This window comes from Tachysurus vachellii, chromosome 1 (genome assembly GCF_030014155.1).
Source record: "Tachysurus vachellii isolate PV-2020 chromosome 1, HZAU_Pvac_v1, whole genome shotgun sequence".
Classification (NCBI taxonomy): Eukaryota; Metazoa; Chordata; class Actinopteri; order Siluriformes; family Bagridae; genus Tachysurus; species Tachysurus vachellii.
In genome coordinates, this window is record NC_083460.1 from 26487380 (window position 1) to 26559468 (window position 72089).

Consider the following 72089-nt stretch of genomic DNA (forward strand, 5'->3'; position numbering starts at 1 on the left):
ACTCATTCTGCATAAAATATAAGTGAAATATAAGTACTATTGTGTCACTTGTAAGAAACAGAACATGTTCAAATTGTTACTTTCCTTTCTGAGCGAAGCAGAAATTTTCAGTAGTTGTCAAGATTATGATGTGTCAAGATTGACATTTATAGTAAATACAGTATACAATTACCTCTCATAAAAAAAAAAAATGCAGTGAACACTTTTCAAGAATTACAGAAAACACTGATCACCTCACACTGTACTGTGTGCACTGATGCTGGTAGGTTTTTAATGTGCAACATTTACAATCTAAAGCAAATGTAAGGTTGGCTGTAGTGAGGCAGGAATATGAAGACACAATAGGTTTCCAATATCAAAAGCACTTCTTCCTGTCTGAGGATATCCCTGCTGAGTCAGATCATCTATAACGAAACCTGAAGAGGTTTTCACTTGCAGTCTGACAATGCCAGGACACTGTTTACTTCCTGTCTGTAGTGTGATGGAGTGGAAGGACTGTTTAGTATGACTGTTTTTCTTCTTAACTGCCACATGCTCTGTTTCAAAGCTGGCAGTATACTTCAAATAGTAAAGGAGTATACTGAGCAGTGCTAACCATCTCCATATTCCATATTCTCCTTGTAAGAAACTTAATAAGAGTGGTGAAGCACCAAAGATCTGAAACACGTTACCAATAAACATTCCTGAAGCTCTGTCGATTTAAAAAAAAAACAAAAAAAAAAAACAAAGAGAGAGAGAAAAAAAAACAGCTCAATACATATTTTTTTTCATTTTACCCTTTAGGCTAGAGTACCTTTACTGGCACATTACACATTATATTACGTTTATCTTATTTTAAACATCGTATTCTTATACCGCTTTAAGACTTTTATGAAATTTTCATTTTATATTATTTATTTGATTTTCTTCTTATGTTTAATGCTCCTATTTTTCAGTATTAAAATTTTCATTTTTTAATATTTAATATTGATCACCTTTTTTCTTTACTTAGAGGAGCAATTTTAATGTATGAATCTTGCTATATAAATAAAATCTGTGAGCTTCTTCAGACGTATTCATAATCATAATCATTAATTACTATTATTATTTGTATTGTTATTGTTTCACATGATAATTTAAAAAAGTAATAATAAAAAAACTAAAATATAGCTGAAAAACAAAGAAACAGCATGAGAAAAAGATGATATTTATGCATAAGTCAGAATAAATAGAGTTTATCATGTCTCAATCCTATCTGATATTGATTGGTAAACCACTAATTTATAAAACACCATTATAACATTGATGCATGACATTTCATTAAATATCATGCTGTGTAGCCGTGGTGTTTGACTGTGTAGCAGTGTATAGGGATTGGAAGGACATATTTCAGATATTGGGCTCAATTTACCTGATAAAGAAGGCCAACCAAAAAAAAAAAAAAAAACACTGTCAGCTGTGAAACAGGCACAATGTGTTTTTGTTTACATCACTGCTTCCATCACTGCTTTTATAGGCGACCATGTGATATTTAGACCTATTTCAGACAGCAAAAGTCTCAGACATTTTGTACACATCTTAATCATTCAAAAAGTTTTTTTGCTTCCATTTTCAAGTCTCCTGCCAGCTTTAGGACCCTGAAAGGGGCTCTAATTCATACCCCAGACAACACAAACAGATGATCAGACCTCTACCACCGCTCTCAAATAAAGCTCTAGGGCTAATGAGCTTAAAAGCCCATCCATCTTGCCCATGCAGCGGTGAGGCTGTTTTAAAACAAAAAGCTCTAGGGCCAGATCTGGAGCTCCTGACATCAGGCCCGAGTACTCCATCATGAACCTTAGGCCTGTCCATCCACCTGCCAGGCATAGCATCTGCTTTCTGTTAGCTATGCTAGCTGAGACAATCCAGACTCTATGTTTCATGGCTAATCTCTGTCTTTGACTCTCAGTCTAACCCCTCAATCATGAATGATTTACTTTCTTTGGTGGCTGATCGACAAAGACAAACCAAACTACTTGTATTAATATAAGTACATTAACAGACTTGATACCATTACATCATTAATCTGGTGTAAGGAGTCTATACCTAGCTGTCATGCCATTAAACATTATATCATCTCTCGTAGCATTGTACTTCATTTTTATTTCACCGTCATTATGCTTGTAATCTCTGCAACTATCATTTCTTTGTTCAATTTAATTCCCTTTTATTTGTATTGTAACAAGAGGAATTGTTGCAAAGCAGCTTTACATAAATCCGGATGTAGATTTACTGTATATCCCTAATGAGAAAGCCAGAGGCAACATTGGCAAGAAACACCTCCCTGAGACAACATGAAGAAGAAAGAAGAAACCTTGAGAGGAACTAGACACAAAAGGAACAAAGTCTCTCCTGGATCACAATGGATAGTAGTGGAATTATAATTCATTACAGTATACACATGAACTGTGCTGTACTATACTGCAACTGTTACCTTTTCTTTGTTAATTAAAGGTTACAATCTTTAGGGCTGTGGAGGCTCTGGATCCACCACATCAATGACCAGCATAAAGCATTTACTGAATGAATGAATGAATGAATGAATGAATGAATGAATACTTTTTCTATTAAAATAGCAAGTAAAGTGCAATAGCTGCAACAAAAAAAATATATTTTTCTTCTGCAGAAAAAAGATTCTGTTGCTTGATGTCCAGACCACAGCACATTTGCTATATTAAGTACTTGTCTCATTTTGCTGTGGCAGGCTGCAACTCAGTCTCAAAAGCCAACATTCACTCATAAGCCACTCATAAACATGAGCAAAAAATTCTTATTGATCTTGGAAAATGCAATCTTTGAATTATGCATCATTGCTGAGGTCATTGTATATGAATAATATACAGATGGGTACCATTTAAAAACCATACAGCATATTATTTAGGTGATATGCCACCACAAGTAGCAAAATTAGCTTCAGTACAAGATATTATCTCAGTTGGTTCTAACTAGCTACTACTTTAGTAACTAATAAATGACTGTACTAATGCATCTACTGTGCTGATGTAATGAGTTGTATTAGGCTGTGCCGATAATTGAGCAAGATTTTAGTGGTGCATAGAAAAACACACAGAAGAAAATAAACACTTTGTTTGAATTATTCAAAAGACGGACAAACATTTCCCCTGGCAATTTTTAGACATTTAGGCGGTGACTCACAGTGCTAAGGCCACTGGTTTGTGAGATCAACATTCTCAGGACCAACCTCACTGCTCTGGGTCATGTGTCCTCCTCCTAGTCATCAGCTGGGAGAGGAAGTGGAGTGTAAATAGTGGGATTCCCATCTCGGCTGAGCTGCTGGTGTTATTTAGATAGGAACAGAAATCTCACAGTGACTGCAGTCAGAGTGACTGCTGTGCCTCATGTATGTCTCCAGATCTCCAGAGTCTGACTGTTTTGGGGTTGCCTGCATACCACATCATTTAAAATAGATTCAAAAGCATATGTTTTGTAATTTAACTGCCCTGTCTCTCTCTCTCTGTCATCACTGCTAAAACCTTATCACTGATGGTTTTGTGAAACTTGTCACCTGGTGATCGAATATCCATAGATAGATAGACGTACAAACATACAGGCAGACAGATAATATTTTGTCATGTTTAGACTTGCTTACTTACTTAGTGGATATAGCAAAATTATTAAAGACACGGTCACAGTGTACAGCATACCATGTTGTTTTAATTTGATAACAAAACACTGTAAGTGTTGTGTTTTTATGTAAAGACTAAATCACATGGGATCATGCTGTTCTAGAAACTTATTGTTGTGACCCAATAAATTGGTCCAGTAAAAAAATGAAGTTAATGATTACTACCTCACCACAGCTTACAATTGATTACATATAGAAAATTAAATTACAGAATGACACCATACTTTTTTTTTATCTGTTTATAGTTACTTTAGGGCTTTTCACAATTGAATGTTAACCATGGCTTGTTGTAAAATTCTGGTAATGAATACTTTACCCGGGGTTAGCAATTAATCCTGAGTAATCATAATCTTATGTTTCACACGGTACTAAACTTAACCCTCTGTTAACGCTTTTCTTTTTTCTTATTTGCAGTGTCAACAACCATGATTTTACAAATACAGCACACTACCGGTTTGTCTCATGCTTTCATATAAGTGAGGAGAACAAAGACAGATCCGCTGTTCTGAACACCAGCATATAGTGTTATCTTTTACAGCTTTTTTTTGTCCTTTTAATTTTGTCGTGTAGTTGACCGGTCTTTCGTTGATATGCAACTTCCAAAAAATTTTCACTGTAACGTATTTCAGCCACAATACAGCGTGCATTTCCATCATGTTCCATGTTTTGCTGCCTGACGATATCGAGCCGTTTTTTGTTAAGCGTGGCTGCGTCCTGGTTTTCACGTGAGGCACGTGCTGTTCTGTTTCTGATTTCTTTTTGCCGCTAAGCATCTAGCCGTAACGTGCTAATAACAAAATGTTTCACACTGTACATATCTGGCAATACAATGCCGGGTTAACACTGCAAAAGCACTTCTAACCCTGTTTCAGAGCACGATTTAACATCCAGTGTAAAAAGAGGTGAAAACCTGATTAGGAGTTAGAGTTTTATAACACCTAAATTTCAGTGCCTACCTGCATGACCAGAGTGAAACGTTCCTTTACCCGGGGTTAAATGCAGGGACGTTCTAATTGCAAATATTATTTTTTCCTGCCTTTCAATGTTATTAAGACAAAAACGATGCAGATTTTCATGTCACCATTGACTGCTGTTATAGAAAATCAACAACTTTTGACTTGAGAATTTAACAGTGCTGTGGAGAAAAAAAACTAAAAAAAAAACAAAACAGAAAAGACAAGGAACAACAAGGAAAAGGCCAGTGTTCTAATAATAGTATATATTTTATCGTGGCATAATCTATCTCAATATCAATATATTTTATCAGGTATTTGGTGTCATACCACCAAACTTCTCTGTGAGTTTATGAAGCAATATTAATATTTCATGTTCACATCATGACTGACCCAGATATTGTATTCTGGTCTAATCTTTCGATTCATGAAACCTTTCCCTGTTCCTAGAGGGAGGGAGAAAAAATTGGCAATACTAACAGTAGCCAACTCACAGAAAGATTTTTCACTCCCTCTATATTTCAACCAGTCAAACTCATCTCATTTGAATGATTTACTCACACATGTGAAAGAGTGCCTGGTGGAAGGGTATCGATCGGGCAGATTTAGGGCCAGCCGCTTGGCTAAATGTTATTCTCTTAGATATATGTGGGAGGTCCAGCCATCTCCGAGTCTATCATAAAAACACATTAATCCGCTGGACTGTAATAGGGTCGTATGGGTGTGAAATGCTCTAGTTACTGACTTCTAAAGACCAGAAAAACAACTGTGTGTCTGCTATCATTTGTCTTTTGTTCTGTAACTATAGTGCTCTAGTGCTCTGGCAATGTTTTTTGGCATTCTGTAGACAAATAACATCGGGAAAGTAATTTGTGTGACATAGCAGTTCAGATTGAGGAATGGTCTGATAATCACAAGAGTAGCATGTAGAGGTCAAAGGACTGTCCTCCCTCTCTATGAATCTCTCTCTCTCTCTCTCTCTCTCTCTCTCTCTCTCTCTCTCTCTCTCTCTCTCTCTCTCTCTCTCTCTCTCTCTCTCTCTCTCTCTCTCTGTGGCCAGTGTGCACCAATCAATACATAATATCTTACAAATTGAATTCGACCTAGATCGATCTAAAAGGGCTGGCATGCTGCTCTGTGATTTGCAGATGGCTGCACAGTAAATTCTAAAGATTAGCATGCTGTATGTGTTGTCTGGGATGGGGGTTTAATGCTAAATGAGCTTTGAGAATTACAAATTGTGGGAAGGCCATACAGAGAGCTGCGAGGTCAGAACAGTCGCTCATTAGGGCCGAAATATTTGAACCATCACTGAACCATGCATGAGTTATAGTTTCTGTTCTCCCCTAAAAATCAGATTCAAGATTAGATAACACTTCCACGCTGTTTGTGTGACACTGTATAATATAACACTCTTTTTTGTTTATTATTTTGTTGATTGAATTTTTAAAAAGTGTTTTATTCTACTTACATTACAGCAATTTACCAAGAATAAAATTTTTGATGATTAAAGAATGATGTCACTTTTTGTCTTGTTTTTGTTGTTACCTTTAATATCATAGAAAATCCATGGAACAAAAAAAAAGTCTAAAAAGATCCCTCTTTATTCTTGAAGATAATAAGCCGATGCAAACGCAGCTTATTACAGAGACACTGCAGCATCCTTTATCTGGATAACTTTGCTGCAGTAAAAAACATTAACGTTGCCGGTTTACCTCTGATTACTGCATAAGGCTGACACTGGAGACTCCTTCCACAAAACATAGCTTCATACAGAACATCTCACCATACTAACATGTTATTTAATATGTCCAACCTACAAGTCTTTGCGAATGAGCTGTTAATGTAGAAACAATAATATATTAGAAGGAGTGTGTTAATATGAACCTGTGAATTGAATTACAACCTAAGCTAATGTCACACTTGCTGTTAAAGAAAACTAATAAGCACCGTCTGACCGTTTGACATTTGAGAACTCATCAATGTTGTGCTATAAAATGAGAGAATATTGGTACTGAAACAAATATTAGCTTTCAGTCATATACTAATTAATGCAAGGGAGTATTTTTATGCTGATATGTTGTAGAATGTTCCTGCTGTCTAATATCCATCATATATTTAAAAAGGAGTATTATATGTGCTTTATCTCAGTGTGGATATCATATCATCACATTTCTTGATGATATTGCAATGTCCATTGCTTATTTAATATTTTCTTTTTCCCCTGGAACATTCTAGTCCATCCGAGGTATATGACAACTAAAAAGATTTTGAGAATGCCGCTAACGTTTGTCTCAAAGTGAAAGGTCTATTTTCGTACATACAACATAACTATCTTTACAAGAGATTAAAGTCCAAGCAGGCTGTGGTACAGAGTGTAGAAATTCACATCAGGTCTGTTTTACGCTTCTCGAAAACGTGGCTCAGTATTTCATGCAGAAGCTGTAGCAAGGTGTTAGAATACAGTTAAGTGTCTATAGTTGTGTCTGTGTTTGTGTGTGTGTGTGTGTGCATGTGACAACATCCACATGAAAATTTTCATGTCATTGCGTGTGTTTGTGTGTAAATGTGAAACTAAACTGGCCCCAAATGCTCAATCAGCTTCTTGGCTGAAATGACAAGGCTGATGTTCCTGTGAAGTTGGCGATGTGATGCTTACAAGAAATGACTTCAAAAACAAACCTCTGACCATACTGCAAGCATAAAATTGCCTTGACGCACACACACACACACACACACACATACACACCCACATGCACACACACACGCTGCTGTCATTGCAATATCAAACAGGGTGGTTAGATTTTACGGAAAAACTGTCAGATGATTCTTTAAATAAATCACATCCAAATTTGATTCATTGAATCATAATGAAAATTCCTAAAGCTTCACCAGTCTCTATATACAAGCATGAGCAGATCTCTGCATTACATGTCCTGCTTGCATTTGAACTAGGCTCACCAAGGTTAAAAGCAGATTCTTTAGAGACCGTATAATTGACGTGTCATGATCGATTGACCACACGGTCTCGTTGCTTTGCCAGGCCAATACACACCAAATCCCACTAGTGGGATCTCACAGGTCACACATGTCTCTGGAGTCCAAAGCCCTTCACCCTAGCTTGCACCTGCCCCCAAAATCTCTGCCACCAAATCCCTATTGATTTAAGCTCCGAGCTCTTCAGGAGTTTCCAGATTGGAGTGAGGACAGCTCTCCGGGGTTCATGACTGATCCCACCATGCACAATCGGATCACACTGAGAGCTGTTTACTTCACGTTAAGGCTTTGCTGTTTGTGCATTCATGACCTTAAGCTCTTGAAAGTAGGTCACATAAGTAATACATGTTGTTAGCAAAAAAATAAATAACTGAAATAACTTTAGCCCAAATCCAGGTTGATTGTGATTTTAAAATGAAGACAGCAGAGGTGTAAATGAATAAAGAAATGCACTGTAAGAGGAAACAAGTAGATAAACACATGCACTTGACATCAGATCCTCTTACATATTTCCAGGAGAGCAGATGTGTGTACAGGCCAAGATACATTGCGGTGCCCTTTTACATGCATGCCATGACCTTTTGACATTTCAAGGGGTTAAAGGACATTGAGAGCCGGTAACTGTTTTAATCTATTCGCCATCTGATTTGTTACTTGAGCATGACATACAGTTACATGTTTCTATGTATGTCCCACAAAGGACGAAAACTGAGACTCTCTTTTCTGCTGCCTGGTAGTTAGAAGTCATCTTCTGGCTGGTTATTTTACAAGCTAATCTCAGCTCAAATGAATGGAATATAGATACTGTTTCATGCCAGCATTTTTTTAATGCATTGACCTACATGGCTAATAACCTGACAAGCTCACCGTATGTCAACAGCTTCACAGACGTCAGGCGCCCAGGCTGATTTCAAGCATTGTTTGTTTAATACTGAGTGTCACCAGTGTCAGATGAGCTAACTCCCATCTCCCTGATCAACATCAAGTGCAAGGCAGATGTTTTTGGTTTGTGATGACGAAGCAAGCATGCAGAAAACAAGAGGTTCCTGAGACTGAAACATGCCCCTCCTCACACCACTTTGTGCATGATAGGTTCCTCTCCTCGTCTGTACCTCCTGTCATCTCATATGCAGCTTAAACAGTCACAAAACACTGCAAGGTGTGAGACTAAACACTACTTTCTGAGAGCCATAAATGGAAACCACCGCATCTCTTAGAGCTTTATCCGCTCTCTGGTGTGCATATCTCACGAGCCACAACATTCTTTGTCATTACAAAACCTGCTGTTGGGGCATGAAACCCCAACCTCTATGTGTGTGACGTGTAAATGTCATTGTTTATTGTCATGAGCACATGGTTTTGAAGCAGCTTTGTGCTGTGTTATATGTGCAGCTAAATCATTATTACTTATTTATGTATGCTTTGTGCTTTGTTTTTCCATAAAATAGTATACACAAATAAACAGGCATACATATTTCTGCTCATTAAAAAAAGGGAACTTTGGCTTGCCAAAAAAAAAAAAAGGGTTCTGAGAAAGTACTGCAGCGTTTCTGTACAAGCGCTTTCTAAAGTTCATCTCTCTCTGTTTATTTTATGTCCTCAGCAGCTGCTCGGTCTTGTTCACTCTGTGCGCGAAATGACGTCAAAAGAGGATGATTTGCAGCAGCTCAGCCAGGGCTCCTGCTTTCGGTGGGTTACCATAGCAGCAGCGGCCACTTCCTGCCCATGTGAGGTTTCCTGTGTTCATTCACTTTTCTGTATGTGTGTTCCTCAGTTGGGCTCATGGCAGCTCTCTACACAACGCCATAAAAGTGGTGGATTCACAGCTCAGCACTTCTGCCCGAGCTGTGTGGGTTATAATGTATATATAATATGAATATATGCAATATCTTAAATGTACACATGTATACATTATTATTATAATTATATCAAATGGTAGTATATTTTCTAAGGATGAAACATTTATTTATTTAAAAACGTGCCGGTGAAGGACTGTATGGTAGATGGACAATATAGAGAGATGAAATGGGGAGCTTTTGGGTGAGGAGATGTTTACAGAACATTTTTGTAAGGAGTCTTCAGTGTCGTCACTTTGTTACAGTGAGAATTAAAGCTGCAACTTTGAAGCTGTTAAGTTTTTGACACAAGAAAGTTGTCAGGACAGAAACATTTTGCACTTTTCTGTTTCTTTGTAAAATGACAATCAGCAGTTGTTTTGTTTTATTAACTGCAAAAGACGAAAAAAAACAGACTTTTGCTCCTATTGTGCAAACAATAACAGGAACTAAAGTGTCAAAGAGGTTCTACAGCCATCAACCTGTCAATGAATAGAAGGTATGTTGTGATGTAATAAGTAAAAAATATCATTTTTTGCTGTAAATTGCTGTGGTGTAACGTGAAGACCACACTTCAGAACACGCTGTTATTGAAAAATAATAAATGTCAGGCTGTAAATCAATAATTATTATTTACTGCCATGTCCTAAGGAGCACAGCTAATCACAGGAGATCATAGGAACCTACAGGTACAGATTGCAGTAGATACACTCTGGGTCTTCTCGTGCAGTTTCCTGTCCACCAACACACATCTCCTCAACAGTTTCAGCTCGTTTCAAAAAATCATAGCATTTATGTTCAGCTCAAGGGGCATCCCCTTTTAACAATTCTTTTAATCCGTGCAAATAGCTGCGAACAAATGAAAGATGAAGATGTTTTTTTTTCTAAGAGTCTGGCAGAGCTATCTATTTTTAATGAGCACGTTTTTTAATGTTTTAAATGAAATTCGTTTTTTTTTTTTTTTGGAGAATAATTTTTAAGCCATTTTTTCACACAAAAGCAATTGTGTTACAGTGATTACATAAAACAATTAATTATTATCCCTTACCTCCCCCCCCCACATTTCTTTCTTTCTTTCTTTTTTTTACTTTGAACAAAAAGTTCTTGCTTTCTTTGGAGTTCCTTCTGCAGTTATTTTTATTTATTTATTTTTTAAAGATTCTAATCTTTTAATCAAACTTTAATAAAAATCCTTGCACTTTGTGCTAGTCAGATTTTCAGCCCCGATGAAGCCTTTTTAGAACACCACTGGGATTGGAGAGGAACATTAAGCTATAAAGCTCTTCCATGCTGTACGCCACACTCCAAGATTCTATCACTATTACTATTTTAGCTCAGCTACCAACTTGTCCATTAGTGCATTTTATAAAACTTACCTTTTTCTGAGTATGTGCTTATTGTATTGTACCGAAAATAATTATTTTGCACATTTATTCTGTTGATTTAGTTACTTTCAGCATTTAGCAAGTGTAGCCTAAAAAGGATGTGAAGCTAAAAATGTGTCTGTCTGTTAAATAAAAAGGTTTGGAAAAGAAGTTAATATCATTAATCCTTTAAGTATTGATAACTAGTTACCCGTTTGGTTTTATAATTAATAGAAAAGAACGTGTAGTTGTACAAAGCATAAGGTATGTCATAAACTGCTTTGCTTCCAGTAACTTCATTTTGCTAGTGTAATTTGACCCCTTTAATGCAGACAAAGTGATTATGTCATCAACTTTTTCTTTCTGGGGATGATTTTCTCTTCTCTGGTTGAGGTGCCGGTGAAGCATTTCAGTTTGTGTGGGTTCTCTGTGCTTTCCACTTAATCAAACGTAAGAAACCTGTCAGCTCTTACACATGTGGCCCAGTCAGCACAGACCTCCTTCAGACTTGTCTACATACATTGTGCTATGTTTAAATTACAACCGTACACAACAACCGTATATACATTCACAAATGATGGCTTGACCCCTTGGATATCATCATTTCTTGGCGGTCCTTGAGAAAAAATTCAACCTGGCAGCTCAGAATTACACCACATGTCAGGACCACTCCAGTCAAATATACAGCAAGTACGGTTACGTCAGGATGTCATGACCAGTAAATGAGATATGATGAGAGGTAGATGGTCAAAGGTGGGTATTAATTTCTGAAGCATGCTTGTGGCTCTGTGGCTGAGCGAATGTGGGAAGCTGACAGTCCTATAAAAGTGATGTGCTGTCACTATGCTAGCTAAAGGTTAAATGTATACCTTTGAGAGTGTGGTGAGTATGGTGACCCTTTGACTAGAGAGAATGTGCAAAGCAGGCAAGACTACTCATAGCAAACTCTATAGATGTTTGTTTCCTCATCTATATTTTGGTTGACTCTGAAACAACAAATTATAACTGTGATGGGAAACTGCAAGTGGGAGGATGGAGCTGCTGCACATTTGACATTGCGTTATTTGCATTGCCAGCCTCTTAGGAGTCCTCCTCCCCTTCATTACTACTGTCATTATTTACACCAAAACATCTGTTCCTGTACTAACTGCATTCAGGAGATCAAGAGATATTCCCATCCTAAAGAAACCCACTCCAGGTCCCTCAGGCATCAGCAACTACAGATCAGTATCACTTCTCTCTTTTCTTTCTAAAATCCTAAAAAACAACCTCTACAATAAACTGTAACTTGAGTTCTCACAGAACAACTACCAAGAGTCCAACCAGTCTGGCTTTAAAGCAGCACATTCAACACAGACTTCCCTTTTGGTTGTCACTGAGAAGCTGCATGCTACTAGATTTGCAAAATTGTAATCAGTCGCCTTCCTCCACAACCAGCAGCATTTGACACAATCAAACACAAGCATGCAACCTTGGACAGTCAACTGTCCGTTTCCTCTCACTTTGCTAATTTCACAAACTCTTCCTTACAGAATCAGAAAAAAATTGTCCATTTCTATTCACACAGGCTACTCGGGTGCTTTTTCTATCCCTTCTGTCATTTCACTGGACTAGACTAATGCAGTATTAGACACAGAGACAGGACTGCCTCTGAGTGCATTTCAGCCTCTGCAACTGATCCAAAATTCAGCTCCACAACTTGTTTTCATCTTTTCTCAGTTCTCCCACATCACCTCATAACTGCACTCCCACCAATAGCTGTCTACATCAGATTTAAAACACTGATCCTTGCCTACAAACCCTAAAACAGATCAGCACCCACTTCCCTCAAAGCCCTTATCACACTCCACACTGTATCATTCCCCCTCTGATCCTGTAGCCCTGCCTGCCGGGTCCAACCATCTCCCAGGGTACAAGGAAGGCAGGCATCAAGTCACTTCTCTGTTCTGACACCTAGGTGGTGGAAGGAACTTTGAACACCTCTAGATGTCTGAACAGCTGTTTTCTAAGCCCTACTTCTGTCACACCGACTGAGTTTTTCAACCAATGGTATTCTTAGACTGTGACCAGGTAAACCAGGAATAGAATGTATTTATTGATAGAGTCTTCAAAGCACTTCTACGAGTCACTCGGGATAAAGGCATCTGTCATGTATATAATTATGAAATGGAAAAGGTTGCATCTCTTATTTACGGTTTTTGCATATTCATTGTCCTGTCCTGATATGGTTAGACAGCTGGAACAGCATGAGGGAGATCCCGTGCTATCCTGTGCAGTCTGGGACCACCAATGAGAAAAAAACTAAATGGCATTAAAGGTTCATTCAGCTCAAGCAGCTGCACAAATAAGGATCGTGTGATATTTTAAACAGAATACTATTCTTCCCTTTCAACTGCACAGGGAACTGACAAGGAAGGATTCCACTTAGTGTTTTCACAAAACAGAGCTATTCTGTATACCCACATTGAGGGTCCTTTGTTTTGTGTTTTTGTTTGTTGCATGTGATTCATTCCGCAGATCTACTGAATTATGGATTTTGTTTGGTCAGAAAGTGTATTTTTCTGTCATTTTGTGGCTCTGAACGTAATTCTTGATTAGCATTATATATTGTCATTCCATACAGTGTGGCAGAGGTTCCACATAAATCTCAGAAAAACATTTGTTGAAAGCTACGTTTTTACTAACAAGGCCTTTTTTGGAAGTAGTTGCTAGCGTCAGTGTGTAAGATTTCTTTCACTGTTGTTTTTTGTTTTATTAACTTAAGAGCAAATAAAGCTGTTGAGGGAATTTAGGAATGTTCCACAACACTAAATGTAATTATAAATGGATTAAATGTATGGCATGTTAATCTTTAATAAAGAAAACCTTATTGTTGTATGTGGTAAAAAAAATAAAAATAAAAAAAGGAATAAGTTATAATAAAAGGAATTTAAATGTTAACTGTATCTCTGCTGCAACACACCACACCGTCAGTGATTATTTTCCTATGACAGCATGGCCTGTTGTGTTTTATTCAGTAACTGCTGCATGCTTTTCCATCAAAAGTCATTTCACTGACAAAAAAACTGCATGTTCTCCATTTACAAACAAGCATCCAAAGCAATGTATAACCCTAACATATGTTACACTATCTTCTTTCCTTCCATCTTTGTACAAATCAGTCACATGACCTTTTTCAGCTGTGCCTCTATACCGCAAGCATTGTGGAAAAGGATGAACCTTACAAACCGTTTAGCCATTACTGTTGCTGTTGCTGTTTGAGGGCCTCAGCCACAGGCACCTCTCTGTTCCTCAACACTTAGTTTCGATTTCAGCAACGTTTTTTTTTTTTCTCAGCAGCCGGAGGCAGATGCAAAGCGGCAGAACCAGGCCGTCTGTTCTGGGAAACTCGCTGAGCTGAAATCGTAGTATGACTGGAAACTTGACGAGCATGGCCCTTTCACCCTGCCTGTTAAGCAGATCTTGCGTGTGTTGATTGCAGGGTTGGGTGTATAGTGCAATACTTTCACAGCAAGTACTCAGAAGCCTGGTTTTGCCCACAGATGCAAAAGGTTGGCTATTAATGGTGCTAATAAGCTGGTGTTAGCCCATTTGTGACTGAAAAAAGAGATATGCGGAAGTTCCAAGAACAGTGAACTGTATAATTAAAGCAGATGCAAATGTATTACTTTAATGGTTAAAAAAGTAGCTAAGAAATAGTTTCTTGCCATCTAATATACCCCTGGGCAATTAAGGCTAATGAGAGAGTACTTAACAGAGTTTTTAACAGAATACACATTGTCAGAACAATTTCATAATAATATGGTAATGAGAAGAAAAGCATCTCAAAATTAAACCTCGTGCAACACATTGAGAACCTTGAGGCAAATGAACTACAACAGCTTCAGACCACAATGAGGTCCACTCCTTTCTGTCAAGAACAGGTACCTGAATCTACAGATTGGATAGGCTCACTGAAACTGGACAGTTGGAAAAGATTAGTAAACCATCATCTGGTCTGATGAATCTTAATTTCTGTTGAAACATATATATGGTACTGAATTTAGCATCAGCAGCATTAAATTATGGACCACACCTGCCTTGTATCAACAGCTGGCTGGTGGAAGTGTCATGGTGTATACACCAATCAAGCATTGTTTGAATGTCACAACCTGTGTGAAATGTATTACTGACCATGTGTATCCCTTCATGGGATTTTTCTCATTTATATAATGTATGTTTCCAGTATCATATTATTCCAAGAATATGGCAGTATGTTATGTGATCTTCCTCTCAGTAACCAAATCGGAATCCCACAGAACACCACCGGGACATGGTAGACTGGGAGATACACAGCATGTGCACCTGAACAATCTGCAGCAATAGTGTGATGCAATCATGTGAACACAGACCATAACCTCAAAGCAATGTTTCTAACACTGTGTGAAATCCACTGCAAAAAGAATCGAGGCTATTCTGAGAGCAAAGCGGCGTCCTAACACAGTATTAATATGGTGTCCCATATAAAGTGGATTGTGAGTGTGTTATGGTAATTAGGTGTCAGTAAAAACCTAGATAGTATGATACAAATGTAGGACAGCCTGAAATAGAAAGTTTCCAGTGTAAATTGAGTTATCTGTACTTCATAGTCATGATTTCACATGATTGCAGTGTAGGAATGGTGAAGAAGACTTCAACAAAACATATCTAATGTCAGCCCCTAATTACCTGTTTCCTTGCAATTACTGCAGCATTTTTTTTTGTATGGGGGGCAGGGGGTCATGGGTAGGGTTTAGCATGAAATTCTATTTTTTTTTTAAACACTTATCCAAGCTCCTATATATATATAAATTTATATGATTTTATACATACATTCTATATGGAGCTTAAAATCATAACTCCACTCTCGTAGAACCTCGATTCTAAAAATGTCCGTTCCTTAAATAAGCAATATTAAATAAGTAAGTAAGTAAATACTTTAGCTTGAACCATGCTTGTTGCTGTACTAACTCCTTGCACTTACTCTTCCGTAATATGGCTTTTGCTTGATGATCATCTTGACTAGCCTGCCTAACTTAAGCTTGTGATTCTGCTGGACACTATTTTACGTTCTAAACATAATATAATCGGGACAATTAAAGACACAGACCATAAAGGTGCTTTCTTTCAATTTATTACCTAAAAAAAGAAAATGTCCTATCACAAGTCACACTGAAATGTATTGCTTAAGAAAAAAATATATTTAGATACTTTCTTTTGTTGTTGTTTTTAAACTTGATTATTTCCATTATATTCCACAAAAACAAATCAGGGCACATGCCCTGTTTCGCCTTCTCCCACTTAAAAAAAAAACTGCACAAAGAAATACATAATTCACAGTTACCATTTTGGTTTTTATAAATTAATACAGTCACACATGTGCTACACCGGCCTATAGCTAGAACATTGTATTTTTGACTCTTGTTATCTTTAATTGTTGGCTACAAGAAAGAACAGGCAACTCAAATGATGTGAACTTCAACAAACTGTTTAGAAATGCCCCCCTCCCCAGTCCTGTCCCCTTTGACAGCCCACTCTCAAGCCTAGCTCAATTTTTTTTTCTTCTTTTTTCGTCATTTCACATATAGGTGAGGCGCACACAGAGTATATTTGATAAAGATATGGAAATTAAAATGCTTTTGAATGGGACATTTTGTCCTATGAAGTGTGAGGAGGAAGGAAGTGCATGTAGTAACTTGTCCTTAAAGGACACATCCATTAGGAGTCAGGGCACTTTGTTGCTGCAGCACTACAGCTGTACCTTCCTTATTATTACTATTTTGAGAGTTTTTTTTTCCCTTTTCCTTTCATTTATAAATTTGTTGCTTTTTAGCTTCTTGGTGGTAGGACAGATTAGGGCTTAAAGGACTTGATTTTTACAACAAAGAATGGAGCACACTAATAAAATTTGAAGCCATTGCCATTACTTCCAGGTAGTGCTGAACATTTGAGGAAAAAAAAAATAATTATATAATTCAACCAGAGCTCATGATTTCATTGCTGATGGACCTGCTTTCTCCCCCCTCCTTTACCAAAGGGCAATTTTTAAGGCACAGAAGCCTTTACATATTAGAGCCTCCACCTTCAAGAAATGAGAGTTGCCCAAATAACTGGAGGAAATTATGTTTTGACAAAAATGCACATACACACACAAAAAAGACAGCAACAACAGCAAAAAAAATCCCCATCTAATCCCCTAGTCCCTAAGTGTATGTCTGTGAAAGTTAAGGCCACTTGAAAAAAAAAGGGAAAAAAAAAAGAGACTAGGTTCAATTCAGGCAGGTAATCTCATTGCAAACTCAGTGAGTGCAATCACGGTCTTCTTTTCACTTTTTTTTTTTTTAATTTTTGACTATAGTCTCGAGTCAGTAGGAGTAGATGCTGGTCCAACATCATTGTGGCTCCTGTTTAGAGGCTCGTTTTTGCTGGGTTGCTAAAAATGTTCATTTGCTCCAAGCTCATCAGTCTGGGAATGATCCATGAACAATGTGAAACAACCAAAAGAGTCCTGCCCTGGGGTTTGGTTCGTCACTGATATGTAACGCCATTTCTTTTAAGCAAATCCCAAGCAAATTCCTTTGTTTTTTTTAAATACAAATTCATTCATGCATTTTTCTTTTTAAGCACCTGTGTTCCTGCATTATATATATATAGATATATTTTTTTTTTTTTACAAAAAAAAACAAATAATAATGAAATTAGCCTAATTCACACAATTGCATGCAAAGTAAAGACCTGGGGGTCTGTGGAAGGCCTAATTGGATGTTAGTGCATCTACCCATGAGGCACTATTGAGCAGGGGAAGATGGCAGCTGTAGGCCTATTGTTCTCCTCTTTCTCCATCTAACAAGACAGAATGAGGGGCTTAAACAAGGGTAATTTAAGTAGGCCATCACTTAAGAGCAATTTGCAAAAGGTTTTCTCAAGAGACTACCATCACATAGACAAGACAGGAGACTTCTCATGTGGAAGGATGGGCTCAAATGCTTTGAGGATATGTTAATTTTCTCACGAGTACAGAGAGACAATTTTTCTGGACACTTCTGTGGTAAATGCACTGGAAAAGTAACTCTGGCTGCTTAGGTAAATAGCCTATATGTCAGGTAAATATGTCAGCTTCGAACGGAACTTTTTTGAAGATGAAATCTGGCTGTCTTTACAATTTGTGGCAGTCACTACACCAAGCTGTACCATTTCAAAATCAAAAGATATCTGAAATAAAACCTCCTCATCCGTAAGATTAGAAACCTGAATGCTATGTGGGTAATGCTACATATTTGTTTCAAAACAGTAAATTGATTAATAGTAATAAAAGCATAAACAAAAAATCATCCCCATTCAAGATCTGCTTCATGGCTCATAAATTGTGAATGCCCCTGTGGGAACGGGGAAAAAAGAAAGAAAGAAAGAAAGAAAGAAAGAAAGAAAGAAACAGAAAAAAAACATGGGTTTTCTTGATAGGTTTTCTTTTTTGTGATAGCTGCATTTGCCCTGGATGGATTTCCATCCCTGTGTTCTCCTGGGGAAGGGAGATAAAAAATGAAAATACCCTACACCATTGTAGTCTGCTATGCTCCTTTCTTGCTTTTACTTCTTGTGTCAGGTTTTTCAGTCCATTTTTGTAATCATAGACTGACAGGGATACATGGTAAAGGTCAGTTTAACTTCCTTTGTGAAACAAGTCTGTTTAAAGGGAAGCATACGATGCTTTTGGGGTTTTTCCTCAGTCAACACCAGCCTTACAGTCTCATATTATTCCTGTTCCTGTACAAAAAAGCTAACTCCACCGCAGCTTCTCAGTTAAGACATGGTTGTTTCAGGCCATGATGAACTCGGACTTCATGTCGGCCTTGACGTCAGGTTTCCATACAGAGTCGTCAAAGTCCAGGTCGAGTGAGCCTTCGCTAGACATGCTGCTGTTGCTGTTGCTGCGTCCAGCCTTGCGGTTGGGGAGCCACTGGTAGGGAGCACGAGAGTCCCTCCGAGCCTTCCGCCTTAGACGCTTCTGCTGCATAAGCAGCTGCAGTCGCTCCACCTTACAGCGTGTTGCTCGGTTCTCTGTCTGCCTAAGTCGGTCACCTGCAGAGGGAACAGAGAGGAAATTAGAGCCAGGTTCCAACTATAAGTAGCATTGCATTGCAATTTTTGTTAGAACTCTGATATGGAGTGAAACTCATTGTGTGACTGTTCACGGTTTAGGGAGTGAAGCTTCAGCTCTCTGAATACATGTATAACTAGCTCAATATAAGCAGAATTCAGCTTGAGTGATTAGGCTAATGTTCTTAGAAAGACAAACAATCTGTTTAAGACTCTAATGCACAAACTTGCATTAGCCTGCAGTATCTTATATCAGCAAAGTGTTTAAGTGTGTGGCTTTTCTGACACTCTTATCGTGCAACGTTCAGAAGAACATGACCTTGATGTTTCCAAGGACAAAACTGAGCAGCAGATCCAGTAAAAGTCACCAGGAAAAAAGTGTCACTAGTGTTTCATTCGCATGCAAATATATTCTATTGCTTATCAGTTCCCATCACTGGAGCTTCTCTAAATGCATTTTTCTTGTTGGTGTGCCTGTTGGTACAGAAAACCCTGGGGTTTTTGCTGCTACAAGCGTCAGACCACACTATCCTGCTCAGCTTTAATTTCATTTATAAATATATTCAGAAGGATGGAAGGGAAAAAGCAACCACAATCTATTAGCTAGCTCCATTAGGATCTCTTCCAGAATTAAATAATGAAATAACAGGCTAGAATGTCAATAACCCAAAGCACAGACCATCTTTCATTGGGTACTCCACACATACACACACACCCGCAGCAGCAGCAGCAGTAGCTTTTAACATGGATCGATGGCAAATTAAAAAGACCTATTGATTAAACCTTAGCTCTAGTGCGGCAATCCATCTCCAGGCGAGGACACGGCTATTGGCTTTCAATAGAAAATGCAAGCGAATGGAAATTGTAAGCGAAGTAGACCAGTCCCCCCTTCCTTTTCCTAGCCTAAGCTCATTGAACGAGTGATCACTCGCCCCAACTCCCCCTGAGTAAAGAGACACCCCCCATCTGCTTTTCGAAAAACAGGGGGACTACAGGGAGGCCCACATTCTGGCATTATACCTCTGTGGAATGGGGAAGCGTTGCTGCCCAAATCCATCTGTTTCTCTAGCCAGTATTAAAATGAAAGGAGACTTTCTGTTCTTTGTGTGGTGGGAATATTACTAAAAAAAAAATCACCTGCCTTGTCTGATGAATTGATATTCATTCAAGATATAAACAAAGACTCACACACACACACGCACACACGCACACAAATAAATGTAGGGCAGCAACCCTCACCTTCATAGTTCTGATGATCAGGGTACCAGGGATGGGAAAAAAGCTTATATACTTTTGCATGTGCTTGAGTTAAAAGGGGGGGGAAAACACAATGTAGAAGCTCAATAGCAGAATGGACCATGACATTAAACATGCAATGTGCTGCATATACAATGAAATCGAAGGACACAAGGAAACCATGCCAAGCTTTTTTGTTTTTCCTTTATAAGATTCAGCATCGTTTCCACACATATGGCCAATGGAGGCACTGATGCCCTCCTGAAAGGCAAGAACCTGGCACAAACATATGGCTGCTCGCTTAGGGAAATGTGAAAAGAAGATGGACTTAACCTGCATGCTTGTTCGCTTGCTAACATGCCCTCGGCATGCTTGCGTGCTGAAAGCAGTGGCCTGTTGGGGGTCTCTAGTCTCTGTTTATGGCAGTGGGGGTTATTATTAGGCTGTGGCTGGGAGCCATCCTGCAGTGCTTCCTGACATGAGTGCAGAGAGGGAGAGATGAAGCGAGAGCCTCAGGGAGAAAGGCCAGGCGTCAGGGGTGGGGGCTGGGAGTAAAAGCAGGGATACATTGAGAACAAAGGCAGGAGAGTGCAGTGAAAATGCCCTCTTTCCTTCAGTGGTTCATGCTTTTAAAGCTCCTTCCTTTACGGAGACCCCGGCATACTGCATGTATATGTGCACTTGGGACTTGGGGCAGAAAAGGAATGGAGATTTCTTTTGCCTTTAGCAATCATGAGTGAACAGAGGAGGACACTGATGAGGGAGACAAGAGCCTGAGTAAACAGAATTCCATCTTCTCCATGCTCACCCTCCCCATGCTAGCCCCCTCCCATGAGACCCTAAGCTGAAGCTGTGTTGTTTCCATGTGAAATGCATGCTGCAGTGTCCTCAATCACATGCAATGCACCCAAGGGTTTGCGGCCCAAATCCTGCATAAGAGGGGGAAGACGAGAGGACAAAACAGCACAACCTTCATGTTGTGCAGCTGTTCAGCCCAAACATGACATATACACCTGGCCTTCTTCTCCATTCCCAACCCCCACTTACACCCACAACCCTCCCCCAGAACAGGGGTATCTGAGGGACAGAAATTCTGTGGATTTTAGCTGCAATATTTTCCAGCCTCTTGGAATATTTTTGCTTTTTTTTAAGCAGTGTGACAACATTGTTTTTCTTAAAAAGCAGTACAGCATTTTAAAAAAAGAACAGACTTTGCTTTGTGTATCTGGGAAAAGAGGCTGATGCATGAGAATGTATTGATCGCTGTATTGAGGGAGGAGGATTTAGCCCAGGCCCACATGCAGATGTAAGGGGAGAATGAAAATGGAAAGAGAAGGAAGGGGGAGGGTGGAGAAGGAGAAAGTGAGAAACACACACACGAACAGAGCGAGTGTGTGTGAGTGAGAAAGAGGGAGGGAGAGAGAGAGAGAGAGAGAGAGAGAGAGAGAGAGAGAGGAGGGGTGGAGAAAGAAAGAGGGGCGGAGAGACAGACAGACAGAGAGAGAGAGAGAGAGCAGTGAAGCAAGTTGTGGGCATTTGGTCAGTTATGGAAGAATTAAGGGGTTGTTGTGAGCCTTGCCTTGTGAAGTAGTCCATACTACTATAATTGAGCAGGCCCAGTAATCAATGCATTGTAATGCATTGTTGTTTTTTTTTCTATTCTTACAAAAACCTTTATACCCTTGAAGCTGAATGCTACAGGTTCCATCAAAAGGAGATTCCTTAGCAGTACTGGTGCAAAATGCTGTTTCACCAAGTCCTAGATGATCTGATGGCATGTCATTATAATACATATTTTTTTTTAATGGTGCATACCTCTGTTTTAATCCAGTGTAGTATTGTTAATTCCCACTAGCTAATCCTTTACTCTTCTATGACATGGAGCCAACCACTAAAGAGTTTTAACTGCTGCTCATGCAACATTAAAGAACAGCTGAATGCACTAAACTGCCCTCTGATATTTATATGAGCTCACAGATTGGCTAGTGTGATCAGGGAACAGAGAGATCAAAAAATATGAAACCTGAACATTATTGGGTCTTGTCGGGATTTCTGAGTTACGCAGGAGCAAATCAGGGGTAGGCAAATGAGAACTGACATCTTTGTTTCTTGACAACAAATAAAAAATCCTATAGACTAGGCACATACTCATGTCCTATTAATTGCTATACCCAGCTGTATTCCAGAATCAGAGGGTGCTGTTGTTCAATTTTCCAGCTGCAGCATGTTTCTAGAGAGCTGGGAGACTAGCCAGCTCTGCTTCAGGGTGAACACAAGCTCAGACGGGCTACACTGCAGAGGATGGCCATTGTGCTCGACCATCTGGAGCATTAACCAGGGGAGCAGCCAGCCCCTCCATCTTCGTCCCCTCTTGGATGTGATGCCATCAACGACCCTACAGGGAGCCAGCATCTAAAATAACTGTTATTTGCATATCGGGAGCAATAAAGGGCATTACACAGCGGTTCTATACAACCCTGCCCAACAGTCGAGCTCAGTTACAGCCTCACAGCAGCAAAAAGGCAGCCTGGGGGGCTTCTTATACACTTACCATTGGCAGAGCTGCACCAGGGAATGAATTATTGAGTGGCGGGTAGGTCAGAGCTCCATAGTGACCGAGAAAGAGGCCTGGGGCACTCGATGGAGCAGAAAGAAATCTGCAAAAGTGGCAAGCAAGTCACTGGGAGAGACAAGCCACAGCTCTGTTTAAACAAGGGAAGGCTGAGGACAAAGAAAGCCGAGATTGTGACATTTCACGTGCTCTGGAATGTACACAGGAGCCGGCAGCATTTGCTTTTGGGTGGATTAAAGGAGTGACTTGAGGAATTTGAGTGGTCCCCGCCCTATTTTCCCTCTCTTTTGCACTCTCTCACTCTTTCTCTGAAGAGCAACTCCACCCAGCCTTCCCGAACACAAACTAAACTAACCTGAGCTGACAGATAGGGAGGGGAGAAGAAAGCATTCCTCCCCAACCCCCTGCACACTCTATGCTTTTTCAGACTCAATTTGATCCCCCTTTTAATCCCTCTGTTGAACTTCGCAGCCAAGGAATATAGGGGCTAAATTGTTGTGTTAATCGTCAAGCTTTCACTCTTTCTTTCTTTTGTCCTTTGACTGTTTATTTCTTCAGTTACTTTTTCTACTTTCTTTTCCGTCCTCCATTTCTATGCCACTTGAATGGGACAGACCAGTTGATCTGTTGAGCTATTTAGGTACACTAGTGAAAAAGAAGGGAAGGCCTATGCTGGGCAGGGAGCACAGTGACCCCACTGAGCCAAGGACTTCAGTCACCATTCGAAAAAGCTCTCTCCATGGGTAACCTTCCCCCCCCTGGGGTTCAGTATCTACTTTAACCCCCATTGAAAGGCCCCTTCATGGCAAGTATACTCAAAGATCGAATCTAGGCTCAGGGGATGGGGGTGGTAGGGATATACGTTGCTTTCTTTATTGATACACAGACAGAAGAAGTAGCTACAGAGAATCAAGAGACAGATTTATCCAGAAGCCATTGAACAAACTGAGGTGTCCCCACATGGCTGACTTGGTTACAGGTTGTAAAGCATGTCAGTTAAGAGGTGCTAAAAGCACCTGTTTTCTGTGTCTCTCCTAAGACAAAGATAACAATAATTAATAAACAGACAGTTGGCAGCACTGTACTGAAGCATGCAGGAAGCACCAATTAGTTGGTAGGCATTCGCTGCCCGGATATAAACGATTTTTATGAATGGGCCCTTGGTACATTCCCCCCTCCTACCGACCACTGAATACAATGAGCATTCTCTCAGAGCTCATGTTTCTTGTATAAATCTCTCTATTTAAAGGCCAAAAAAGAAAAAACAAGGCGTCATTGAGGAGGCCTGGCTCGCAGTGCATGGATGGTTTTTACAGATGGAGCCCAAGTGCTTGGCCTGCCAGAGTGGAAACAGTAGGAAGGCCCATTGACTGGAAATGTGGGAGTGGAACAAAGAAAGGCTGATGATGGAAGCAGGGGGTGAGTGCACAGAGCACACACAGATAAGCTCTGTATTATCTTAGCGGAAGTGAAGACTCACAACCCCCTCCAAAAGAGTTTTGTTGCAAAAAAATCATAGAATTTCTCTGATAATGGTATACATTCGGCACAGTGTTATGCTAAACAGGCTATCATTAATGTAGACCATTTCTTCATCCAAAAGCTCAGCCCCTTCTATCTACCTGACACACGACAGTGAAATCTATCTTAGCTGACTATCTCCCTCAACCACCCTCCCCCATTCATTTTCTCCAAGAGGAAAGCTGACACCATCGGCACACAGAGACAAAGCCAGACGTGCTGCTACTGCCAGAATGCAACCACTGATGCCTGACAGAACAAGCCTGCTGAGAAAGGCAGTGGAATCCCTAGACAGCACAGTCTTCATCTCACTCTACTCCCTTACTACTTCTCCATTTTCTACAGCACCACCAACACTATGTTTCAGTATCACACTCGGTTTCATTATACAGTGCCACACTCCATTTCTCATCAGTATATTAGAAGTGACATATACAATGTTAAGGTGATGTTACTCACCAGGAGGTTTGCACATTCGAACTTGGCTCTGGCACTGCACCAGTGGGTGGAGAGGTGCCTGGCTCACAGATGGTACAGAGGTAGCTTTAGAGGATATGCTGGCAATCTCGGCTGTGGATGGAGGTGAAGGTGGAGGCGAGGGCACCGGAGATGCCACACCGCCACACTGTGTCTGGTAACGGAGCTGTGTGAGAGAGGCAGGCATGCCCTGGTAATGGCGTGTGGCACTCAGGAGGTCATTCAAGATCTGCAAAATGGTGCTGATGTCACGCCGCGGCCGCCCACTGCTATCCTGGCAGTTTGGATGCAAAGTGCCTACAGGGGCAGGAGGAAAGAAAAAGGTTAAGTGCTAAAATGAAAAACAGAAAAAGCTAATTGACATGTACAGCAACTGTTGTGGGGGTTTTGTACCTGAAAATGTTCCAGAGAAGACTCCTGGAGCATGGTTGACGAAGCTTTCAATAATAGCACCTGGTTTACGGGAACGAGACGGTGTGCTGCAGTTGCCTGTAGCCTTTGTGGTGCAGTTTCCCTACAGAGCACATGAGTAAAATAGTCAAAATTCTGCTGGTAGGTTAAGTTAATAATCCATATTAGGATTTGGATGGATTGACTCACCTCTGGACAGGGGCCAGTAGAGCTAGAGCTGCTAGCAGCGCTTTGACAAGCCAGCAAGGGTTGCTGTGAACGGAAGATGCCTTCTGGGAGATGCGATGTGCGGGGTGTGGTACTGCAGTGCCTGGACGTTGAGGCGGGATACATAGGGGGCATAGAGTGGCCAGATGGGGAAGAAGGAAATGGTGTAGGGCTTACAGGGCTCGGTGGAAGTGTTTGCGAATGGTGTGGGTGTGTGTGTTGGTGAGGATTGAGAGATAGTCGGCTCTGAGTGCCAGTAATAGCTGCAGCACCTGCTGAATGTCCTGTTGTGCCATCAGAGCTACTACGTGTGACTAGATGCCGATGTTGCGACTGCTGGTTGCCCGAATGCTGTGCTGCCAACTGCAGCTGGACAAACATCATGTGATCACCCACACGCAGGGCCAGAGTCAGAGGAGAGCGACCAGACAGGAAGTCGCTGACCTATAAGCAGGAAATGAGTAGGGGGAGAAAAGGGAGGATTTAGGAATGTCCCAATGTACACTCAGGTCAAGTGATTTTGGCAAAAAGGCTCAATGAAAGCAAAATTGCACACATTGTTTAAGGCAATAAACTGCAATTATGTTAAAGTTCATGCACTCTGACACACACAAACACTCCCTCATTGCTGAACTCTACCATTCAATATACCCACAAAGGACCAACTTCTGTCTGGCCTTGGGCCTTAAAATTCCACTACAGAAACAGGATGCAGACCCACTTGCCTAGCAGCCACATAATGGACAATTGTTTGAGGGCTCAGAGTGGAAGTGGAAACCTTGCCCATTTGAGGAGTGCCCAGAAAGGAAAACAGATCCAAGCCTGGGGGCATTGACCCCTACAAATCTGGAAGAGGAATACACTGGGCTTGTCTGGACGTGGCTCTTTATGTATTCGTCTAACCTCCCCATGGTCCCATCTTAAAACGTATAATGCCTCTGTAACCGCTGCCGCTTACAAGTTAAATGGTTTGGGTAACTAGAGTTTCTTTTTCTTAATTACTTGGATTCCTATTAGGCATTATTTTAAGAAAGACTTATAACAGCAAACTACAGCTTTATTAAAAGGACCCTGGGATTCTGCTCTTTAGAGATTACAGCCAGATGGTTCATTAATCCTGGTTTGCACTGCAAAAAAGAAAAACCACTCAGAACTCACAATATCAGAAAATGTTACAGAAAAATAAACAACCATTTAATTTTGGGATATACAAACAGTGTTTACATCAAAAGAACATGATGTTTTTAGATGAACTACAGCTTTGCACAAATTGTATAAAAATCTTTCCATCAGGCTTGTTTGGTTGACCTGCTGTTAACCTTTTCACCGGGGTCTCCCCACCATTGTGTTCCTCCCTCGCCGGTTTTGTTGTACTATTTTTCCATCAACAATACACACATGACAGCTAAATGACCCTTTTCTGGACCTTTCCAAAGCTCATTGTCATTCATCAATGCCTACAAATCTGGAAGTGCAGTATATGATTACATCTACATAATTACTAAAGCTTCATTACTTGAAATGACTAATATTTTTCACATTAGTCTGTATAACTTTGAAGCTTGAAATATGTGGGAAACTCCATGCAAAGGTCATTAATGAGTCACCTTGGGTGGTGGGTAGGGAGTACGCGTGCACTGATTGACAGCTGACAGGCAAACAGTAATCGTAACTTGCATCAACCTACACAGTTCAGGCACTTTAAAGAAGCCCCTGCAATAGCTGTGTGAATAACAGCTTATGAGGTGAGAGGCAGAGGGCCTCCACTTCAACCGTGTGACTACATCATGGAGGCTGTGGTTCAAAACCCACAAGGAGCTGCATGTTTTGGGACTGTTTGTCTGCAAGTTGGACTGCCAGACTCCACATTACCTTACAGATCAGTCCTGAATGAGCCAAAGAGTCTCACTGACTCATATGCCAGCTATCAATGCTACCCACATAATAAGAGAGTGCACTAACAGAGCAACTAGCAAAAGTGGTCCTAAGAGGTGAGTACAAGCTGCAGATGGCAGAGACATTTAGCACAACACAAATAGACTGTCAGTACCTCACCTACCACATGCTTCTCTTACATTAACAACAAATGTACACAATGGAGCAATTGTTTTAGTTTTTTAACTGTTATGTACCCGGATATTAAAACCACCAAAGGACACAGATGTTTTTTTCCACATGAAGAGTAGACACCAAGGAATGGAAAAAAGGAACTAAAACATATTAGAAGGCTATTATGGAGAGTGTGCAATAAAAATTGTAAAATAACCTTAGTCAGCTACCATGTCACAGTCATCCTCCATTATATATATACACACACAAACACACACACACTGTATGTGTGTGTATATATATGTATATATATATATATATATATATATATATATATATATATATATATATATATATATATATATATATATATACATATATATACACATACACACATTTTATATATATATATATATATATATTTATTCAAAATGATCTCATTTCCATTCAAACATACCTCTTTGTTTTAAAGGACATTAACTCTGTGTTTCTGATCAGATCTCTTATTAGGCTATAATGGCATATTCTCAAGAATCTTTGAAGTCATTTGACCTTCAAACTGAGCACCAATCCTGTCTCTAGCCCTCGTTGGACTTTAGTCTGGATACAATGAAGATCAAATCTATTTAATTCAAATCAGTGAATTACTTACGTGAAACATAGTTTACATTTAAGAGACTAGAGCTACCATATTTTGTCTACCTTTCATCACATTTCAGCAGCATTATGTGCTGCAGTGGGCCAACGTTGATATGCAGTGAAAGGACAGAAAAGGAGAGAGGAAAGTGGCCTGGATGGGGGAGAGGCACCGAGTTGAGGTGGTGGGGGCAGGGTGGCAGCAGAGTCGAGATGCTGATGAGAGAGCTGATGAAATATTCAGTGATAACCAGACTAGGACCCTTCGTTTTCCTCCCTTTCTCAATTTCAGCTGCTAGCAGTGTTGCATCAGGGTAATCTTTTACACAGCACAGAACACTAGAGCTTAAATATAAAACAAAGGCTCCATTTTTATGGTCCATATAATGACGGGTCAAACACAAAGTTACAGCATCCTGTCATAGGACTAGGTGGGGGAAGAAAGTACAATAACAGCTTATTAAAGTCTAGCATCGACATGCAGGTTTTGATTGCTCCAGATTTCTCTTGATACACAAACATACCCAGAGGTTCAGGATGAAATAACAAGGGTCTGTAAAGCAATCAATAGCTTGCATTATCAAAATCCTGCAAAAAAGGCCACCTTCAAAAGAACTGACTGAGGGGATGCTGACCTGTTCAAGATCTAACTGAGGGGGGTTGGGTGAGGAGGTGGTGGTGGTGGTGGTGGTGTTATGGTTTGCAATTGGGTCAAAACAGGGGGTGACAGCTGGATTTGATCAGCTGAATGATTACAAAATCCAGAGTGGCATGTCTGATGGGCTGCCTGCAATAGCTTCTCTCATCCCCCTTTCGTTTCTATATCTCATCTGAAGCCAACAATCAAATCGCTTTGAGGTTTTTCAAGGGCTACAAAGGAGCAATCCACTTTGACTTTGCGTGGTACTCCTGCTGCGTCCTCTCTTTCCCTCTTTCTCCCTCCCCCGTGTTCTGCCTTCTGATCAGAAATATGCACTGTGAAGGCTCAACACCTTCTGAGTCAAATGGAATTGGCTCAAGATGGGTGAGAGACACTGCTATAAGAGACTTTAATTTGACATCTAGAATAGTGAGGCACGGCTGTATTTCTGGCACATTTTTTCCATCCAAATGACAAGATGATTTTGAATGCCATGAGAAAATTTTGCATTCTTTTTTCAATTCCAGTATATTACCAATGATTTAAAAGAATGACGATGCCAGTCAAATTCTTTGAATTAAAAGCATGGTTTGCAAACCAAATAATCGAGTCATTCTATATACTACACAATGTAAATGTTCACATTTTTGATGATGGTTCTGTAATTTTAATCTCAATACAACTGAGGAAGACTGTGTTGCAAGAAGCCTTTGTGTCCAGCTCTCTATTTTTATCTCCAGCCAACATGCAGTGTTCTGAGTCACCACTGTCCTTTGTGGTAATTTCATATGAACTCCACTAGGTACCATGTGATGTGTTTAGAGAAGCCATTTCTCAGCCTGTGCTTATTCGTCTTTGGGCTTGGTGGGATTGACAAGAATTGGGACAGTAAGGGTGACCTGCCCTATATTGTAAGATATTACTATTTGCATCTGTCCGCTTTCAGACACGATGGTGAATGTTCTGGTTTCTTCTGGAGATGCTCTGAATGGTGTTGATATCTCTGATAGCGGTTTATGATTAGGAAATCTGCTCCGAGAATAAAGGAGATGGGCAGGATGATCATTATTTCAGCATAGGGTCTGTGACACCTAATGTCAACCATATTAAATCAGATATCTTGATAAAACCATTTTATTTTTTGGTTCCTGTAAACTGACTGTGTGGTTATATTAAGTGAAGAAAATGCTTATGGATGGAAGTGCTAGACTGAATTCATTTAAAATGATGTACTGCATATTTTAGTCCAGATTCCCTTTTCCTTCTATTTAACACTGGTTAGAGGGGAGAAAACCTCAAAATGTCAATGAGACATGAAAAACCGCCACAACCTCAAATTACAGGGCTGGAGTAACAAGGGAAAGGACTATTCCAATAATTGGCAGTCTTCCTTTTCCATAAAGTACACTATCTGATTACATGGAATGCAAATATAGATCATTCTCAGGAAGCTGCCTTAGTGTCCTGTGGCTGAAAGCCTTGGAATCCTGACACTGTAAGGCAACCCTGTCTACTGTATCTCTAACTGTAAGCACGTTTCCAAGCACATAACCTGATCTGATTATGTGTGCGCACGCACGCACACACCATATATTGGGTGGGTAGATTTAATCCAGAACTGCATTGTGAAACTGAATGCTGCTTTGAACTGAAATTAGGTGACCAAAAGTGTCCTGGTGGTTATTTTTCTTTTAATCAGACACTATTTGCACCAGATGCTTACATTCATGCAGTCATAAAAAGTGTATGCAACCACTATATATTTATATCTGGCTTTTCTAAAAAAATAAAATAAAATAAAGACCTTTGTACAATTTTATCAGTGGAGAATATATCCACGAGGCTTGTGCTACTTTATTGAAGTTGAAGCACAGCTGCTTTTCATGGCCATAAGAAACAGCCGTAGCTGCTGTGAGAAGGTGTGCAGCATGAAAGGAATGGTGCAGTCGCTAGTCAAACCCCAACATACACCTCCTTGTTCCTCCTTTTACTGATAAACTTGATGCTCTCACAACACTACAATCTAACATCAGCTCTTCATTTTGGCAAAGCCAGGATCTTCAGAGAAAATATTAAAAGCCTGCTGAAGACAGACTGTATTTCAGCAACATCGCACGTGACAACAAACTGCCAATCATTTGCTCAACACAATGACAAACAGGATGTCTACACAGTCCAGCCCTAAAATGCACTAATGGATTTTGAACTAATGCAGTAATGCAGTTTTGCAGTATTGTATATAGAAATAATAAAATAATAATGCCTATAAATGCTGATTTCTATATAGTAAATTGACCCTTGAAGCATATGGCTGTTACAGAGATCCAAGTCTTTCTCAAGTGGGTGCTACATAGAGCCTGTCTGGGCTTGTCTTAGCACTGCCATGTTGCCAGGAAACTAAAGGGTGTTTCTTAAAATATGCATACTAAGCATGTGGAGGTCGCAGAGTAAAATGTCCTTAACTTCAGCCCTACCTTTCTCTGACTCATGCCAGACAACAAAGAAGCAACCCCCCTACTCCCATTTAGGATTGCAAACACATTAACAACCACATATAAGATACATATGTAATGCTTACCTGTGTTTCAGTCAGACTCTCCAAAGCCTGCATTACTGACTGCTCAGGTCTTGATGCTTGAGACTTAAAAGAAACACAAGTAGGAGTCATTCATTGTATGTGCACTCATTTGCACAAAATTAAAAATTGGTGTGAAAATGCCTAGCATTCATTTACCATTAGACCTGCTTCAACTGTTGGAACAAGAGTTAACTTGCTCCCATCTGTAATGCCCAAGTCCTGAAGCTTCCCTGAACTCAGGCGCCTGGAAAGTACACAGACACACATTAGCTTACTCATTTTACTAGAACAACATGAAAATAAAACAAACCTCTATTCATGTCATTACTGGACAATGATACATCGGATGTAATTTATGACAGAAAGCTCCATCAAACTATGATGCAAGTTTATCAACAAGTTACTCATTCAAATATATTCAGGTTCTTGCTGGGTATTTGCCGTCATGCTTCATGGCTACAAAACCAAAATAAAACCAATGACAAGGTTTGAAAGTTATGGTTGATACTTTAACCACAATTCATCTAACTCAGCCTTGATCAGTAGGCAATGCAGAAGGGCAACCTCACATTGCTAATTCACCCGTACACACATGTGCTAAATGTTGCCTCTTGCTGAACAAAAGGGACATAGGACTTTGCCCAGAGGCACCTAAGCCAGGGCGAAGCCAAAAGCACTGCCTTGGTTTTAAAGAATGATGTAATTTGGTGGTGATTACCCATAGAGGCTGTTAAATTGACCCAATTCAAGGTGAAAACAATGCAACTGTTAGGGGTCATTTGCAAGTGACAAAGAGGCTCTCTTTCTTTCCCCTCCCAATTCTACCACCTTTGTGTTATTGTTAGGCGGTCTGAGAAGCTCGCCGAAATTAACATCACCCTCCCTCCTTTTTATTCCCAACATTATGGACGAATATTTAACACATTGTGAGTCTCTGTAGTACACCTGCATTGTCTTGGTTGTACTTTCAAACGACTAAAATTATAAGCAGAAACCTATTAAAGGGGCTTTTCTCAGATGTCAGCAATTCAATAACTTCTATTAATGCAATACATGTCCCAGTACATGGTCAGTTTGAGATGCTCCTGCAATACTAATCCGACAGAATGTTAAACATTTTGCCAGAAAAATTCTAAAATTATAAAAGCACATGTTATTATTGTTATTATTAACTAAATAGAATTAACTTAAGAATCTAATCTATGACATGTAAGATCCCAGCTGACCTACTGACCTCTTGGACATACTAGATTAAGGATGGTTATTATTATTATTATTAGGCAGAATTATTATTATTATTATTAGGCAGAATCAGCAATACTCACGTCTCTTTGTGAAGCAGTGCAAGTCTCTCTTTGGGCACCTTGAGCCTCTGAGACAGCCTCCTCTTGAGCCCCTCCACGGTCTCCTCTGCGGGGAGGCAGAGCTCAAAGCGCGTGCCCGTGGTGGAGTGGATGTGCAGGTTCATCGGGGGCGCGCTCGGCTGCGGGTCCATTCGAGAGCCTGCGACGCGTGCAGAACAGAAAGCGGTCAGACGGTTCCGTGGACTTTTTCCACTGCTTTTCTTCCTTATTATTTGTTTAGTCCCGACACAAACCAAGCGCTAATATATTCCCAGAAAGGTGTTGGGACGCGGAAACGGTTAAATCCTACGTGAGGTCCGTGAGAGGGGCTCCGGCGCTTTAAAGAGGGGACGCTGAGGGGATTTAAACGGTTGTACTCAAACACACGGAAAAATCCCTGCACACACAAGACGCGTTTATTTATTCCTCTGTTATGTCGATATACAGACTGAACAGTTTTCTGCAGACGAAACGTAAAAACCGTTAAATTACCCTCGACGCCTGCAGACCGCTCCTCGCGTCAGACGGAGCCTCGGCTTTCTGCGCTGTGGTCCTCTGTGCTGAACCGCCGGGCTACGGTTACACCGACCTACCATAGGCGGTCCTAACGTAATACGTCAGCCGGTTCAACCAATCATGACGAGAAATCTACACCGACGTGCCCAACACGCCCCGCCCTCTTCCTCTGCCCAACGTCTTTTTTTGACTCATTGAAGACGAATCCTGGCTAAAGTGGGCGAGGCTTAATCTCCTTAGCAACGCACGAGTTCCCGCCCACTCTGCGTTTCTAAAGCCATTCATAACAGTTAAACTGCTGCGAAAACAAAAAGAGACCCGGCACAACCTCGTTTCGGTGCTATTCATAGCCATTAACATAAGGTATCGTGCCAAAATAAATGTAACCCACCCTACTGCTTATTGGTTGTAACAGGTTAACTGAGTAGTTTCAGTTTTAGCTGTTTTATGATTGAATCATTAGCATATGCTAATATCGTATAGTCATTAGCATATGCTAATCTCGTATAGATTACACCTGTAACGAGAGCCATCGTTTGTCCAATAATTATATAAATTATGGTACAAATATTGCAATGATCGTTCATATTATTTATTAATCCTATTCATTTATAACTCAAGCAGAGAACTCAAAACGACTGCTGACGTCACTCATATATGACGTCACTCTCTCTCTCATATATATATATATATATATATATATATATATATATATATATATATATATATATATATATATATATATAAACTTTCACTTCTACATATTACTTTCTAAGTCATAAAATTCTAAGTCAAGAAACGACTATTTAAGACATTAAAAGGCTATAATAATTTAGATCCAAAAAAAACCAACAGTCCAACTCTATTAATCCAACGTTATAGAGATGCTCAGCGCTCCAGTCATATCAGCTATGATGGGAAACACAGACACATATATATGACTACATAGATATAGATATAGGGGTCCTGTAGTGTCTGAGTTTCCACGAAACCAAAATAGATACTCGATCGCCTACCAGTGGTGAGCAAAGGCATAAATAATTCAGCTTTCAATCCCAAATACCTTTCTATTGAACATATAGTGCACTACAAATGCAGTGGAAGCCATTCTTATTTGCTACTCTATGCAGTGTCGGCAAATAAAGTGTTTGGAGCTTCAGCCATATTTTGTTAATAACCACACACACACTACTAAATATAAACCATATACAGTGGTCACAGCGTCTATCCATGCATTGAGGTCGGATAAACCATCTGAACAAACAAAAACTACACACCTTCGTCATATTAAAATTAGAGTGTTTACGTCACAGATACGAACATTGTTGGAGTAGGTTATTATTATGATTATTATGATTATTATTGACACCTGATGTAGCATGTAGCTTAATAGTAAGCCACATTCGTTTTATTAGGTAAAAGATAGACAGTAAAGATAGACAGTAAACCCTTTCTGTACCTTTGTGGTACAGTTTGGTACCAGTGCCTGAATAACTCAAGCTCAAATGATCCTAATCTTGGATCTTCCTGGCACTAACATCACCAGATCAGGATCCCATTCCATTTTTCTTCCCAACAAACTCGACATCCTGGATGTGTAATCCTGTAATCAGGATTTTCAGCACAGTATCGAGTTCAGACGCGTGAATATAACACCAGGGTCCAGATGTGCGTCCAGATGTTAACACCAGATGTTAAACTTACCGATTATAGTGGCGAAAACCTCAAATCTCCGCGATTCCTGAAGGTCCCTCGGTTTCGGCATGTATTGGGTGGGATCTGTGTTAGTAATATGCACTAATCCACAGTCTTATAGCCTATATAGTTATATATCCAATAAAACGTGCGTGATTTTATAATTCAGCCTCCGAAACCTATGAGCTGTGTAAGAGCCGTTATAGTCCTTTTAAAGAAGTAGCAGTAGACACCGGTATTCCGGTCCTGTTCCGACGTGACTACTTTGCGCTTATTTGAGTCTATTTATAAGGTCCTGGGTTGAGGGAAGACCGATTACTACACAACCTATCAAACTTTTAATCCAACCCGTATTCCGATAAACCCCGCCTCTACTTGGTGAAAGAGTTCAGCGCAAGGGGTGGAGATTGCCTGAATACAGGTGGGAAAACAACGCCACTACTACTACAGTGGGCGGAGAAGAACCTGCAACTGCTGCAATGTCAGCGAGTGTTTTAAGGTGGACCACTTAAAGTATGGCGTAAGAAAAGAAATTACATTCCTAAACATGTCTGAAGAATTACAACAACTTGAAATAAGAAGCATATTACTGTACTTCCTAATAAAAAGCGCACTCGTCTTTTCATTTGAAATCCGAAACTACGAAGAAAATAAAGCCGCCTTAAGAGGAAGGAGCCACCGGTAATGACGACAGAGCACGAAAAAAAAAAAAAACCAGCAAATCCAAGCAACCGGTGAGGCAAAGCATTGCCTGGATACACAAGAACACAACCGTAAACAGTTGCTTATCTTTGTTTATCATTGTGTTTGCGTGCGTATGTATTCTTCGTGATATAAATATATATCGAATGATCGTTTAAATATAAATTTCAGTCAGACTTCAGTCCACATGAAAGTTGTTGCCAATCGACTTGAATTCCCCAAAATCCCAAAATAAAGAGTCGTATTAGAGTCATCACCATCTTCTGAAGAACACAACAGTTTGTTGTTACTTCCATTGCATTCAAGACACACGACCTTATTCCATATTTCTGTACTGGCTGATTATTTCATGTAAGAAATAAACACAGTACTCATAATAATTTAGCAAAAAGTGCCCTGCCCTTCAGGCTAAGACTATACAAATAACTTTTTATCAGCCAGTTAATTACAAACACCTAAATGTTCTTAGAAATCCAAGTCCCAGGAGGCACTGGTTGCAACCCTCAAAGGACTGGACCACCAGTGCATAGATATCATTTGGACTGTGAATCATTCTGAGCACAACACTGACACTGGCAATGTGCATAGTGCTGGTAAGACTGTATATGATTATTTTAGATAAACATGTTCATGTTTTTTATTCAAAAAAATTGTATCTGAACAATGTGTACTGTTTCCTTATTAATAGTTTTTATTTTTGCTGTATTATATCATTCAACTTAGTCAGAGCAAATACACTTCCAGGTAAAAATCAACAATAGTGCACGTTGTCCTACACACAGCATCGTAATGCTATGTGTAACTGGGATGACGCCCTATGCGAAATATTATAAAATCGATATTATGCCATCAGGGTTAATAACAGTTTAGCTGAGGCAAGGTTTTCTAATGACTTCATTTGTTTAAAAATTCAAATCAATCGATTGTTTGGATTTGCATTCATTTTGCTTGAAATAAAGTTAGTTAACCAATGTATTTAATTAAACAACTCCAGGGACCATGATCTGATCCTGTGCTCAGGTTAGTGTTTGTTTGCTTGTTTGTGTCCAGGTGGATTTTCTCTGGGTGCCCCGGGTTTTCTTTCACCTTATTAAAACATGCTGTTTTGTGGATTGGCTCCAATAAATTGATCCTAAGTGTGTATATAGTGCCCTGCATTAGACTGGCATCCCATCCAGGGTGTATTCACATCTCACACCTATGTGTTCTCGGGAAAGGCTGCAGGTCTAATGTTAATAATAAAATTCTTTGATGATGTCTCCACCAGATGCCCTGTGGGGGAAAAATACACACAAGCATAGAATAGTGCATCTCTTATTTATATCTGTATTTGTGTCCATTTTGAACACACTGTTCAGGATGAATGATGACTTTTTTTTTTTTGGATACATCCCTAATAATTTCAATTCAATTTATTTGTATAGCACTTTTACCAATTTTCATTGTCTCAAAGCAGCTTTCGAAACAGAAGAGATAGGGGGAAAAAAAGAAATAAATATATAAGAAGAAGAAGAAGAAGAAGAAGAAGAAGAAGAAGAAGAAGAAACAAGGATAAAAATAAATAAATGAATATATACAATTAAAGTTTAAAATTAATTAAAAAGATATTAACTTAAAATTGAAAATACTATATATCTCTATGCCGAATGAGCAACTCCCTGAGATGATATGATGAAGATAATATAAGGGAAGAAACCTCGAGAGGAACCAGGCTCAGAAGGGAACCCATCCTCATTTGGGTGACACTGGACAGGAAATGATTTAAAAGTAAATAATGTCATTTCTACAACAATAATTTATAATAGTGCAACCGAGAGCTCCTGAGCAACTAATGGGTCATCGCAAACGCAGAGTTCAGCGCAGACCTGATTGCTGATGCTTAATAATACTTGTCTTTATTTAATTAATTAATTTTATTATAAACTATTTTATTATTTATTACAAATAAAATATCATTTTTAACCCTGTCAAATACATGAGACGAGGTGTTCAGTTAATAAACATACTCAAATGGTACATTTCACACCTGTGTACTTGGTATTTCTTTGAAATGTGTAGGCTGTGCATGGGTGTACGCTTATATGTGGGTGAACAGCATTCCTATCTATCAAAATAATTCTCCCAGTCTGCTTCAAGTCAAAGAAATTTGACAGCCCACATATCTGTCAGTCCACCACTGTTGTCTTTTTCATGATTCGACCTTGAATCATAAAGGATTGTATAAGAGAACATATGCATCAAGCTAAGTATTTGGTTTTTATAAGCTCCTGAAGAGGAGGTTAATACACAAAGCTGATGGAATTTGGCCTTTATACAGATTTAATTTTTTTTTTGAGCCAGGGTTGCATGTATATCAGACTAGAAAAAAGTTAACAATGGGGATTAAGTAAAGACCACAAACATATTGCAATGCTGTTAGTTAAATTAGAAACAGATTTATTACACATAGAAATTGTGAATCAACGAATAAATCATATTTTAGGGTACTTTGTGGCTGAAAGTGTAATTGTACCTGCTGAGTCATGAAAACAAAAGACATTTAAAATTGCTAAGAGATTCATGATTGATATTTGATGGTGATACAAAAGTTTCCACAAACTTTGTGTGTCATTACAACTCTACTGGCTTACAGGAAACCTTAATATAAAGCTCCTTTTGTAGTTTAGAAATACTGGTTAGTTCACAATATTTGCTCTCGAGATGCGCTCGTTATCCGCCACCCACTCACCTGCCCACACACATCTACCCACACACACTTCCTTGCTAATCCTGGGTCAACATGGATTAACACAGTCCCATGTTCTGCTAATTTAATCAGAATGTGAGCTGCACAGAGTGGCTGAGTGCAAGAGGCCCTGTGCCACCCTGACATTTCACACTGTCGTCTTCTCCGTATGCACTTAGTCTGGTCACTGTTATGGATAGTCCACTCAAACACTTAAAATAGCATTATGTACTGGAGCATGATAGCTGCTTCATGAGTAAGAAACCTGTGTCAGTGGAGTTCTAAATTATTTTAATGTACACATGGTGAGAGGATTTGATGTATAAGCTACTCTGGCCTATTGCCAGCAGCACTGTCCAGTAACCTTTGCCCTATTATCTGCTTATACAGGCTGCATTTGTACAACTAATGTAAATCTTTTTCAAAGCCAATCCAAGTGGTAATAAAGACAAACTGCAGCTTAAATCCATATCTGTGTTGTGTTTATATTGTGCTCTCAGCTGTGTCTTTTGTATGTTGAGAGCAGAATTTTTGCTAGTGCTTCGTTTTTAAATTCCTTTTTTCACACTTGACTCAAAACTGTTTGTATTTATGACGGTTTCGGGCCACGTATGTGAATTCTGTCTGAACTTAATATTATTTATTATTATTATTATTATTATTATTATTATTATTATTATTATTATTATTATTATTATTATTATTTATATATTATATATAAATTATTATTTAAGAGTTATACCATTTCTTAATTGTGCAGTTTTGTGCATCATGTTTTGTACAGTGTGTAATTAATTTATCTTCAGTATCTGTTTTATTTGGTGGATCCAGAGCTTATCCCAGGGAACACTGTGGAAATACACCTTATATCAGATGCCTTTGAATTACAGGACAATATGTACACGTACATGTACAGGCACACACACGCCACACACACATACTTGTGGGAGGTGGAAAGAAACCAGAAAAGCCATTTGGGACATGTGAGAATGTGCAAATCTCCACACAGACAAAACCCCCAGCCCAGGACTGATCCCCAGACCCTGGAACTGAGGCGGCAACTCTGTAATATTCTGTGTAAAGCATCTGTTATCTGACTCAGGATTTATTTAATTAAATTATTTAAAACATTTTTTTTGCTCAACCAAAATTGCTAGCTTATCCAAAAATATTCAGCTATACACAATCTCCTGCCTTTAAAAGCCTTCTTCATTCATTATATCTAGAGACTTCCTCTCTCCTCTGTAGACCACATGTCTTTCCCCCACCACTGTGAAACATGAAACAGCAAGTAACGGGATCCTTTGACCCATTAATGATATTTGATCGTTTCACACATAGTGCAACCCTGCACCCAAGTTCACGTAAAAGTACACTACAAGACACCCCCTGGTGAATTAGAGATCAGTTTTCTGGACTGCGTTTGTGGTCAGAAACAACCTTCAGACTTGGCCACATAGGTGTGAAAAAGCCTTTAATATTGACGCCTACACTACAACAAATTCCTTTTACTGAAGCAGAGAGCAATAAAGGTGATTTATGAACACGAGAGAAGATAGAAAAGCTTGTATTAACGTGAATAATATCTGAATAGATGAACAGATTCAATTTAATAGAATAGCGTTGATTATAGTCTCAGTCTGTCAATAGGATCTCAAATAAACATTTATTCTGTATGTAAACTGGTTTAATTATAAACAGCTCTCATGTTAGTTTCTGATTAAATGCCACCATCTTGACTGTTACGCACATTGCATGCTACCTGTGTTGAATGTGATATTTTACAGAATGCTGTTTCTTGCACTACCAAGCTTTCATTCATTTTGAAAAAGTTTCAAGTTGGTTTCGAGACCAAGTCAGATCTTTCATTTTAGAAAATCATGTTTCACATAATAGCTGGCTCATGGTCAATGAACAGATCATTAGAATTTCTGCAGTCATGTTCTCATGTTTCAACCGGTCAGAACAGTTTCAGTTCTAGAAAGTGTTACCAAATGTCACTGCTGAGCTCATGAGCCACATTAGAGCTCTCAACTACTCCAGCTACAGTCATTTGAATTGTTAACAGAGTGACCTTTCACCCCTACAGATTTCTAATCTATGTTTAGTCTTGTTTGTGTATCATTTCCAGTCATGCCATTTGACTCAGGCAGCAATAGATCCAGAGCATCAGTGATAATTAGTGTGATGAATCTATTTTTAAAAGTCTTGTTGACCTGATCTGATGTTAACTTGATGAAGCCATGTTTATAATGCTGTGCTATGCGGTGCTCCTGTTAACCAACTCAGTCATTGTAATTTGTTCCCTTCTTATCGTGACTCTTGACTCTCAATGACATGAGTCAAGTGTCTGTCGTTAGGTGTTCTTGCAACATTTGCTGAAGCTTGATAGCTGCAATTCCCCTCCCAACTTCCTTCTTTACTGACGCAACGTTACGCAACCACTGACCCATTACACACAACATGCAATGTTCTACCAGCTCCCAGAATTCTGGGTGGGATCTATTCTTCAGATAATTTTAATGAAAGTGCAAAAGTTACAGAAGTATACAGAAGCCATATATGTGATCTGTAAAGACTCATCTGTGTTCCTTTTACAAGTGGTTTGTATGTTTTTTTCATAAAGGGGTATAATGTAATCGGTCCATATTTAATGCTGACCTACTCCACAGGAAGCACAGGAATCATAAAATAATTACTAAAGGACAAGCAGTTACAGTGGCCTGCATGAAAGTCGTTGCGTGACCAATGGTTTGACTCATGGGATGCCCCTCCCTGCAATAAAAAGAGCTCAGCTATCAGTCCAGACGTCATCATGGTTTGCTGTCACTGGGTCCCCCGTAAATGTCAGTGGCCATTTTTCATTCCTGCTACCTTGCACGAATGTAACACCAAACAGCCAGTCGAGTTTGATCAACAGTCCTGGCTGTGCTTAACTCTGTTGCCCTTCTTGAACTAAAAGGTGTCACTCATTTGTAGTGGAATGCAGGTCTTGTCCAAACCAGTGCAAGCGTGTCAAGCGAGGAGCAAATGTGGCACGTCTGTTCTTTGCAGGATGGAAACTAACCTGATGGCATATTTTCCAAGAGCTGCAGCACAGAGATCTGTGATTAGGAAAGTAGAACAACTAATAGCCTTTAGCCTCAGTTAAAACAGCGGTAGAGACAGGGAAAGTGACTCATACCAAAAAGTATTCACTTCCCACTTGAATTAACTCTGCCAGCTTTAGTTTAATATAGATGCAGGGCATTATTGTCCTCCACTTTTCCTTTTGAGAAAGTTTTCCATGGTGTAATTGTCCACATGTGATAGTGTACTCGCTGCAGGGCTGATGATCTTGGCTAGGTCTGGAGGAAAAATGTACACAGCAAAGAGAGCTGGACTCGAGGGAAAATCGGAGCAATCTTTGTAAGGGTAGCTTGCACAGGATTCAACAAGGAACAGCAGGAACATTTAAGTATGACAGGAACATTTAGCCATAAAAACAAAGCCATTTTGCAACCAGGTAGCATCAACACTGTTTTGCTACATGGGGAAATGTGCATGTCTGTGAAACAATGACTCTAACCCTCTCAGGTGTGGGAATTTGCCTCAGGTTTCATTTTGCTTTTATATCTTTTTACAGTGTGGGTTGGGTGTGTTGTGGGATTTAGGGTGGGGATTCATTTAAGTCTTGGAACCCCACCCCAAAAATATGCCAAATCTGCATTACTAAAAAATACCACAGCATTTTAAACAAAACAAAACAGTTAGCTGTTTATAGTGTTGTGCTTTTTTTGTTGTTGTTGTTGTTGTGTAATGGCCACCTGTTGAACATACTTCCAGTCACATCTTCTCTACTGAGAAATGTTCAGAGTTTTCAGCTTATGAGAAGGTTGGGCTGTCCCATTACTAACAAAAAAAAAACCTTTGCTGTGTTGTGAAATGGTTGAGATAATAAAGGTGTGCTGTGTGATGTTTTCAGTTAGACACCAAACACGAAAATGTTAACATTCCAGTATTACACTATTGCAACAACTTTATATGATTTTAGAACTGTTGCCCAAATTTCACAGCTGGAACGTTTGTCACAGCGTGGGAATGCTTTAAAAGAGATTTCCCTTTCTGTAAAGAGAACGTTGAACGTTTCAAAGAGTGTATGAGGAACCTTTTTTTTTCGTAAAGTGCAGTTATTTTAATCATCAACTTCTTAGACTGCAGTCTTGCGAAAAAGGTTCCATCTAGCACTCCAAAGGTTTATTTGGTTTGCCCTCTTGGAATACTTCTACATTGCATGTAGAGTAGGACCCTAAAACAGAAGGTTCCCTATTCAAGAGAATTCAAAAAGAAGCGGGATCTTTTTTACAATCCAAAGAAGGTTTTGTTCTCTCGACTAAAACTTTTAGACATCATGCCATAATTGATAGTCATGTGACCTCAGGCTGAGAGTATCTGCGCTGTGGTAAGTGGTGGGTGAGTGAGTGTAGTTTTGGCTCAGAACATTACAACATGCCCACAGCCTTACCCTCTCTGTACCACGTCACTGATCTGCCCAGCTCACTCCGTCTGAATCTGACACTTTACTCTCTGGAATGTGGGATTGCCACAAACTTCTTGTTGTTAACCGCCAGCGGCAGAGTCAGGGGCCCAACAGCAAATCCTCCTAGTACAAGCACACCCAGGCTCCGAGCACCCAGCTACACACTATAAAGTGCTCAGTGTTCACCTTACATCATAAAACAAAGCCAAATACAGCAGTACAAATTTTCAGTACATCGCTATAAGCATGTGGCATTTACAGACCATGTTTAAACTAGAACATTATCTTTATAACTCAGCATACCCTCAGGGATTCACCTGAATAATAATTCATCCCTTAATTTAAGTTCAATTTGCACAAACGAATAACCTGTCTGTGTCTGTCTAAAGTTTGAGTTTATGACAGGTTAGATCACCTTCCAGCTAAGGTTTCAAAGACATGGAAGCCTGCCATCTAAGATAGAGCTATAAAATAATTAGAAGGGTAGTTCCCTTTAACGACACACACACACACACACACACACACACACACACGAAGATAGGAACTTGTACTCAGTCCAAACTGATTAAAACTGTCTAGATGTGGAAGGAAGACTTGCAGATTTCTCTGAAACTTGACCAACATTCTATTTTTGCACCTTGCTGTCAGTGACATAGAGAAGAGGTGGTGTTGTGGTTGACATAAATCCATAAATCATATAAATGCTAAAATACATATGAAGCAAAAGCAAGAACATCAGCCAGTAGCAAACGTGGCATGGTACTAGGAGAAGGAGAAGAAAACTGACTGGCCAGAATATGTAATTTCCTGGGTGTTTTAACAGGCAGCCACAGGGCATTTAGGTTTGTAAAGCGTTTAGTGCACTTGATATAGACGTATATTGCAGCTCAGTGTCAGGACCAAGTGTAAGACTGAACCCCGCAGACATTCTGCACTATTAGCATGAAAGGGCAACCTCTAAACAGCAGTGTGCCTTCTTCTCTACCACCCACACCCAGCCAGCGTGCAGTATCTCACAGCTAGCCGAGAGTCCACAGCCTGCCTCCTGACAGACTGTGGACAAGAAAGAACAACACTTTACCCAGAAACATCTCAACTGTCCTCTATGAGAACCTATTAAAGACCTGCTGCAGGCTAGGCTGTTTTTGAGCAAACCTCAAAAAACAAACCGAAATCCCAAACCTCAAGTATTTAGACATATTGAATTCAGGTCTATAGCGTTCTATGCTATAGAAAACAGTGCTTTTAAAGAAACTCAAAATCAACAATTATTATATATTATTAGGTTTAAAAAAGTGATGGGACAAACAAAACATTTCTTTTCAAGTAAAGAAAAGTCAGAAGGGAAACATAAGCTCCTATCTTTATTCTGAAAACATTTTCATTCAAAACAACTTTCATCAGGGACGACTACAATCCAAGCATACATCTGAGCAGTTGATGGTTAAGGCCCAAGGGCGCAACAACAGTGCCGGGCTTGAACCCAATTTTACAACTGCTAGCTCAGAACATATTAAACATTCATTGTATCATACATGGGGCACGGTGGCTTAGTGGTTAGCACATTCGCCTCACACCTCCAGGGTCGGGGTTTGATTCCCGCCTCCACCTTGTGTGTGTATAGTTTGCATGTTCTCCCCGTGCCTCGGGGTTTCCTCCGGGTACTCCGGTTTCCTCCCCCAGTCCAAAGACATGCATGGTAGGTTGATTGGCATCTCTGGAAAATTGTCCGTAGTGTGTGATTGCGTGAGTGAATGAGAGTGTGTGTGTGCCCTGCGATGGGTTGGCACTCCGTCCAGGGTGTATCCTGCCTTGATGCCCGATGATGCCTGAGATAGGCACAGGCTCCACGTGACCCGAGGTAGTTCGGATAAGCGGTAGAAGATGAATGAATGAATGTATCATACATGTCATTTTTAATTCTTGAACAGCTTCAGAATTCAATAAAATTGGCACCACAGGAAACAAGGTGCTGTTTAACAGAAATGAATTAAGGAAAATATGTAGATGGTTCAACAACCAAACCAGAAAACAGTTAGAAACTGAACAGAACAATCCATACACACACACACACACACGTCTCCTACATTACCCAGCTCCGACTATTTAAGCTGCAATGTTTGCACTTTAACCTTAATTATAAAGTTGATAGCCTTAAAAGAGTTTATTACAGCTGGACATTTATGGAAGTATTTAGCGTTTGTTATAGTTTATTAGAATCTCATCATAACATCATGACCTGTTGTAATCCCTCCTGATTCAGTGAGGAACAAGAGCAAGTGAGAGCATGCAGCCGAGACAGACATCTAACGCTCATAAAAGAACTTGTGATTGTCTTCAGAAACTCAAGTCAGCACATGATTGCAGCTCTGTGAAGACAACCTGCATTTAAGAAAACCCCAGACGCTAATTAATAAGAATTCCCACTTCACTGGACAGAAACTCTGGCATTGCTAACAGATGAAATGAAACACACACAACTGTCCTGCAGGTATAATGTAGAATTTTTAAAACTTTTTTTTTTTTTTACAGCTTTGTGGTTAACACAAGCCTTGGCCTTGCTCTTCCAGAGTTGGGGGTTTGATTCCCACCTCCGCCCTGTATGTGTGGTGTTGCTTGTTCTGCCTGCGCTTCGGGGATTTCCTCTGGTTTCCTCCCCAGCCAAGGCATGTGCTGCAGGCTGAGTGACATCTTTACATTTTCTGTAGTGTCAGTGGGTATGCGAGTGTGTTTGGAGGGTGTGAACAGACTCTTTACAGAAAACGGATGGGTGTTTTTTTTGTTTTGTTTTGTTTTTTAATGCTACTTTACATGTAACATAAGAAGGAATTTATTCTAACATTCCACATTTAAAAATTGGTTAAAAATAACTCACAGCTGGCAGAATTTCCATCACTGGTAGAAATTTTAACCAGTAAGCACAATTGCATTGGCCAAACCACTAATAAAAAAAATTTTTTCCACACAAAATATTCAGGTGATTCTACAGTCTAGCTCAAAAGTCAAGCTGGGAAAATTATTATAAACCAGAAAATTATTATTTTGGATTTAGAGATTCAATTTAAAAATTCAATTGTAAGAATGACTGTTCCCTAAAATGTAAAACCAATGCACGTTCAATATTTATATACTTTTGACAACACAACACAAATAACACAAATAGATAATACAAATGACAGCTGTAGAGAAAACACCTTAATAAAACACTCACAAAAGTTAATTTCTGTAGAATAGTACTGCCCCCATTCGGCAATTAAAGGTACTGCATGATGACCACAGTGTCAGGAAAAGCACTGTTGTGGATTTAAGGCCTATGATGTTTATTTATTTCTTCCAGTCCTAATATTAAGCCTCAATCATAAAAGCTGCTATATTTATGATAAATGCAGTTTGCCTGGTCGCTTGAATTGAACAAGCTTAATCTGCAACCACTAACTTAAAAACGTTATGAATTTAATGTTCATAAAATAAATCTGTACTTAGGTGGGTGGAATTTATTTTACAGTTAAAGAGCTGATGGCTGCAAAAAATGAGAACACAACAGAAAGCATTTCAAATATTAATGAAACACAAAAAACAATGAATTATTTTCAAATACATTTATTGGTATATTTACTGTACAAAGCAATCGGCTTGACTTGCAGTTACTGATTTCACCTGGGTTTGGGAACTGAAAAAGGACGTCTGACCTGGAGACAAACATCAATAATGTAAGGAATTCTACTTTACAATAAATCTGAATAGTGTCTTCATAATAGGATTAAAATAAGGATAAAGAACTCATCAACATGGTATAAACATACCATAAAGATGACAAATTTATTCCAGAGCTTTGACGATGGCTTCGTTGGCTTCTATGCTGATTTGGGCTTCTGCCCTGGAGACCTCATCTGAAGCGCTACCCAACTCGGACTGGGCCTTCTCCAGATTAGCTTTAGCAGCCTGCAGGAGAGACAGACAGACATCAACACTTTAAAAACTTTAGTGGAGACAAAGAAGTAAAAACTTTAATGGATGGTCAACATTAACACCATTAAACAAAAAGAACTATAAATGGTCCTGGTTCTTTTTCCCTCTCCCAACAATAATAAAACCTCTAATGCCTTCAATCATGTTATCCCCTGTTTTCGCTTACAGCAGCTTTAAACTGTCATTCCTTCAACAGCCTCTTTTCTTCTTTCTTAAAGGAAATTATTTAAAAAAAACAGTCTTTGTGAATTAGCTCTTGAAATGCTAACACATTACAATGAGCACATGTGATATAAAATTTGAGATCAAAACTGATACTATGGATTTAACAATGCTGGAAATACTTGAGTAAATTTATAGAAGTTCAAATTTATGCTGACAAATTTGTTGACCTGACGGGTATGATGAGTATTTTCCGAAGCTGAATCAGAATATGAAATAAGGTATAAATAAATTTATAATTTAAAAACAAGCCATTAACAAACTGATCGATTAGTATTCAACTGATGATCAAGCCTGAGTTTAAAAGTTGACAGTGATATAACTTTACATTGTACCATATAATAGTTCAACCATCCAAAAAAAAAAAAAGGATTAGTGAGTCTCTTTTAGTAGGACTTTAAACACAAATCATTAGGCCACAGTAGCATTTGTGTGGGGAGCGACGTCTCTTCAATAGTCAAGCAAATTAACATGGCCTCTTTCCTGCGAAGGACATTTGTTATGGTGGCGATTACACAGCTGCAAAGGCCAAATATTGCTGGGAGTTAAAGGTCTCTCAGTGGGGATTTGACACATCCTCTGCACTTTAACAGGGACTGACCTTTCCTTTCTTATTAAACACACAGACCCCCGAGCATTGCTATCACTCGGAAGAATAAAAAGTCACCCGATTTTGCAGACTAAATGAGAATGGCAGAAAAAAGGTTACATTAAATAGGTCCAATAAGAATAATGCACATAAAGAGACAAATTAATGAAGGAGAAAAAGATTTTAAATCCATACAGGAAAGGTAAAATGGCCCATCATTTATAGAACATTTACAGCTACAGTTTAGCAATCAATGACAATTTCTGAATGTAGACAATAAGCCAAACCAATAGTGATGTCCCCATTTACTTTTGTACTGGTTCTACAAGGTTCATTTAACTAACAACAAGGAGGGAGCTGGGGTGACTTTCACCCTTTACAACCTCTGTACAGTAGGGGGCAGATCATAGCAAAAGCTAAGGGAATTAAGGAGGCACTGATGACTTTGTATCTTAAGAATGTACCAAACACCGGTGTAGAGATGGTAGATTGGGGCATCAAACTGCAAAACAACAAATGTGGTCATAATTTCGAGAGAATAGATACATCATCCAAAAGCGGAATGTGTGTGACGTGCATAGTTTTGCATGTTGCTTCACACATTTATCCTCATGTTCACCTTGTGCGTGAGTCATGTTCATCTTTTCAATGCAAACAGTCAATTTACAGAATAACACCATGCATGCAGCAGCTATTCTGCATTAGAATCATTAAAATCAAGTATAACCCTGGGCATAGGTTCAGTTTATTCCGTGTGCCTCAAACAGGAGGTCTAACTTTTTGAAATGGCCATTAAGCTGATGTAGATGGACATAAGCACAGCGAGGTAAAGCACACCTGAAAATGGAGATGACTAGTAAGCTAGTACAGACCATTAAACTCTATAAAGTACCAATGTCATTCAAGATGCACTTTAGTAAATTAGTACTGAATATGCTAAGCCTGATTAAATTCTGCCCTCTAGTCATTAATTGCATTTAAGCTTAACTATATGGCCAAAAGTATGTGGACATCGGACCATCATACCACAATGTGCTCATTCCAACACCACAGGTAGTAACACAGACTTCATCCCTTTGCTGTTATAATGAACTCAACTCTCTAAGGAAGGCTTTCGTCTAGATTTTGGAATGCAACTATGAGGATTTGTTTTAATTCAGCCACAAGAGCATTAGTGAGGTTAGAAATTGATGTCAAATGAGGATGACTGGTGAACAGTCTGCATTTTAGTCCATCCTAAAATGCAGACCAAGTGTTGTTCAGTGGTGGTTAAGGTGAGGGCTTCATGGACCTCTCTTTGTACACAGGGGCATTGCTATGCTGGAGAATCTTATGGCCTTTTAGAAGGGAAATCTTAATCTTGCAGTACACAGATATTCTAGACAATGGTGTGCTTTCAGCTTTGTTGCAACAGCAGCACTTCGATATGGGTGTGATGATCAGGAGTGCACATAATTTGTTTATACAGGGTATCTGTGTGTGAAAGGTAAGCATGTTTATTAAAAGGGAAAAGAACAAATCTTGTTACACAGAGAAAGTGTATTATGATAATGTTTTTAAAAAAAGGAGTGCAGCTCTGTCACACCATGTACATAAAGAGATTTTACTAAAGCATATTTTATTACCTACATTTTTGACTTTTACTAGTTTTAGTCTTGCTATGAAATGTCATATCACATGATTATGGAATAAAACTAGCAGAAAATAAGCATCATTTGCCCCAAGTTATTGTGTCCTGTGATTCATCACAGCAGTATGATACAAAAAAACTGATGGAAATCACAACAAAGCTCTCATTGTAAATTTAATATAAAGGATATGCAGAATTTGAAGTCAACATGTGTTTTATAAACAACCGATGAGTGTGGAGTTTGGGACAGCGTATTGCTCCCTTGCTCAATGTGTCAGGGGCTTATAGAAAAAAGTTGTCTTTGATCCTGGCTGGATTTAATTAGCATCTAATTTGAACTTTCATAGAAACCCTTGAGTGTAAAAGTGCAAGGTTTTTTTCTGTTTCCTGGAAAATTCTGTCAAGCCACTATTCAAGCATTTCAACACCTTTAAAGAAAACAATGTGATGTGTTTCTTACAGAAAGGTCCAGTCTGTCCAGAGGAACAGCCTCCTCAGCAAGCAGCTGCACTGAAGAGTCGGCATTGACGGTGACTGAACCACTGCTCACTGAAACACAAAAACACAAGCAAACATCATTGCAGGGTCACCTATGACATAACTGGGAGCATCAGGGGCTTAAAACATACAGCAACCTACCTCTGTTCTACAGCCTGGAAGAGATTTCATTAAGTAGATTTAATGCTTATTGAATGTTAAGTGTGTTAACTCTTTAAATGAGAACTTAAACTCTCTTTTTAATAAGAGGAAAAACATAACTGTTAATGTGTTAGAAGATAGGACCAATTAACAATAAAATCCTAGCATTAAATTCTTCAAACCCAAAAACCGACTTCAATCAAATCAAATCTTAATTTAAACAACTTCCTTCATTGTCAAAAGTAACAGATTTATCTGTGAATAAATTAGGGGTGAACAAATTGAGCTTAAATATGCTGCTCACTTCCATGTTAGTTGCCTAAGAGCTCAAGAAAAAAACTAAGCACGTTCGCCTCACACCTCCAGGGTCGGGGTTCGATTCCCGCCTCCACCTTGTGTGTGTGGAGTTTGCATCTTCTCCCCGTGCCTCGGGGGTTTCCTCCGGGTACTCCGGTTTCCTCCCACGGTCCAAAGACATGCATGGTAGGTTGATTGGCATCTCTGGAAAATTGTCCCTAGTGTGTGATTGCGCGAGTGAATGAGAGTGTGTGTATGCCATGCGATGGGTTGGCACTCCGTCCAGGGTGTATGTATGTGTGTGTGTGTGTGTGTGTGTGTGTGTGTGTGTGTGTGTATGTATGTATGTATGTATGTATGTATATATATTATATATATATATATATATATATATATATATATATACCCTTAAACATACAAGTGAGCAAGTCCTTGGCTAGCGCTTTGTCTAATATGTTGTGTTTTCTTCTCACATCACATGTAAAATATGTTATTTATGTTTGACTAGCATCTTTATTTCCTCTCTGCATTTTCTCTCTGATTAACCATGAGGTGACTCAGCTGGAGATTTATATGGCAGCTTCACACAAAAACTTACTTTAGCTTGCATTTGTCGGTGTTTCCAAATGTATCTAATTCTGAAAATCTAAATTATGAACAGGATAAAGTAATTGGAACAAGCATTGTACCAGAGAAAAGCGCATTACATTTTAATATTGCTGCATACCAAATGTAAACATCTGTTCAGTAAAAATCAATATAAAGTAGTTTTTTTTTTTAGGTCTTCTGATCACCACACTTGCTCATCAATCTGGCATCTACACATTAATTAATATCCTGATTATGCAAATGGGTAGCAGGGCTCCTAATTTGGTAACATTAACAATAGTAATAAAAACATTACAATTAAAAACATTAACCATTAATAAGGCATCAATCCCTAAGTATTTTGTACACTTGGGCTATCAGTATTGTGGCTGTTAAAATCTCAATGCTCATTTAGATCTCAGCACCACATTAAAACAGAGCACAACACTTTAAACATTAACAATAATAAGCTTTTTGGTGACAAAATCTAGAGAGACTGTTTATGCTCTTGTTTGTAAAATAGTCTTTCTGGCTTTATGGAAGAGCGCTAGGGCTTTTTAGACTTTGGTCATGTTCTCACATTATTTAATAGACAAAATGAACTCAACCCGTTTCATGGAGTCGATTCAACACTGCTGCATTTTGCCTTACCAAAATATTTAGAAGCGGAGCCATCATCACCAAAGATAGTGACCACCCCAGGCCTCAGCACCTGCAGTGTGGGGACGTGAGCTGGGAGGATACCGAAGGCACCGGTCATCGTTGGGACGTCCACCTGTTTCACACTGGCTTCATTGAAGAAGACCTGCAGAAAAATCAGACATGTTTACATTCACATTTCTGTCATTTAGCAGACACCCTTATAACCAGAGTGACTTACAATTTATTTCACTTTATACAACTGAGCAATTGAGGGTTAAGGGCCTTGTTCAGGAGCCCAGCAGTGAGACTTGGTGGATCTGGGATTCGAACTCATGACCTTCCTTAACCACTAGGCTACAACATCCCACACTGAATGAATACAGAATGTCTCTATTTAACTTTAATGTTAATTAAAACAAATGCAAAACATGATGAAATGATCGCTTTTGCACAGTAAATAGTGGCCAATTTTATATGGACAAAAAACCTTTAACTTAATAACCGTAACAACGTCAAGCTGTAATATATACACTTAAGTAAAACACTCAGAACGTGTTATTACTTCAGCTAAATGCTAAGTCAAGGTGAAGTGCTGTTGTGCTAATGACGTTAGCTTAAAAGTTAGCCAGCTAGCACGCTTAGCTAGCAGCGCGAGAATAACAAAACACACTTTATTCAGGCTATAAATATTTTTTTATACAAGCTAACGCACTATTACACAGCGTATAACAACATAACGCACAAAATAACTACACAATTTCTTCAATGACTAAAATAAAAAACGATCAAATTAAACCCTCTAAAGTCAGAATCCGTGCTAACGACAAGGTTAGCGAGCATGCTAGCAAGTTCACTAATAACAACAGTGTACAACTAATATAAAACGTTATAACGTGACGTGAACACGTGAACGAGTCGTGTGGGTTGCAGACTGAGGTTAGGCCGAGAGTCTGTACCTCATTCGGAGAGGCGAATGTGAAGGACATCTGTGGAGCTCCAGCGGCGGCCTCGGCGTAAAAGCGAACCTGCTTCAGCGCAGGAGCCGCGCGGAGAAACAAAAACCTCGCTGCCATCATTGTGTCTTCTAACTGTAGAGATTGCTTGACTTTACAGCGCACAAATCAACGAGCTCCAGAACCCTGAATCAAGCAAAGCACCCAGTCATTCAATAAGCAGCCGAGAACGCAAGGGCACAGTGGAACTACCCATAAAGCCGAGCGCGAGTTCTGGGGCATCATGGGAAATGAAGTTTTCTGCCTATTAACCCTTTCAGACTCTCATATACATTAGAGTTGTTGATGCTATGTGTTAGCAGATAGGATCAATTAACAATAAAGTCCTAGCATTAAATCCAAAAAAACAGTTCCATGTTAGTTGCCTAAGAGCTCAAGAGGAGGGGGAAAAAATTATACATACATTTATACTTTCTCAACACGGGAAATGAAGTTTTCTGTCTATTATCCCTTCCAGACTCTCGTTATACATTAGAGTTGCTGATGCTAATTAGTCTGAGGATTTAGATACCAAAGACTACCAGAAATTAAACAGCATACACTATTTGGCCTTCTTATGCACATGTATTTCTTCTCCAAGCTGTTGGAGATTCAAATATGTCCCAAACATAATTGTTTATGATACATTTGATTGTTTGTAGCATCACAATTTCCCTTTATTGGAACCAAGAAACCCTAAACTACCCGACAATGTTCTTGTGCACAAAGCATGAAGAAGGAAACTACAGAACCGTGAGCTCAACACCACAGAGCATTATGAGATGAACTGGAACTCTATCAGTACCCAGACCTTTGCACTCGACTACTGACCTCAGTTTTGTATTTAAAGCACATACAAGTGTTGTGGTCAGGTGTCCACAAACTATTTGACCATAAAATAAACATATAAAATAATTAACCGATGAATTCATTAATTCAATAACAACATTATACTAGATTTATCGCAGGAACACTAGTGTCCATGCACACACAAATGCACACACTCAGTCACACATTGTTTCAGCCTGGACTGATAATAGGAGGTGAGAACCCTGAGGAAACATAATGCGAAACAACACAGATGGTACCCCAGGCTCCAGATCAAATCTCTTCAACAGTAACATATTGTTCATAAAACCTCCATTCAGGTACTCCAAACATCTGTGACTTTTTCTGTCTATCCAAACATCTGTGACTTTTTCTGTCCATCCAAACAACAGTGACCTTTTCTGTCCATCCAAACATATGTGACTTTTTCTGTCCATCCAAACCTCTGTGACTTTTTCTGTTTATCCAAACAACTGTGACTTTTTCTGTCAATAAAAATTTTTTGCCTTTTTCTGTCCATCCAATCCATCCATCCATCCATCCATCTTCTACCGCTTATCCGGGGCTGGGTCGTGGGGGCAGCAGTCTGAGCAGGGACACCCAGACTTCCCTCTCCCCAGACACTTCCTCCAGCTCCTCCGGGGGAATACAGAGGCATTCCCAGGCCAGCCGAGAGACATAGTCCCTCCAGCGTGTCCTAGGTCTTCCCGGGGCCTCCTCCCGGTTGGACATGCCCGGAACACTTCCCCAGGGAGGCATCCAGGAGGCATCCGGAACAGATTATCAGCTCAGCTACCTCAGAAGCCACCTCAGCTGACTCCTCTCGATGTGGAGGAGCAGCGGCTCTACTCTGAGCTCCTCCCGAGTGACCGAGCTCCTCACCCTATCTCTAAGGGAGCGCCCAGCCACCCTGCGGAGGAAACTCATTTCGGCCGCCTGTATCCGGGATCTGTCCTTTCGGTCATGACCCAAAGCTCATGACCATAGGTGAGGGTAGGAACGTAGATCGACTGGTAAATAGAGAGCTTCACCTTGTGGCTCAGCTCTTTCTTCACCACAACAGACCGGTATATCGACCGCATCACTGCAGAAGATACACCGATCCGCCTGTTGATCTCCCGCTCCATCCTTCCCTCACTCGTGAACAAGACCTCAAGATACTTAAAGTCCTCCACTTGAGGCAGGAGCTTTCCACCAACATGAAGGGGACAAGCCACCCTTTTCTGGCTGAGAACCATGGCCTCGGACTTGGAGGTGCTGATTCTCATCCCCGCCGCTTCACACTCGGCTGCAAACCGTCCCAGTGCACGCTGAAGGTCTTGATTTGAAGAAGCCAACAGGACAACATCATCTGCAAAAAGCAGAGACGAAATCCTGTGGTCCCCAAACCGGACTCCCTCCGGCCCCCGACTGCGCCTAGAAATCCTGTCCATATAAATGATGAACAGGACCGGTGATAAAGGGCAGCCCTGCCGGAGTCCAACATGCACCGGGAACAAGTCTGACTTACTGCCGGCAATGCGAACCAAACTCCTGCTCCGGTCATATAGGGATCGGACAGCCCTTAGCAGAGGGCCCCGGACCCCATACTCCCAGAGCACCCCCCACAGATCACCACGAGGGACACAGTTGAATGCCTTCTCCAGATCCACAAAGCACATGTGGACTGGTTGGGCAAACTCCCATGAACCCTCCAGCAACCTGGTAAGAGTATAGAGATCTCTGTGTTCCACAACAAGGATGAAACCCGCATTGTTCCTCCTGAATCCGAGGTTCGACTATCGGCCGAATTCTCCTCTCCAGTACCCTGGCATAGACTTTTCCGGGGAGGCTGAGGAGTGTGATCCCCCTGTAGTTGGAACACACCCTCCGGTCCCCCTTCTTAAATAGAGGGACCACCACCCCAGTCTGCCAGTCCAGAGGCACTGTCCCCAGCCGCCACGCGATGTTGCAGAGGCGTGTCAACCAAGACAGCCCCACAACATCCAGAGACTTGAGGTACTCAGGGCGGATCTCATCCACCCCTGGTGCCTTGCCACTGAGGAGCTTCTCAACCACCTCAGTGACCTCAGCTTGGGGGATCAATGAGCCCCTCAACTGAGCCCTCTGCCTCTGCTTCCTCAGTGGAAGACATGTCGGTGGGGTTGAGGAGATCCTCGAAGTACTCCTTCCACCGTCCGAGAATGTCCCCAGTCGAAGTCAGCAGATTCCCACTCCCACTGTAAACAGTGTGAGCAGGGCACTGCTTCCCCCTCCTGAGGCGCCGGACGGTTTGCCAGAATTTCTTCGAGGCCAACCGATAGTCCTTCTCCATGGCCTCACCGAACTCCTCCCAGACCCGAGTTTTTGCCTCTGCAACCACCCGGGCTGAAGCTCGCTTAGCCCTCCGGTACCTATCAGCTGCCTCCGGAGTCCCCTGAGCCAACCAGGATTGATAGGACTCCTTGACGGCAGCTCCTCAGCTTGACGGCATCCCTTACTTCCGGGGTCCACCACCGGGTTTGGGGATTGCCTCCATGACAGGCACCGGAGACCTTACGGCCACAGCTCCGCGCGGCAATGGAGGTGGAGAACATGGTCCACTCAGACTCAATGTCTACAACCTCCCTCGGGATCTGGTTGAAGCTCTGCCGGAGGTGGGAGTTGAAGATCTCTCTGACCGGAGACTCTGCCAAAGGTTCCCAGCGGACCCTCACAGTATGTTTGGGTCTGCCAAGTCTGTCCAACTTCCTCCCCGGCCATCGGATCCAACTCACCACCAGGTGGTGATCAGTTGACAGCTCCGCCCCTCTCTTTACCCGAGTGTCCAAGACATACGGCCGGAGCTCAGATGAAACAACCACAAAGTCAATCATCGACCTCCGACCTAGGGTGTCCTGATGCCATGTGTACTGATGGACACCCTTATGCTTGAACATGGTGTTTGTTATGGACAAACTGTGACTAGCACAGAAGTCCAATAACAGAACACCACTTGGGTTCAGGTCAGGGGGGCTGTTCCTCCCAATCACGCCCCTCCAGGTGTCACTGTTGCTGCCCACGGGAGCGTTGAAGTCCCCCAGTAGAACAACGGAGTCCCCGTTCGGAGCACTTTCCAGCACCCCTCCCAGAGACGCCAAGAAGGTCGGGTACTCTACACTGCCATTTGGCCCGTAAGCACAAATAACAGTGAGAGACCTCTCCCCGACCCGAAGGCGCAGGGAAACGACCCTCTCGTTCACCGGGGTGAACTCCAACACATGGCTGCTGAGCTGGGGGGCTATGAGCAAGCCCACACCACCCCGTCGCCTCTCACCGCGGGCAACTCCAGAGTAGTAGAGAGCCCAGCCTCTCTCGAGGAGTTGGGTTCCAGAGCCCAAGCTGTGCATGGAGGTGAGCCCAACTATATCTAGTCGGTATCTCTCAACCTCCCGCACCAGCTCAGGCTACTTCCCCCCCAGCGAGGTGACATTCCATGTCACTAGAGCCAGATTCCGTGTCCGGGGATTGGGTCGCCGAGGCTCCCGCCTTCGACTGCCACCCAATCCACATTGCACCAGCCCCTTACGGTTTCTCCTGCAGGTGGTGGGCCCACAGGAGATCGGCCCCACGTCGCTCCTTCGGGCTGAGCCCGGCCGGGCCCCATGGGGTAAGACCCGGCCACCAGGCGCTCGTATGCGAACCCCAACCCCGGGCCTAGCTCCAGGGTGGGGCCCGGTTGCGCCATGCTGGGCGACGTCACGGACCTTGCTTTATTTCTCTTCATAAAGGGGTTTTGAACCCCTCTTTGTCTGTCTGAGGCTTTTTCTGTCCATCCAATCCTCTGTGACTTTTTCTGTCTATCCAAACAACTGTGACTTTTTCTGTCAATAAAATTTTTTTGCCTCTTTCTGTCCATCCAAACATCTGTGACTTTTTCTGTCCATTAACTTCTGTGAATTTTTCTGTCTATCCAAACAACTGTGACTTTTTCTGTCCATCCAAACATCTGTGACTTTCTCTGTCCATTAACTTCTGTGAATTTTTCTGTCTATCCAAACAACTGTGACTTTTTCTGTCCATCCAAACATCTGTGACTTTTTCTGTCCATTAACATCTGTGACTTTTTCTGTCTATTCAAACATCTGTGACTTTTTCTGTCCATTAATGTCTGTGACTTTTTCTGTCCATTAACGTCTGTGACTTTTTCTGTCCATTAACATCTGTGACATTTTCTGTCCATCCATGACTGTCACAGATTTTTGGAGACCCAGCCAGAAAGAGTTAAATTCACTATCTCCATATCTCTATTAAAAAAAGAGTTTGCGTAGTGACATAGAGAGCAGAGGGTCAGTCTGTTCTTCTGGCTTAAGTACTTATGTGTGGTTTAACTGTTGCATTCATGTAGGGGTGATGGTGGTGGGACCATTTCTAGCTGTGTAGGCAAGACAACCATTAGAGGAAATACAGTGGGTGACAGGTGCCGTTATAGAGACTGTAAACAAGTCACACAGTTGTATTGTAGAACAGTGCGTCCGTTTGTTACCAGAAGGTGGCGCCTGGTCCATGTCAAAGACTCCCAATCAATTAGGACTGACAGAAAGGTAGTAAAATATTAAAAAGGTTACTGCAATTTACATTCATCATTCGTCTGTATCTTTCATTAAACAGCCATAGATCATAGTTGTGCCAGTGTACCTTTTTACTTGGACTATCAATCAGATGCACAGCACTAATTACTAATGCATCATTAACGACGTCATCTTTGAGTGATAATTAGGGTGGGAATTAATTAAGTGGGACTTCTTCTAAAATAGCAAATATGTGATGTTAGATATAATTCCTGAGCTTTAGTGGATTGGGCTCGGAGTGTATCTCACTGAGATTTTTACATATCTTATTATGCATTCTTGAAGGAGCTCAATCCTGTTCGTCTCTCCTTCTACGTCACACGGTGCTCTCCACAGTGGGCGTGGCTACAGCCGGGATATTTCATTCATAAATCCACTTAACGCCTTTACAGTGAAATCAAGGCTCTGCGAGACGCTCGCTCGATTTGGCTGGAACATTAGTACATGGATCCCGCAAATTACAATTAGGTAAGCTTGCACTGAAGATGATCCTTTTAAAGGTAGCGCATTGTGGACTGCTGTGATTTGAATGAATATGCATTTGAATGAAATTGTTATGTGATCTATGTATAGTATGTTATGGGTCTAATGGGAGTTTTCCTATAATCAGAATTATTCAATTTATACGTGATCACATGCATGTCAAAAAGGCAAGACATCTGGAGATTTTTGGTGCTGAACGGGGTGTAATTAACCTTTAAATTAATGTCACTTTAGCTCAACAAACCTGTGTGATTTCCATATTATGTAGCTATCATGTACAGGGATTTGCCTGAACATTATGTCTGAGTTTGGTATTGGAGTCCCTGTGCACTGCAATGCACTGCATATTTTAGGGATTTTTATGCATGTTTTCTTAATCCTTATACATCTACTTTATTACAATCAAACTGTTAAAAGATAGGTGTGTAAAATAGGTTACATTTTTAGCGTCTGACAGATAAGGTGCTTTTTATGTGGCATAATTGCTTTGGTTTTATTTTCTTATATCACAGAAAATGTGAACTTTCATGTGATTAGCCCATTTAACTCATACAAGACAAGATGTCCTTCAATAAATAATTTCTGTCCTAAACACAAATTGAAAAAAAAAGTTGAATTTATTAACAGCTATTATTTTGTTTACTGTTGGAAAATGTGTAGCAAATATTTTTTTTAATTTTTTATAATTAGGCGTTATATAATATTGTTTGATTAGATGTGGAAAATCAGACATCACTGAGGCAATAAAGCTTCAGTCATTTCATGTGTATGTGTGTAAAAGAGAGAGAGACAGAGAGAGAGAGAGAGAGAGAGAGACAGAGAGAGGGGAGAGACAGAGAGAGAGAGGCAGAGAGAGAGAGCTGTTGAGCTGTTATGAGGCTGTGGGTGGGCAGGGACTGGCTAAGTATGCAGCAGGAACTGAGAGCTTTTTTACAGCGAGACACACGCTGAACGCTGCTTACTTGCACATTCACACACACACACACACACACACACACACACACACACACACACACACACACACACACTGAGTTCAGACAGCATCTCAGCACTGAAGGAATAGGGACTACACACACATCGTTCTGCATGTTGCCTTTTCTCTGCTATATGAGAGAAAGGAAGTGCTTGGAAGGTGAGTTTATATGTGTGCTTGTGCTTCTATCTGCGTGTATATATTTGGCAAATACAGAGATAAAAGGAGGGAGCAAGAGAGCGAGAGGTTTATGTGTTTTGGGCAGAAGCTGCAGCATTAATAACATAATCTGATAGAGAACACATGCTGCAGGGCCTCAGCTGCAGGAAAGGCTTGGATCATAATATGCCTTGTAATATGGAGAATGGTAGAGTGGGGATTTTACAGGGCGTATGTATATATATGATCATACATGGGAGATTTCAGGCTAAATTCTTTAGTTTAAAGCTTTGCTTTGGCCACCGATATATGTTGAGATCTTAAGTCTTTTATTCTGTTAGAATCATGTATTGAGTAAAGTGACAAATAAAATCAAGCATGATGCATTACTACTATGTGTAATATAATTGGAAACAAAATGGCCCCATAGTGTTTTAGCTAGCCTTAAAGGGATCAACAGTTCTTTTGTTTTTGTTTTGTTTGTTAATTTTTTGAAGTTAGAGCACTTTTGGTAATATTTGACAAAGTTATGCTTGCATAAAGGTACCTGTAAAAAAATAAAACAACATATCGGCTCAAAGACAAATCTCCAGTTCCTGTGGTGTTTCAGGATTTTGGGAGAAACAACAAATAATGTAGAAAACCAACAGGTAGCCAATCAGGACAAGGAGATTTGCATGTTATTCATTTTGCCTGTCAAATCAGAAAAATATCCTTCTGGCTTAAGCATTCAGACGTTCTGTGTCTATTTCAGAGGTGTCGTTTTGAAGAGAACACTGGATGCACATATTTATGTATTCGGATTTTAAGTTTCAAAGGTAGATTATGTGAACTCTAGTTTTAAGGTGGCTGCCTGTCTATCTCAGGAGGACGCACCTGCTGACCTGGACCATGAGCAATGAGTCTGCCATCTGGAAAAACCTAACAGAGAACCCCACAGTAAGTACATGCCCCGCTTCCTCTCTCTCGTACTGATGTGTCATTGGGCTAATTTCTGTTTCTGTCCTCTGTCCTGGACTGTTTTCCCTTATTCCTTCAGTTCTCTCTCTAGAACTAACTTCAGACATGCAAATAGAAAATATCCTGTTCTGTGTCCTTTGTTAATTGAATTCATGGCCTGATGTAAACTGATTAGCCCTGCAAGACAGCATTCATTCAGATTCAACTTGGCTTAGATAGATAATGTAATGTACATCAATCGCAGGCAGTATCTTCAATTACCGGCATCGTCTGCCTTATTTTATTAATAAGGAAATCAGTAGCTATGTTTAAGCAGTAATTTGTTTAGCTACAGTACAGAAGATTTAATGCCTACTGTTCAAGTACAGCGATAATTCTGATGGTTACTTTATTTCTATTTACCGAAACATTTTGACAGATGGTTCTTGATTGAAAGTTTAATTGATAAGGCTTATGTAATTTTTCTACAGGTCATAGCTATCCAACGTCTTGATCAATGTTTGACATCCACCATGTGAGAAAGTTTCATTTATTTTACAAATCTTAGCTTTTCATTTTAGACAATTGTGCTTTTTAATACACAAGTTTTCTTTACCAAACATGATTTTTACAGAAACGCAAGCCGGACAACATTTAAAACAAAAAGAAATATATCTATGGTTTATTAATGGTTTCAAATTATAATTTCTCCTTTCCAAAGGAAAGTCCAGTGGAGTTTGGTTTATATTTTTCTGCTGAGTGATACATAAGACCAGGTTTAATAGGTGTATTATGTAAGGCAATGCATTAAACTATGATGGAGTTGAGCACCTCAGGTATAAATACTGAATCTGATAGCCCTTGTTACCTGATAACTATATAACACATACAGTTGCTAAGTTATCAAGGACAGATTGTGCTATGAAATGAAAAAAGGAGTAGGTGGGAATTGTAAGGTGAAACTTTATGTTCATTTCAAATAATTATTTATTTACCAGTTCTAGTACCTTTTATTGACTGATATCTATTTTGGTTACATGGGTGCAGATTTTAGCTTCTTTTCTTTGATCCCTTTCATAAAAGAGCCTTGTGTCTATTGTGCTTAAGTCTGCACCAGTGAATCTTCACAAGCAGTGAACACTACACTCGACATGCACCTGTGTCCTCCTCACCCTCTTCACCCACTCACATGTGGAGAGATGAGAGCATGCCATGGTGCAGTACTGTAGTGCTTTCATCCAAACTCTCTGTGACTTCTGTGTCTCTTTGTTTTCAATGGAAATGAAAGTTTCAAGATCAAACAAAATCTATTTTTGAAGTTTGCAATTTACCAGATGTCCATTTTGAGTCCATTTCCTGTGCTTTAACATGTACAGTACATCAAAATATCTGCATGTGGGAGTTTAAAGAAATTTCATGTCTGGTAAAGCAATTTTTCTCTGTTGTGTTCACTCAGGAGCTCCCTCTGGAGCGTGGGGTAGAGGATGGCTATGTCCTCCACCTTGTTCTTTTGTCCATCTTCCTCTCTGCGACGATTGTTCTCCTGTCTGTCCTGTTGATTGTTTGTCGCCGCTGTCGGGAGGGAGAGCGGAGCTTTGCTCGGTGAGACAAAAGCCTCACATATCTGTAAATGTAAAAATGTCACTGAATGGTAAATAGTAGGATAACTGACCTTCACAACAGAAACTCTCAGCAAGTTATAAACTTCTATTTTAGTTTGAATTCATTCACAATAAAACAAGCTGCCTAACACTGAAAACTGACTCAGAGACAGAGTGACTGACTGCCTCAATGGTGATTAACTCACTCACACACAATGGTTTACAGACTCACTGACTATGACTGACTAACACTCAGTTTCTCATACACTTAGTCACTCACTGACTGGCTTACTGACTCTTTACATGGCTTACTGACTCACTACCTGGCTTACTGACTCACTGAATGACTGAACAACTGAAAAATACACTGATTTTATCAACTGGCTGGTTGACTGATCTACAGACTTACTGACTCACTGATTCCCTAGAGTTGAAATACACATGTGCAGGATTTGCATGTAACATTTGTAAGCTCAGTGGACACTGATACCTAAAACATGGATCAAGCAATCCATAATTGAATTCAGAGAAGAAGACTGAGATTGGCTTGTAGTTCTTATTTCAAATCCACTAACAGTATTCTTTGTAGATAATATCCATTGACCACAAAATGCATGGACACTGTCCACCTGATGGCTAGACTAAATACATGCATATGACATCCTTGAGAAGCGAGGAGTGGAAACGAATGGCTGTGCAAAACAATAGTTGCAAAGAAGGCTGGAACAATGTCATTAAGTGAAAGAGCACAATGGTGAAGTGGAAGGCTATCTGAGTGACAGAATGAAGTTTTCTCTCCTTTTCAGTCTGTAAAGCACTAGCTTATCATGAAAAGATTCTAGAATGTTTAGCTATGGCATGTGTTACCACAGAGTTACACCTATGTTACTACACTTTCATGTGTGGTACCTCACAGTTTATCATGTGGTATGTCAAGGTTCGTTATATTATACTATTATTACTAAACATTTTCTCTTTATTCTTGTTATTCTTTATGTGTGTGTCAGTGTATGATATCTTTGAGGTAATAACTGTGCTTGCACTGCAGTCTCCCACAAACGATGATACTAATGAGATCTAATAGCAGCTATCAGCCATGATTAATCTCTCCTGGCACGTCAAGTACGCTCTCTCTCTCTCTCTCTTTCTTTCTCTCTCTCTCTTGCTCTCTCTCTCTCTCTTTCTTTCTTTCTTTCTTTCTTTCTTTCTTTCTTTCACTTAGACACACACACATACACACACATATACACACAGTGAGGAGTCACTATGGCAGGCTGCAAAAGCACCCCCAGTTTATTCTCACTGTTACACAGTCCCATATGGACAGACAAACTGTCTCCTTTAATCAGCAAATTGTTCTGTAGATAGCACAGTGGGCTGAGTGCATAAGACTGAGTTCATTTGGCTTGTCATGTAGACATGTGATGAGAGTGACGATAAAACTATGAAGCACTAAATCTGGCTCTTTTTTATATTTAGGTTCATTCCCTGCTTCAAGCGTAGCGATGATCCAGAGAAGCCGAGCACCTCCTATATCGAGGAAACGCAGTTGGTGCATGGTAAAATGCCTATGGTCTATTATACATTAAAAAAAAAAAAAAACTGTTTTGGTTTTCATAAACAAAAAAATGGCATAATATTGTAGCACTATATTTGTGACTACTGGCATATGCAATAACCTGAGAGAAAGTAGTTTAAATGTAAAATCTTTCTGTTGAATTTAGTTGGGTTGGAATGCTCCTATTTATTAAAGAGAGACGACATACATTGTGTATAGCTACTGAGTCAGTTTGTAACAAATGGCACAGGACCGATTTAGGATTTTCCTGATCTCAGATAAATACCATTATGGGAAATAAATTGCTTCATGCCCAACCAAATTATCATTATGTTTGTGCCTGCATGAAATTAGATCTCATATCGTTAGCTTCGTATAGGAGTTTATCAAATATCAATAAATGCCCCTAAACCAAAATGAGAGAAGAAAAAGCATGCATTCATCATCACAATGTTGCTGTTATACAACATGCATTTTCTAATATCATATTGATCTTCCCCTTGGGCTAGGATTCATAGCAATCGTCAAGCACATTTTTACATTCTGTATCATACAGAGTTTCATGCATAAATGAAGCAGGGGGTATATTTGTTCTCCCCATGCAGAAATCACGATCCGCGTGGATGAGTCAGAGTGTTTGTCGGCAGCCAGCTCCCACGATATGGAGACTGAGCGCTTCCTGTCCACGGGAAGCACAGGTCGGCGTGTGTCCTTCAACGAGGCAGCCCTCTTCGACCATAGCAAGAAGGCACAGGAGAAAGGGCGAAGGTCAGGAACCTACTCACAGCCATCTCTGTTACTCTGTTATAAACACAAACACACACACTCACACACACAAACACACTCAACCAAATATCATATATATATATATATATATATATATATATATATATATATATATATATATATATATATATATATATATATAGTTTATATACAGTAGCATAGTCAATAAAGTATATAAGAATGAAGAATATAATTTAGTCTGATAGGATAATAATTCACTGATATATAAAAAAAAAATCATCTGCTTGTAAGAGCTGGCTGTGTGTCTAACGCTAGCATATGTGTAATATATGAATCACCAACTATATGCAACCCCACACCCACACAATATAATTCTCAGTTCTCTCTAATATTCATTTAAGCATTTATTTTCTCCTTATATGGCACAGTAATTTTATTCAGACAGACATTATTCAGCCTCCTTGGCCTTTCTGTCTTCAGATACACACTAACTGAGGGCGACTTCCATCACCTAAAGAACGCCAGGCTCACACACCTCCATCTCCCACCGGCCGCCCTCAAGATCGTCACCATCCACGAGTGTGAGTCATCGGAGAACAACATTGCCATGACAACACGGCCTGTCACTAAATCCAGCCTCTCCATCTTCCAGGTGACACATTGCAGGATTCAATATGACGTATGCCACAGCGTTGGCGATGCTAGTGGGTGAATTAAAAGCTTCAGATTGGTGGTTGGTGCTTAGCTGTCTGTGTGAAGTACTGTTCAACAGGGAGAAGAGTACTCACGTTTCAGGCTCTGATTATAGTATTACTTTAGGTGTCAAAGGCATGCTGAGTGTACATCAAACTATATCCTTCACATGTGGATCACATTTTCTATAATTAAATTTACCTTTACTTGAGAATGAAATATAAGCTGTTGGCTCAATCGTCATTTCTGGAAGTCTAAAGGTGGCTACTAAATTCCATCAGTACATGTGTTATATATGAAACTCTATATGGTGAGTTTCATGTGGATAGATCTTGAACATGGGTTATTGTTGGTTGTGTATTACTTCAGATAGCCCCAGGCTTGGTGCCTTGAAATAGCAGTGTTTTTTTATTGAAAAATAGATTTAATCGCACAGGATTTTATCACATTGTTTTTGTCACCATTTTATAAAAGTAATAAGCTGTGAGAATGTATTACAATGATTTTATCATCACTTTGTGTCATGCCTAAGAACAGCCATATCAGTCTAATGCTGATGATAGCATGATAGCATTCATGTGCACATTAAAACCAACAAATGCTCCAACAACTGATATTAGCCTTCCAAGGGGAGATGTACACTGGATACACTGGAGTATTCTTTGCATTAGATACTAAAGCTCTTAGAGTATATATAAGTGCTAGTGTTAGTATATAAGCATCCAGATCAAAAACCGCTCATGCAAGTTGGTAAAAAAAAACTCATACAAAAGTAAACAGATGCCTTAGCTGCACAATTAAAGTGGAACATTTGGTGAGCTTTAGCTTGGTGTAAAAGGCAATTCTGTGATGTCTGTTATACTCAGCCTCCAATGCGCCCACTGCCACAGACAGCTCTTCGTAGCCTAAGTCCCAGTTCAGCTCTGCCAGGTGATGCCCTCAACTCCACTGTGGATACCAGCTTCTGTGAGAGCCCACCATCTCCCAGCCCAGAGCCTACAAGACCCAGCTTGGTAATAGACACAAACAATAGACACACAACTACAGTATTCACACCCACCAACTGGAGCAGAATAAGAAGTCTGGTATTTTAGGTCATACATACCAAAATCTGGGAATGACTGAGAACCCTGAGATAAAATTGGTCACAAAAATTCAAAATAGGTTACCAAGAATTAACAACTACATTTTCATAATTCGTAAAATAAAAAAATATTTTTTGCAATAATGGTATTTTTTTCACTCAGACGGAAATGAGAGGTACAAGCTTGAGAAATGGGGGCAGTCCAAGCAGTGGGCGAGAACCAGCACTCTCTTCAGCCTCGGGTGACTCCTCCTCAAGCTGTGTCCCTCAGGGTCCCGTAATGCATTTCTTTACCAAGCTGCGGCGGCATGCCAGTCTGGAAGGAGCCAGTCCTTACCTTAAGATCAAGAGATGGAAGTTCGACAGCAGCCAGAGAGCCTCCAGCCTGGAGACCAGAGGTGAGTTAGGCAAAGCTCAAGCTGCAGAGCTGCTGCTCTGTAACCTAGGCTGTATTTGGAATATTCATTAGACTTAAGAGAGGGATTGTTCAGGCCCTGGAACACAGGGAAGAAAGGGGATGGCATTTAGTAGAATAATTTTATTATTATTTGATATATTATTATTACACACGTGGACAAAATTGTTGGTATCCTTCGGTCAATGAAAGAAAAACTCACAATGGTTACAGTAAATACTTTAATCTGACAAAAGTAATAATAAATAAAAATTCTATGAATGTTGACCAATGAAAGTCAGACATTGCTTTTCAACCATGCTTCAACGGAATTATTTAAAAAAATAATCTCATGGAACAGGCCTAGACAAAAATGATGGTACCCCTATAAAAGACTGAAAATAATGTGACCAAAGGGACATGTTAATTCAAGGTGTGTCCACTAATTAGCATCACAGGTGTCTACAATCTTGTAATCAGTCAGTGGGCCTATATATAGGGCTCCAGGTAGTCACTGTGTTGTCTGGTGACATGGTGTGTACCACACTAAACATGGACCAGAGGAAGCGAAGGAAAGAGTTGTCGCAGGAGATTAGAAAGAAAATTATAGACAAGCATGATAAAGGTAAAGGCTATAAGACCATCTCCAAGCAAGCAGCTAGATGTTCCTGTGACTACAGTTGCACATATTATTCAGAAATTTAAGATCCATGGGACTTTAGCCAACCTCCCTGGACGTGGCCGCAGGAGGAAAATTGATGATAAATCAAAGAGACGGATAATCCGAATGGTAACAAAAGAGCCGAGAGACTTCTAAAGAGATCCAAGGTGAACTTCATGCTCAAGGAACATCGGTGTCAGATCACACCATCCGTCGTTGTTTGTTTGAGCCAAAGTGGACTACATGGGAGGACACCATTGTTGAAAACAAATCATAAAAACGCTAGACTGGAATATGCCAAACTACATGTTGACAAGCCACAAAGCTTCTGGGAGAATGTCCTATGGACAGATGAGACAAAAATGGAACCTTTTGCCAAGGCACATCAGCTCTATGTTCACAGATGGAAAAATGAAGCATATCAAGAAAATAACACTGTCCCTACTGGGAAACATGGAGGAGGCTCTGTTATGTTCTGGGGCTGCTTTGCTGCATCTGGCAAAGGGTGTCTTGAACCTGTGCAGGGTACAATGTAATCTGAAGACTATCAAGGGATTCTAGAGAGAAATGTGCTGGCCAGTGTCAGAAAGCTTGGTCTCAGTCACAGGTCATGGGTCTTGCAACAGGACAATGACCCAAAACACACAGCTAAAAACACCCAAGAATGGCTAAGAGGAAAATATTGGACTATTCTAAAGTGGCCTTCTATGAGCCCTGACCTCAATCCTATTGAGCATCTTTGGAAGGAGCTGAAACATGCCGTCTGGAAAAGACACCCTTCAAACCGGAAACAACTGGAGCAGTTTGCTCATGAGGAGTGGGCCAAAATACCTGCTGAGAGGTGCAGAAGTCTTATTGACAGTTACAGGAATCGTCTGATTGCAGTGATTGCCTCAAAAGGTTGTGCAACAAAATATTAAGTTAGGGGTACCATCATTTTTGTCTAGGCCTGTTCCATGAGATTATTTTTTTAAATAATTCTGTTGAAGCATGGTTGAAAAGCAATGTCTGACTTTCATTGGTTAACATTCATAGAATTTTTATTTATTATTACTTTTGTCAGATTAAAGTTTTTTCTGTGACCATTGTGAGTTTTTCTTGCATTGACCAAAGGGTACCAACAATTTTGTCCACATGTGTATAAATCTATTCTGTCTGAGTGTGTGTGCGTGTGTGTGCGTACGTGTGTGTGGGGAGTGGCTTTGGTTAAATATCGGCAGATGGCCGGATGACTTCCTTCCAGTAGTCTTGCTCTTAGCCAAACTGAGAAAGACAGAAAGAGAGAGAGAGAATTTCTCACTGTGAATTAAAATTCATACAGTCAAATAAATAGAATTCATTTTTTTGTTCATCTGTTAATGAACTACATGGAGTTGGCAATTCAATGGACATGTGATACAAATAGAAAGGTTATGGACAAAAAAAAAAAACAGATTAGACAGATTAACTGTGAGTCCCGTAAAAGGACACATTGCATGTACTGATAATATGCACTCTGTCTAGCAGGCTCCCCCAAACGGAGGCCATTCCAGAGGCAGCGAGCAGCCAGTGAAAGCATGGACCAAGAGGAGAACGGTGCCCACCATATCGACCTCATCCAGTACATCGCCCGCACCAAGGATGTGACCTATTGCCCACCACGTCTCCTTTCCCCCCCATCCACACCCCCACCGTCCCTCGGCAGGTATCTTTAATTCCCTCCCCATCTGTGTGCTGCAGCAATCATCCACCTCTCCTGCACGCAAAAACAAGCCATCCCATGCTGGAGCAATGGAAGTGATTCTCAGAAGGGCACTCTGACCTTGTCGGCAATTGTAATGTTTAGAAGATATGCCAAATAGTCTTGGGGCACTTTTGAAGATTAGAGCTGTTTGGAAAGTGCCTCCAGTATTCTCAGATATCCATAGATATCAGGAATGTGTACCATTGCTTAGTCCATGATGATTTCATAGGTTGCATCACTGCTTTTACATTTACACTTACTGAGAACGCTGGCCGTTCTCTATTTCTTTCACTGTGTGTGCCATTCAACAGTACACCATCTGTGCTTTGGCAGTAACATCTGCTTGAATTTCCTGTTTGGCTGTCTGAGGGACAATATTTACAGACCACCTACTGTGTATCACCTGTAATTGTGCAAGCTCCCATCCCACTGACTGTGCCAAGTGTGTGATTATATCTGACAGGTTTTATGCATTGCTCTTTGCAGGTTAGAGGTCGAGGTGATGGTGGAGCCAAGCTGCAGCAGAGCAATGGGGCCTGGCATGATTGGCCTGAGTGCTGAGCCCCAAGATGATGCTGGTGTGGGCTGTCGTCGGGAGAGCACAGATCACCAGAGCCTTTATCGTGACATCTGGACCTTGCGAGCCTCTCTGGAGCAGTACATCTCCTCTGACCAGAGCAGTAACAATGACAAAGAATCAGTGCATAGTGATGCAGACAGCGTGTCTTCGCTTAGGCTTCGGACAGAGAAGAGTGGGCTTCCAAGTTACCTTTCCCAGGACATTGGGGATGGGATGGAAGGAGATGCAGAGATGCCTGGGAATGATGGTCTGGAGAAAAGAAGGAAGCAGGACAGTGTGGACTCTGAGAAAGGGAGTGACGAATCAAGTGCCCGGAAGCTTCTGCAAATGGACAGTGGCTATGCATCTATAGATGCCCCCTCTCGTGCCCCCGATGAGATACGGCTGTTCCGGAGCAGCAGTGGTAGCAAGGAGGACTCAGGATCAGCTATGGAACGCAGACATTTCTTCACCAGCTCTGGACATAGAGGAACAGTATTTGACAGCTTTGACACAGATATATTTGATGAAGAACTTGAAGTAGAACCTGGTGGAGCTAGTGGAGGTAGTGATACAGTGATGGAATTGGAAGAAGGTGCTTTGGTGTGGTCACCCTATGGGCAGATGTTTACACAGTCTGACTCTCAGTCTCATGCCTTGTCTTTCCGGGACTATAGCATAGATGAAAAAACGGACGCACTCTTCCACGAGTTTCTGCGCCATGATCCACAGTTTGACCAGCAGGAGTCACCAGTGCGCTCAAAGCACCGGTCTCGTGTGCATCTACGCAAGCAGTGGCAGCGATCCAAGCAGTATAGTGATCCTGGCCAGCGTTTCCATTCCTCCTTTGATCGTTATCGCAGCCCCCTTCGTCGTGGGGAGACAGTTAACTACCCTGTAGAAAGTAGCTACCACAGCACACTTCCACGAATTGTCAGCGGGCCAGATGAAGAAAACAGTGACGGGACTGCCAACCTTGCAGAGATGCCTAAGGTCAATCAGATCTTGGGAGCTGCTGATAAGAGTCTTGCATCTCCAAAAGAGGACCATATAAAGCACCCTTCCAGTACTGACACCATTGGAGAGTTAAAAGAAAAGGCAGAGCTTGCACCCTCTGAACTCCCTCCGGTGACTGATAGTACTCTGGGTCAACCAGAAGTTGCAGAAGAGTCCGGGCACTCAGTCCAGACTCTTGAGCCCACAGAAGGGTATTCACCCCCACAACTAGCCCAAACTGGGTATGGTCCTCAGACAATCACGGCAGAACTGAGTGATAAACTGTCTGTAACCCTAGAAGAGCGTCTGTATTCTGACTTACGCAGGACCAGGGAGCAACCCGAGTGTTTGCTGACAGCCACACATGCCTCACCCGACCACAGCCCAGTGTAGCACATGGCTCCACTCATCCCAACCAACTCAATGTTGATCTCAACCAGGCTTCAGTGATCAAATATTCAGAGGAAATTACCCTTAGACACTGATCAGGGACCAGGTTTGGTTGCCGTTTTAGGGTTGGGATCACAGCAGCAGACCTCAGAGTGTGTATCCATGGTCAGTTTTTAAGGGGAACTTCTTTGTAAATCATTTCTAATGCTCAGTAAGTGGAGATCAAGACCCTTACCTCACATCTGACATGAAATTTTGAATGGTGTATTTATGGTTTATTGCTTTATTCTGGCTCCATTTAGTTATGTGTTGAGTTCAAAAGCCAATATATTCTCTGCACTAGGTAATCCACTGTGAAATTGGGTGCTACTAGACTTGTGATTAATGTCCTTTAGTTTTTATTTGCGAGATTTCTGCATAGTCCCTTAATTCAGTCTCCTTTCATTTTTGGAAAATACACACCTAATTCAGAAGACAGAAAGCACTTATTCATGATAAAAACCTTTGTCTCTGATATAACCTGCTCTTGATTTATGTGTTATATGTTCAGTTCCTCAGCCCCAACTCTGTCTAGCCCACTCTAACTGCTCGGCTTTGATCATGTTTGAATAATGACAAAATGAGCTATGTATGTTGCACTAAAATGATTGGTGTATGCACTTTTCATAATTTCAACCACAGTGTTCTTCATTAAGTGTCCTTGTCATAGTATGGTGGGGTTCATACTAGAACTACTGGTATGGGAGAAAAACTGCCTTTGGTGCAAATCATGTATTGTTATGAGCTTTTGTTCTTAACCATACTATTTATTATTGCTTTAATAGTTAATGTTAATGTATATGTTTTTCTAAGTGTCTGAAGAAAGATAATAGATTTTGAGTATTAGTTTTTAAACTTTAGGTTAGGTCAGGTGAGCTAATTATCACATTTTAATTGAAAAATAAAAGAAAAAAAAGAAACTTTGTGATAAGCAGAGGGTTTAAATGAGGTCTGTGCTCCAGTATGTCTCTTGAGTCACTTGTGTTTTATTAGATTTGATGAGGGAGGCATGCTTCTTCCTGCATGCTCTTCACAGACCAGCTACTATGTGTTCATTAACATTTCATTTTCATGTGAAAACAATGAGAGGGAAGCATTTCCAAAGGCTAAACTCTCATTCGGCCGTGAAAGAGAAATTACAAAAGGGTAGTTTGTGGTAAATCCTATTGACAAATAAACCCATGCAAGTGGATCTTGCTAAAAATGCTACAGTTCTGGTCAAAATCAATTATCCAATCAAGGGGATTAAAGTCAGAAATTCCAATTAAAGGATTCATGCGAAGAGTGGATGCGATTAGCAGCAGTGGTAAAAGCCATTTGTGGATTCTGTGGCAGAGCAGACTTTCT

The 72089-nt window shown here is 40.4% G+C and overlaps 3 protein-coding genes across 7 annotated transcripts in view; 1 reads left to right on the plus strand and 2 right to left on the minus strand.

Moving 5' to 3' along the window:
* Positions 1-15952: 15952 nt before the first annotated feature.
* Positions 15953-35104, minus strand: midn (midnolin). 4 transcript variants are annotated; one of them, XM_060880236.1, is made up of 8 exons: positions 34822-35104; positions 32584-32761; positions 31415-31502; positions 31259-31321; positions 25338-25799; positions 25131-25251; positions 24720-25034; positions 15953-18913 (listed from the first exon to the last, which is right to left on the minus strand). In XM_060880236.1, exons 1-8 carry the CDS (start codon positions 34880-34882, stop codon positions 18651-18653), a joined length of 1551 nt encoding a protein of 516 aa, XP_060736219.1. In that variant the 5' UTR covers positions 34883-35104; the 3' UTR covers positions 15953-18650. The 4 variants fall into 4 exon arrangements, with proteins under 4 accessions (XP_060736219.1, XP_060736244.1, XP_060736237.1 ...); XM_060880261.1 differs by lacking the exon at positions 34822-35104 and adding an exon at positions 34577-34595; XM_060880254.1 differs by lacking the exon at positions 34822-35104 and adding an exon at positions 33094-33425.
* An 11238-nt stretch (positions 35105-46342) lies between these two features.
* On the minus strand, positions 46343-52552 carry atp5f1d (ATP synthase F1 subunit delta). The gene is made up of 5 exons (XM_060880327.1): positions 52291-52552; positions 51344-51497; positions 49629-49717; positions 46562-46700; positions 46343-46447 (listed from the first exon to the last, which is right to left on the minus strand). Exons 1-4 carry the CDS (start codon positions 52408-52410, stop codon positions 46578-46580), a joined length of 486 nt encoding a protein of 161 aa, XP_060736310.1. The 5' UTR covers positions 52411-52552; the 3' UTR covers positions 46343-46447; positions 46562-46577.
* A 5605-nt stretch (positions 52553-58157) lies between these two features.
* Positions 58158-72089, plus strand: part of cbarpb (CACN subunit beta associated regulatory protein b) — a 14949-nt gene continuing 1017 nt past the window's right edge. Inside the window, exons 1-10 of one of the 2 annotated variants that reach the window (XM_060880344.1) lie at positions 58158-58211; positions 60225-60297; positions 61754-61899; positions 63378-63457; positions 64062-64224; positions 64684-64855; positions 65763-65909; positions 66144-66378; positions 68542-68719; positions 69245-72089. The exon at positions 69245-72089 is cut by the window's right edge and continues 1017 nt beyond it. In XM_060880344.1, the coding sequence (XP_060736327.1) occupies positions 60250-60297; positions 61754-61899; positions 63378-63457; positions 64062-64224; positions 64684-64855; positions 65763-65909; positions 66144-66378; positions 68542-68719; positions 69245-70706 (2631 nt within the window). In that variant the 5' untranslated portion in view covers positions 58158-58211; positions 60225-60249 and the 3' untranslated portion in view covers positions 70707-72089. Of the gene's footprint in view, positions 58212-59197; positions 59359-60224; positions 60298-61753; positions 61900-63377; positions 63458-64061; positions 64225-64683; positions 64856-65762; positions 65910-66143; positions 66379-68541; positions 68720-69244 lie in introns of those variants that run through there. The other variant, XM_060880335.1, reaches the window with a different exon arrangement.

Coding starts and splice junctions, on each gene's coding strand:
- midn (XM_060880236.1), bottom strand. CDS start 34,882: ATGCCGAAACCGAGGGACCTTCAGGAATCGCGGAGATTTGAGGTTTTC. Junction 32,762..34,821: donor GGTTTTCGCCACTATAATCG/GTAAGTTTAACA, acceptor CACGCGTCGCAG/GCTCTCGAATGGACCCGCAG. Junction 25,800..31,258: donor AGAGTCTGACTGAAACACAG/GTAAGCATTACA, acceptor TCCTGCTTATAG/GTCAGCGACTTCCTGTCTGG.
- atp5f1d (XM_060880327.1), bottom strand. CDS start 52,410: ATGATGGCAGCGAGGTTTTTGTTTCTCCGCGCGGCTCCTGCGCTGAAG. Junction 49,718..51,343: donor CTCCGCTTCTAAATATTTTG/GTAAGGCAAAAT, acceptor TTTGTGTTTCAG/TGAGCAGTGGTTCAGTCACC. Junction 46,701..49,628: donor TGGACAGACTGGACCTTTCT/GTAAGAAACACA, acceptor TCTCTCCTGCAG/GCTGCTAAAGCTAATCTGGA.